Raw genomic sequence first — 64,681 nt, 5'->3', positions numbered from 1 at the left:
CAGCGAGCAGAGAATAGGGGAGTTTGAGATAAGGCAGATAGGTAGAAGAGGGAGGGGCAGCAGATAATGCTGGCCAGGTGGGCCACAGGTGCAATTTGGGATTTTCCTCTGAGTGAGATGAGAAGCCATTAGAGGATTTTCAAAGGGAGCAACATGATCTGATTGAGGCTTGAAACCATCACATGCTGCTGTGTTGAGAATGTAGAGAGTTGAGAATGGAGGCAGTGGGACCAGGTGGAACTTACTAAAATAATCTAAGTGAACGGTGGGGGTGGTAGTAGTAGATATAATAAGTAGTTTGATTGTGGATTTTTTTTATTTTATTATTATTATACTTTAAGTTTTAGGGTACATGTGCACAATGTGCAGGTTTGTTACATATGTATACATGTGCCATGTTGGTGTGCTGCACCCATTAACTCGTCATTTAGCATTAGGTATATCTCCTAATGCTGTCCCTCCCCCCTCCCTCCACCCCACAACAGTCCCCGAAGTGTGATGTTCCTCTTCCTGTGTCCAAGTGTTCTCATTGTTCAATTCCCACCTATGAGTGAGAACATGCGGTGTTTGGTTTTTTGTCCTTGCGATAGTTTGCTGAGAATGATGGTTTCCAGTTTCATCCATGTCCCTGCAAAGGACATGAACTCTTCTTTTTGTGGATATTTTTAAAGAGACACCCAACAGGACTTGCTTATAGATGCCATATAGGGTGTGAGAGGAAGTATTCCAAAACAGACATCAAGATTTTTGACCTTAGCTACCAGAAGTTTGGAATTATTTACTGAGATAGCATATACTGCAGAAGGGGCAAGTTGGGTGGAGAAATGTACTAATATTAAACCAATCTACCTATCTACACACACATATGTATGTGTAGCACTTCACAGTTAACAATCTATTTGTTATTCACACTCAGGGATCTCATTTGCTTTCTTTCACTGCAGGAAGCTGAGAGTGCTGAGGGCACATCTGAAACCACTGGAGGTTGGCGACGTGGAGGTCAGGTAGTAGTGCTCTCCCACCAGGAGTCCCTCTGCACACCTGGAGAGAGCAGTCATTATGCAGGACAACCCATCTGCTCAGAACTTTCAGTGGTGACTTGTGGTGTGACTCTGCTCCCATTCATCTATGTGCTGCTGTAGGCTTAGCTTCCCACAGCCTCCCCAGCTTTGCCATTTGTCATTATCATTCACTCTTAATATTTATTCTATCTATGACCCTGATGCACAGAGTGATAGCTGATAGTCTCTTAAAACAACGTTTACAATTATTTTGACAGTTTACCGTGCTTTGTTCTCTCAACAATACTTAGAATTTGTCTGAGTTATAGTTGCATAGACGGCAATTTTCCTGACCTAGTTTTCTGACTATGATTTATGGGTCATTAAACTCCTTAAATGATGGAATATAACATCTCAGGCCACAGGGAACACTTACTATCACATGCTCACTGTTGCAGGACGGATGCGTGGCCAGCCTCAGGTTGTTAAACGTTAGGGTGATCTGCCTTCCTTCTGGGGCGGTGATTCTCCACTCGTAGATCCGGCCATGAGGATTTAGGTTCGGGTAGCTGGGAGAAGTAGATGTTCCAGCAGAGCCCTGAAGATCCCCACCGCACTCTAATGTGGGGGAAGAAAGCCAAGAAAACTTCCAATCAAATCAAAATGTCTCCTTCCATCAGGAAAGCTCTCAAAATTCAGGTATTTAAAAATTATCCTTCTAGACAAAATTATTCTCCGTATTTATGTGTGTGAGGATTTCAGTGAACATATACATTCATTTCCTATCTCTATTAATATTTAACCCTGGCTTCCATGGATGATAGTCCACAGACAGCAATTTAATTATTATCATGGCCCAAGAAATATGAGAGACCAATGAATATAATGAACTTAAGAATCAGGAAAATCAGGTCGGGTGCGGTGGTTCACGCCTGTAATCCCAGCACTTTGGGAGCCCAAGGCGGGCAGATCACAAGGTCAGGAGTTCAAGACCAGCCTGACCAACATGGTAAAACCCTGACTCTACTAAAAATACAAAAATTAGCTGGGCGTGGTGTTGGGCACCTGTAATACCAGCTACTCAGGAAGCTGAGGCAGGAGAATTGCTTGAACCCAGGAGGCGGAGGTTGCAGTGAGCCAACATCGCTCCATTGCACTCCAGCCTGGGTGACAGAGTGAGATTCCATCTCAAAAAAAAAAAAGAATCAGGGAAATCAGCCAGGAGTGGTGGCTCACGCCTGTAACCCCAACACTTTGGGAGGCCAAGGCAAGACCCCATCTTTACCAAAAAAAATCAGGAAAATCAGAAGGTTAATGTAGGTATCTAGTTTTTCCAAACAAGATCTTTATTTCATCTGAGTTTGTTGGATTTGCAGTAAGGCAAATTCTGAGTAACTACAGGACTTTCTTAAGGCAGGCATTGCAGTATAACTCTCATCCTCTTATTATATCTCTCGTTATACTAGTTATTTTCCCTTACAGCATTGATCACAGCTGTAACTTTTTGTTTATCAGTGTGACTTTTTGATTAAGGTCCAAGAAGATAGGGGTCATGTTTTGTTTTGTTTTTCAAACTATTGTAACACCAGTGCCTAGCATAGTGTCTGTCCAATGTAGGTGATCAATGTTGTTTTGAATGAATCAATGAAATCACCATCTATGCTGGATTCAAATCGCAGTCTGAATCCTGAGGCAGTCAGACAGCCATCTATGACAAACCTGACCATGGCAGTATTGCTAGAAGTGTCTATGCTGTCAGGAATGGTGTTTGCACAGTATCTTCCCAAGATGTTTCCTGTGAGAGACAAATAATTAAATATATATGTCCAGGTGATTGATTTCTTTTAACCTCTATTCAAGGTGTCCTGCGTGTACAAAGAAAATAATAAAAAACAAGACCTTGCCCATGAAGAAATGTTAATCTCTCTCAAGAAAACAGGAAAACATGAATGAAAATTAACATATTCAAATATATGAAGAAGTGAAAAAAATGCAACCAGTTAGGGGAAGGATATCTCAGGATAATGAGGAAGGCCAGTTTTTTGGTTGAAAAAGTGGTCTGAGACAACAGAGTGACAAATATCTGCCTTATGCTACTGCCAGGAGACATGCATGACCCTCTGTCTGCCTCAAGCTATAGAACACCCCTCAAATAACAGCATGTGGCAATGGGATGTCTCAGCAGCAATAGGTTGCCTTCCCACTACCGTTGCTCTCCCCAGGTGGCCTCCAGGGTAGGCTATATGACACCTGGGCTCTGGACATCCATTGTTAATGGTAGAATTGAGGTAGAGAATCGCTGGTACTGCCCAAAGCCCATTAATCTGCACTTCTTTGCAGAGTATAGACATGCTTTGCCTTTCTTGGAAGTGAAGAAACTTCAGAGGCTGAATAAGTACATGCGAAAATAAACACCCCAAAGAGAGCAGATATATTTCACTAACCAGAAGTATGATAGTCCCAGGTCTCCACAAAGTCTTTTTCACAGCCAGAGGAATTCTGAAGGTTAAAATCTTCAAAAGAGATGGTGAGATAGTGTCTGGAGAGCCCCTGGAGATGCCAATCACAGAATAAGTTGTCTCTATATGGAAGCATTAGATGGCCAATGCTTTCAACAACACCACTTTGCCCTGTTACTCTTCCCCCACACTGAGCTGAAAAAAAAAAGAAAGAAAGAAAGAAAGAAAAGAAAGAAAGGATCCTATTACAAATTGTGTTTTTTTCATTTCACCAGCACATGTGAAAACTTTTAGGTGCCAAGTGACTATGAATTGAAGTTTTTAAAATTCTGAAAATGCTTAGTGCTTTCCTCATTATTTGAATTCTAGGGTTGATGTAAACAGAAGTGATACCACAAGTCCAATCCAATAATGGGAAACAAGATGACGACCAAATGGCACATTCTGTAATGTCACATTAATTCTTTTGGGACACTATGTAAGAGCTATCAGTTGCAAGCAAGTTTCATCTCAAGAACAAACTGGTAGACTCATCTGACCTGCCTAGAAGCTTGTGTTGATTCTAAAGACTGAACCCAAGCTCACCTGGAAGGGGGGACACCTGCTATACCTAGTTTTACTATCAACTAAACTTTCACTACTGTAACTGATATCTCAGGGCCTTGAAAATTACTATTCAATTATGTCTTATTAGCTGGATGTGGTAGCTAATTGAATTATATGCAGCTTGACCCAGGATATAACATGATCTATGGTGTAGTTAAATACTGTTACAACTAGCCTTTCTGAACTTTTGCTATATTAAATATTTGTTTGGTTTGTGTCTAGACCTATTAGATACTAAATTGTGTGCTATTGTGACCATACTATAGTGAATCTTCAACAAGCAAAGTTACTGCTCAATTTTTAAGTAAGGAGATCAAAATCCTGAAGAGACGTATTTGCTTTTTATCCAGTGACTGATTTGGCACTAGAGACTCAGAGAAAAAAAAAAAGCTTAATCATTTTATATATGATGAGGAATTCAAAGACATTGTTCTAAATATAGTTATCTGGTTCTTAAATAGTTGTATTACTTAAAGTAATAAACATACTGTAGTTCTTCCTTTTCCTTGGCGGATACATTCCAAGTCCCCCCAGTGAGTGCCTAAAACCTTGGATAGTACCAAACCCTATATAGACATATAGACAATTTTTTCCTACATATATGTACCTATGATAAAGCTTACTTTATCAATTAAACGTAGTAAGAGATTAACAACAATAACTAATAATAAAATAGAACAATCATAACAGTATACTGTAAGAAAAGTTATGTAAATGTGGTCTCTCAAAATATCTTGGTGTACTGTACTCACCTATTTTTTGGGCCTCTGTTTACCAAGGGTGTTGAAACCACGGAACATGAAACCATGGTTAAGACAGAACTACTGAATTTCATAGTAAGCAGAAGAAACAGGAGTTTGATTTAACTACACATATTTCTTCACAAATAAGTTAGAAAAAATATAAAATATTCAAGTTTACTAAGATTACATTTTAAAATAAAAATTAAAAGAGAAATTAAAGTTGATGACTGTGGTTTTAAGCATTTACACCCCTTACTTATTTATAGCATTAAAATATTTTTAAAATTATGCAGATAGAATGACTTCTTTTTAAAAAGTCATGGTTTTAAAAAAAGTTTTAACATATTCATCCTGTAACAACTCTTTTATTTAATATAAAAATGTTTTCCAGGGTTTTTATAGTTTTGTGTTTTACAGTTAAGTCTTCAATCTATCTTGAATTGATTTTTGTATATGGTATAAGGAAGGGGTCCAGTTTCAACCTTCCGCATATTGCTAGCCAGTTCTCCCAGCATCATTTATTGGATAGGGAGTCTTTTCCCCATTGCTTGCTTTTGTCAGCTTTGTTGAAGATCAGATGCCTGTAAGTGTGAGGCCCTATTTCTAAGCTCTCTATTCCATTTTATTGGTCTATGTGTCTATTTTTGTACCAGTACCATGCTGTTTTGGTTACTGTACCCCTGTAGTATAGTTTCAAGTCAGGTATTGTGATGCCTCCAGCTTTGTTCTTTTAGTTTAGGATTGCCATGGTTATTTGGGTTCTTTCTGAGGTCCATATGAGTTTTAAAATAGTTTTTTCTAGTACTGTGAAGAATGTCATGGTAGTTTGATAGGAATAGCATTGAATATGTAAATTTGGGGAAGCAGTATGACCACTTTAATAATACTGATTCTTCCTATCTATGAGCATGGAATTTTTTTTCATTTGATAGGGTGGAGGGTGGGAGAAGGGAGAGGAGCAGAAAAAATAGCTATTAGATACTAGGCTTAGTACCTGGGTGATGAAATAATCTTTATAATGACCCCCAAGGCACGAGTTTACCTATGTAACAAACCTGCACATGTACCCCTGAACCTAAAATAAAAGTAAAAAAATATATATAACCTATAGAATACTTGGCCTTGAATCCCACATGAGTGGGGCTGTTGTCAGAATGAAATCTCAAATAAATAACCTCTCCTGATGACCACTGACTGCTGGGCAAAGATGTCCCACAAAATTTGGAAAGTATTGGTATAGCTGAATCCACTCCATCCCACAACTAGAGGTAGTTAGAAGGACAGCTAAAGTGGAAAAAATTATGTTAAATTTACATGGTCAATTGCCTTGACTTATTTTGATAATGACAACTTCACTTACTTTCTTTGAAGATATTATTAAATCATCATTTCTTAGCATAAAAGACTATGATAGAATCAGTGTAAGCCATGTGTCACATTAAAATGCTGTATGATATTTTTCCTAATAATACATTCTTTCATTAGCAGCTCAGAAAGACAGGTTTTACATGTTCTACATTGAAGAATATTTACTTCTCTTCCATATTCTGTATTGGTTTTACAAATATAAATGTTGTTTTCAAATTAATCCCTATGAATTTCAAAAAAAAACAAGTATTTTGTTCCACACAATGATTTGGTACATTTCACATGATAAAGATAAATTCTCTAACAGCTCTGTAATTGGGACTAACAGAGAGTCCCAACTGGAATTTTCTGTGTCCATAAGAGTAGACAAGCATGTATCTAGCGTTTCTTGAGGAACTTACATCAGCTAATTAATGCTCCATGAGTGGAAGAGTAGTATTAAATCCAGTGTCAGAAATAGCAACAAAAGCTCTTATATCTAAGTTTTGCACCACAGCTGCATTCATGCAAATGTATACACACTTTTGTTAAAGGAAAGAGGAAAATGGTTTTTTACAATCTATATACTTTTACTTTCTCTTCAACATAGTAAGACTTGTTCTCTGTTTTGTAATACTTTCAGAACTCTTATTAAATAAAGACTGAGAAATTATACTGTACGTGCTTTAGTACTGTTCTGACACTAGTGACCCCTGGTGACACACCACACAAATTCCCATTTGTTAAACAGACATTTTATCATTTGTGACACTGAATAAGAGGCTGGGCAAATAAATATTCATCTCTCAGAAACATGACATATTTCCTGTGGGAGGAAGAACGGATAAACATCAATCTCAAGTAGCCACCCTCAGCGTCCCTTGCAGGAAGTGTCTAGGGTCACAAGGGACAGTATCCATGTACATAACCTACTCAGCTGATGGGAGAGTTGCAGGCAGACTGTGTTTTCATGCCTGAGTTATTAAGCATTTCCCTTTTTCCCTAGATTTGCTTGCAGTATGTGCTACTGAAAGAAATGAATTGTTCTGAGACATGACAGTTAAAAAATACTAACTTCAGGTAGGAAAAAAATGAAAATGGAAGTGACATACTTGGGTGTTATTTCAATATCAAATTGATCTTCAAATTGCAGCCGTATGCGTGTTTCCGGTGGAGCCGCTAAGATCCAAATGCAACCGGCGTGCAGGGGATAATTATCAGGGTGGTTGGGGGAGGTCACATACCCAGCAGAATCAGCTTTATGGATGTAGATGTTGCCCCCACAGGCTGTCAGCAAACACAGTTAAATCAATCTACGCTCTGGTGAAGGAGATGCATTCGATGGACAAAAATCATCTTTTAAAGTCAACTTCTCTGTAATTTGTCTCAATTTCCTTTCATCTGTTATGATCCTCATTTTCTTTTCCAGCAAACGAATTCTCAATTTGCTATTGAGGCAGCTACCAGTTGTGACACTTTTTAATTCGCCAGATCATCTATCTATTCTCATTGGAAATTTCATTCTTTCTTAAAGACAACCAAATGATTATGGCACATTGTGCATGGGGCAGAACGTCACAGAAGCATGAATAAATATCCAGCACTTCGATAAGCATGTAAGTATGCTAGCAGTTACCGCTTCCCACTGAGCGTTCAGTACAGCAGAATGATGCAGAGCTATGATCTTGGTATACTTAAAAGACTAAGCAGATATATCTTTGCACAACTCTGGGAGTATTCATTCATCACATTTCTTCAGGATTTAGATGCATTTGAGAAACAAGGTCAATGGCATGAGACAATTTATGAGCCATGTTTTGCTAGATGATAACGGAGCTTTTTAATACTTCTTTTCTAAAAAAAAAAAGTATTATCGAAAAATACTTTTCTATTGTCAATAAATATTCTTTGGCATTTTCAACAAACAAACCAGACAGGAATAAATGTACTTACAATGCCAATGCCAATGAAATTAACCTGTCCAATCACTTAGCCACACAGATACTTGATCTGCTCAATTCTAGCAACATTTATGTCCACTGTCACTCATCCACTTACAGTCACATCCTGAATTCTGTCAATACCTCCAACTCCCCCATCTCTGAAACTGTAAATTGCAAATCCCTTTGATGACATCCAACTCCCTTGCTTCATGTCTTTCCTTCAATGTCGAAAGATGTTCACAAAAGGACCTATGTTAAAGGCCGAGAAATAGGAGTGGCATGGAAGTAGATATGGTGGGAAGATAGCCAGATAGATATGGGAAGTAGAAGCCTGGCTATAGTTATGAAACATGGTTGAGTTGGTAAGTAGCGAGAAATAAGAGTGATGCTATTGTTTCAGGTTGCCAAAAATAGGTTGTGAAATCAAAAGACTTTTGTTTAAGTCTGATGTTAATGGCAGTCATAACAAGCTTCATGAAAGACAGGGAGAAAGCAATGGCCATAGCCATACTTGCATGAACCGTGAGTCCACAAAGAAATAAAAGAGGTGCAGTGTCAAATATACCCTTAGTGTATCTCTTAGTGTATCTGAATTACCATTAAATGTTGACTTTAAAAACTTAAATCAAGACTGAGTCTATTGGCTGGGCACAGTGGCTCACTCCAGTAATCCCAGCACTTTGGGAGGCTAAAGCAGGTGGCTCACCTGAGCTCAGGAGTTCAAAACTAGCCTGGGCAACATGGTGAAGTCCCATCTCTACCAAAAATACAAAAATTAGCTGGGCGTGATGATACACACCTGTAATCCCAGCTTCTAGGGAGGTTGAGTAAGGAGAATCACTTGAACCTGGGAGGTGAAGGTTGCCGTAAGCTGAGATCGCGCCACTGCACTCCAGCCTGGGTGACTGAGCAAGACCCTGTCTCAAGAAAGAAAAAAAGACTGAGTCGATCATAAATAAAAATAGAAAAGTAGGGGAGGAGCCAAGATGGCCGAATATAAACAACTCCGGTCTACAGCTCCCAGCGTGAGCAACGCAGAAGACGGGTGATTTCTGCATTTCCATCTGAGGTACCGGGTTCATCTCACTAGGGAGTGCCAGACAGTGGGCGCAGGCCAGTGGGTGCGCGCACCGTGTGCGAGCCGAAGCAGGGCGAGGCATTGCCTCACCTGGGAAGCGCAAGGGGTCAGGGAGTTCCCTTTCCGAGTCAAAGAAAGGGGTGACGGACGCACCTGGAAAATCGGGTCACTCCCACCCGAATATTGCGCTTTTCAGACCGGCTTAAAAAACGGCGCACCACGAGACTATATCCCACACCTGGCTCGGAGGGTCCTACGCCCACGGAATCTCGCTGATTGCTAGCACAGCAGTCTGAGATCAAACTGCAAGGCGGCAGCGAGGCTGGGGGAGGGGCGCCCGCCATTGCCCAGGCTTGATTAGGTAAACAAAGCAGCCGGGAAGCTCGAGCTGGGTGGAGCCCACCACAGCTCCAGGAGGCCTGCCTGCCACTGTAGGCTCCACCTCTGGGGGCAGGGCACAGACAAACAAAAAGACAGCAGTAACCTCTGCAGACTTAAATGTCCCTGCCTGACAGCTTTGAAGAGAGCAGTGGTTCTCCCAGCACGCAGCTGGAGATCTGAGAACCGGCAGACTGCCTCCTCAAGTGGGTCCCTGACCCCTGACCCCCGAGCAGCCTAACTGGGAGGCAACCCCCAGCAGGGGCACACTGACACCTCACACGGCAGGGTATTCCAACAGACCTGCAGCTGAGGGTCCTGTCTGTTAGAAGGAAAACTAACAAACAGAAAGGACATCCACACCGAAAACCCATCTGTACATCACCATCATCAAAGACCAAAAGTAGATAAAACCACAAAGATGGGGAAAAAACAGAACAGAACAACTGGAAACTCTAAAACGCAGAGCACCTCTCCTCCTCCAAAGGAACGCAGTTCCTCACCAGCAACGGAACAAAGCTGGATGGAGAATGACTTTGACGAGCTGAGAGAAGAAGGCTTCAGACGATCAAATTACTCTGAGCTATGGGAGGACATTCAAACCAAAGGCAAAGGAGTTGAAAACTTTGAAAAAAATTTAGAAGAATGTATAACTAGAATAACCAATACAGAGAAGTGCTTAAAGGAGCTGATGGACCTGAAAACCAAGGCTCGAGAACTACGTGAAGAATGCAGAAGCCTCAGGAGCCGATGTGATCAACTGGAAGAAAGGGTATCAGCAATGGAAGATGAAATGAATGTAATGAAGCGAGACGGGAAGTTTAGAGAAAAAAGAATAAAAAGAAATGAGCAAAGCCTCCAAGAAATACGGGACTATGTGAAAAGATCAAATCTACGTCTGATTGGTGTACCTGAAAGTGACGGGGAGAATGGAACCAAGTTGGAAAACACTCTGCAGGATATTATCCAGGAGAACTTCCCCAATCTAGCAAGGCAGGCCAACGTTCAGATTCAGGAAATACAGAGAACGCCACAAAGATACTCCTCGAGAAGAGCAACTCCAAGACACATAATTGTCAGATTCACCAAAGTTGAAATGAAGGAAAAAATGTTAAGGGCAGCCAGAGAGAAAGGTCGGGTTACCCTCAAAGGGAAGCCCATCAGACTAACAGCGGATCTCTCGGCAGAAACCCTACAAGCCAGAAGAGAGTGGGGGCCAATATTCAACATTCTAAAAGAAAAGAATTTTGAACCCAGAATTTCATATCCAGCCAAACTAAGCTTCATAAGTGAAGGAGGAATAAAATACTTTACAGACAAGCAAATGCTGAGAGATTTTGTCACCACCAGGCCTGCCCTAAAAGAGCTCCTGAAGGAAGCGCTAAACATGGAAAGGAACAACTGGTACCAGCCGCTGCAAAATCATGCCAAAATGTAAAGACCGTCGAGACTAGGAAGAAACTGCATCAACTAACGAGCAAAATCACCAGCTAACATCATAATGACAGGATTAAATTCACACATAACAATATTAACTTTAAATGTAAATGGACTAAATTCTCCAATTAAAAGACACAGACTGGCAAATTGGATAAAGAGTCAAGACCCATCAGTGTGCTGTATTCAGGAAACCCATCTCACGTGCAGAGACACACATAGGCTCAAAATAAAAGGATGGAGGAAGATCTACCAAGCAAATGGAAAACAAAAAAAGGCAGGGGTTGCAATCCTAGTCTCTGATAAAACAGACTTTAAACCAACAAAGATCAAAAGAGACAAAGAAGGCCATTACATAATGGTAAAGGGATCAATTCAACAAGAAGAGCTAACTATCCTAAATATATATGCACCCAATACAGGAGCACCCAGATTCATAAAGCAAGTCCTGAGTGACCTACAAAGAGACTTAGACTCCCACACATTAATAATGGGAGACTTTAACACCCCACTGTCAACATTAGACAGATCAATGAGACAGAAAGTCAACAAGGATACCCAGGAACTGAACTCAGCTCTGCACCAAGCGGACCTAATAGACATCTGCAGAACTCTCCACCCCAAATCAACAGAATATACATTTTTTTCAGCACCACACCACACCTATTCCAAAATTGACCATATAGTTGGAAGTAAAGCACTCCTCAGCAAATGTAAAAGAACAGAAATTATAACAAACTATCTCTCAGAACACAGTGCAATCAAACTAGAACTCAGGATTAAGAATCTCACTCAAAGCCGCTCAACTACATGGAAACTGAACAACCTGCTCCTGAATGACTACTGGGTACATAATGAAATGAAGGCAGAAATAAAGATGTTCTTTGAAACCAACGAGAACAAAGACACAACATACCAGAATCTCTGGGACGCATTCAAAGCAGTGTGTAGAGGGAAATTTATAGCACTAAATGCCCACAAGAGAAAGCAGGAAAGATCCAAAATTGACACCCTAACATCACAATTAGAAGAACTAGAAAAGCAAGAGCAAACACATTCAAAAGCTAGCAGAAGGCAAGAAATAACTAAAACCAGGGCAGAACTGAAGGAAATAGAGACACAAAAAACCCTTCAAAAAATTAATGAATCCAGGAGCTGGTTTTTTGAAAGGATCAACAAAATTGATAGACCGCTAGCAAGACTAATAAAGAAAAAAAGAGAGAAGAATCAAATAGACACAATAAAAAATGATAAAGGGGATATCACCACCAATCCCACAGAAATACAAACTACCATCAGAGAATACTACAAACACCTCTATGCAAATAAACTAGAAAATCTAGAAGAAATGGATAAATTCCTCGACACATACACTCTCCCAAGACTAAACCAGGAAGAAGTTGAATCTCTGAATAGACCAATAACAGGAGCTGAAATTGTGGCAATAATCAATAGTTTACTAACCAAAAAGAGTCCAGGACCAGATGGATTCACAGCCGAATTCTACCAGAGGTACAAGGAGGAACTGGTACCATTCCTTCTGAAACTATTCCAATCAATACAAAAAGAGGGAATCCTCCCTAACTCATTTTATGAGGCCAGCATCATTCTGATACCAAAGCTGGGCAGAGACACAACCAAAAAAGAGAATTTTAGACCAATATCCTTGATGAACATTGATGCAAAAATCCTCAATAAATTACTGGCAAACCGAATCCAGCAGCACATCAAAAAGCTTATCCACCATGATCAAGTGGGTTTCATCCCTGGGATACAAGGTTGGTTCAACATATGCAAATCAATAAATGTAATCCAGCATATAAACAGAGCCAAAGACAAAAACCACATGATTATCTCAATAGATGCAGAAAAAGCCTTTGACAAAATTCAACAACCCTTCATGCTAAAAACTCTCAATAAATTAGGTATTGATGGGATGTATTTCAAAATAATAAGAGCTATCTATGACAAACCCACAGCCAATATCATACTGAATGGGCAAAAACTGGAAGCATTCCCTTTGAAAACTGGCACAAGACAGGGATGCCCTCTCTCACCACTCCTATTCAACATAGTGTTGGAAGTTCTGGCCAGGGCAATTAGGCAGGAGAAGGAAATAAAGGGTATTCAATTAGGAAAAGAGGAAGTCAAATCGTCCCTGTTTGCAGACGACATGATTGTATATCTAGAAAACCCCATTGTTTCAGCCCAAAATCTCCTTAAGCTGATAAGCAACTTCAGCAAAGTCTCAGGATACAAAATCAATGTACAAAAATCACAAGCATTCTTATACACCAACAACAGACAAACAGAGAGCCAAATCATGAGTGAACTCCCATTCACAATTGCTTCAAAGAGAATAAAACACCTAGGAATCCAACTTACAAGGGATGTGAAGGACCTCTTCAAGGAGAACTACAAACCACTGCTCAAGGAAATAAAAGAGGATACAAACAAATGGAAGAACATTCTATGCTCATGGATAGGAAGAATCAATATCGTGAAAATGGCCATACTGCCCAAGGTAACTTACAGATTCAATGCCATCCCCATCAAGCTACCAATGACTTTCTTCACAGAATTGGAGAAAACTACTTTAAAGTTCATATGGAACCAAAAAAGAGCCCGCATCGCCAACTCAATCCTAAGCCAAAAGAACAAAGCTGGAGGCATCACACTACCTGACTTCAAACTATACTACAAGGCTACAGTAACCAAAACAGCATGGTACTGGTACCAAACAGAGATACAGATCAATGGAACAGAACAGAGCCCTCAGAAATAACGCCGCATACCTATAACTATCTGATCTTTGACAAACCTGAGAAAAACAAGCAATGGGGAAAGGATTCCCTATTTAATAAATGGTGCTGGGAAAACTGGCTAGCCATATGTAGAAAGCTGAAACTGGATCCCTTCCTTACACCTTATACAAAAATTAATTCAAGATGGATTAAAGACTTAAATGTTAGACCTAAAACCATAAAAACCCTAGAAGAAAACCTAGGCATTACCATTCAGGACATAGGCATGGGCAAGGACTTCATGTCCAAAACACCAAAAGCAATGGCAACAAAAGACAAAATTGACAAATGGGATCTAATTAAACTCAAGAGCTTCTGCACAGCAAAAGAAACTACCATCAGAGTGAACAGGCAACCTACAAAATGGGAGAAAATTTTCGCAACCTACTCATCTGACAAAGGGCTAATATCCAGAATCTACAATGAACTCAAACAAATTTACAAGAAAAAAACAACCCCATCAAAAAGTGGGTGAAGGAGATGAACAGACACTTCTCAAAAGAAGACATTTATGCAGCCAAAAAACACATGAAAAAATGCTCATCATCACTGGCCATCAGAGAAATGCAAATCAAAACCACTATGAGATATCATCTCACACCAGTTAGAATGGCAATCATTAAAAAGTCAGGAAACAACAGGTTCTGGAGAGGATGTGGAGAAATAGGAACACTTTTACACTGTTGGTGGGACTGTAAACTAGTTCAACCATTGTGGAAGTCAGTGTGGCGATTCCTCAGGGATCTAGAACTAGAAATACCATTTGACCCAGCCATCCCATTACTGGGTATATACCCAAAGGACTATAAATCATGCTGCTATGAAGACACATGCACACGTATGTTTATTGCGGCATTATTCACAATAGCAAAGACTTTGAACCAACCCAAATGTCCAACAATGATAGACTGGATTAAGAAAATGTGGCACATATACACCATGGAATACTATGCAGCCATAAAAAATGATGAGTTCATGTCCTTTGTAGGGACATGGATGAAATTGGAAATCATCATTCTCAGTAAACTATCGCAAGAACAAAAAACCAAACACCGCATATTCTCACTCATAGGTGGGAATTGAACAATGAGATCACATGGACACAGGAAGGGGAATATCACACTCTGGGTTCTGTGGTGGGGTGGGGGGAGGGGGGAGGGATAGCATTGGGAGATATACCTAATGCTAGATGACGAGTTAGTGGGTGCAGCACACCAGCATGGCACATGTATACATATGTAACTAACCTGCACAATGTGCACATGTACCCTAAAACTGAAAGTATAATAAAAAAAAAAAAGAATTAAAAGAAAAAGAAAAGTAGAGTTCTGTCAGGTGGGCTGACGTCTACTCACTAGACTCAAGACACTGCTACTCTCAAAATGCTTTGGTACCAGTTGAAAACCTGCCCATTCCTGACTCAGTTGCAAAGCTCAACATGGAGAGAGGGAGGGATGAGAAGGTCCCAGCCTAGAAAGCCATAGTGCAGGTGCCCACAGAGCTGCATTAAAGCTCCTTCCTTGTGCCAGAGCTCTGTGCACTGGGAAGTGACCAAAGCCCCTTCCCTGGTGTTTTGGACCTTACTCCAGCTTTTTGATTATTTTTGTGTGTCGGTTGGTAAACGCTCTTACTCATTTCTTTTACCAAAATGAAGAAATGATGTTGACTTTAAATCTCATACAATGTGCAATAAAACATATGATTTCATTGATATTTATTTGTATATAAATACATTTAGGAATCTGGGATACAAGTCATAGGATCATTTTGAAATCTATATTATCTAACTTCTGGTGTGACAAAGCAAAAATTTATTATTATATTACTTTCTACTGACATTACTCCGTTTTTTGGAAGTGATGCCTATTTATTTATTTAATTTATTTATTCAATTAAACATTACTAAAAGGTAAATGTCACCAAAATCAAATCATTACAGTAGAATTAAATGCAATTATAATCAAGTGCAATTAAGTACAAGCAATTAAGTAAAGATCTTAGGTAATTTATAATTAAATCAGTAATAATATAATCAAAAGATTATATGTTCTTTTAAAAACAGCATACACATTATTACAAAATAAGGCAAATGTAATTCTTATAATGTTTCTATAGCTAGATTTAACTTACAATTAGACATCTTATAATGGAAAGGTCTAAGGAGTTTCAGGGATCAAGAAGAATAGTGTATCTTATACTCATGGAACATTTCACTTTGGTCACTAATTAGATATGTGGCCTTGGAAAAGTCCAAGCCTCGTTTTACTTATCTTTAAAACCGAAATAATGGTACTTTACTTGAAAAGTAGTCACAATGAGATATTGAATGTATCAAACATAATAAGTACTTGAGAGTAGGCATTCTTATTAATTCTATTACTGTTAGTTCAGAAAAGAAAACTTTATATGTTTTTTTCTCAAATCTACTTAATCAAAGAAGACCAAGCAATTGCAGGAAAAGTAGATATAATTCTCAGTGAAAATACTTACCTTAACTCTTTGCCTCATATTTGATCTTAAATCCTTGCCCTTCATTACTATAATCAGAAATAAACTGAACAAACATTTGATTATCCGAGGTGAACACAGTCGATGAAGCACGACTGCCACAAAAATGACCATTTCCTCCACAGGGTCCGAAGGGTGGAGAGTAGATATCAGGGCCATTTCCTAGCTGGAAAGACAAATTAAAATTGCATCAACTCCTTTACATTGCAAAAGAAGGAGTATGTAATTCTTATCCATTTATGTCCCAGGAAAGAAAAATTATCATTTTGTTTTCTGAATGAAGTCTGTGGAAAACATAATTAGAAAGGGTAGCAAGCAAGACCTACCACCAAGTAATCCCCCTGGTTGCAAGAAGAATCACCATTTGGAATCTGGAAAGGCTGTTCAAAATGGACAGCAATGGTCAGGCCACTTTGGACCAGGACGTGCCAGGAACAGTTGAGGTTGGATGGGTAGATCTCTGGATACCTGGGGAACATGATGATCCCTTGTCTGCATGCAAATATCCACCAGAGCCTTCCCACAAAGAAACAAAGGTAGGTTATTTCAATAGAATTGGCAACTGGATTTTTATGCTTTCTTAGTTTTCTTGGGGGGTTTTCACAGTGTAGGCAATAAAAATGCTTGAAAATAAAGCCAGAGTGTAGGAAATGATTAGCATAACAAGCATGTATTGAGCACATGCTATTGGCTACTCCGTTTGTGGTGGTTGTTGAGATATGGGATATAGAGGTAAGTAATGAAGACAAATTACCTACTTTCATAAAGATTTCTTTATAGATGGGGAAGACATAAAATAAACAAATACATAATATGTGAGATAGTGATAAATTCTATAAAGAAAAATGGATGGGAGGAGGGAGAAGGGTACTTTATTGTCAGAGTTAAGTTGGAAAAGCCACGTCATTGGAGTAACATCTTAGCAGAGACATTCATGAAATAAAGAATCAAGCCAGATGTTTATGTGGGAGAAAACATTCCAGTTCAGAAAACAGTTAATGTAAAGGCTTGATGTGGCAGAGGTACATCATGGAAGTCAGAATGGATGAGGCAGAATGAGAGATTCCAAAGGTAGCAGCATGTCTAGGTCATGCAGGAAACTGAAAAGACTTATTCTGAGTAAGAAGAGGAAGACGAAGGGTTTTGGGCATCAGAATGGCATGATCTCACTTACATTTGAAAATATCACTCTATGTGCAGTCCTTAGACTGTAAGGAGTGGAGGGCAGGGAAGGGCAGGAGCAGAGTGTCCAATAAAAAAGGGACTGCCTGAGGCCAAGGAGAGATGATAGGCGCATGGGCTAGGCTGGTAGCAACAGAAATGGAGAGGCGTGGTTGAAATCTAGATACATTGTGAGGGTAGAGCCAGTGTGATTTGTTGATGGTTAAGTGTGAGACAAACAGAAAAGTCAAAAATAACATCAAGATTTTTGACTTAAATAATGAGAAAAATGTACTTTCCAGTTGCTAACATTGTGAGGAGTGTAGAATTGGGGGCGGTGGTGGCATGGAAAAGGGTGGGAATAAAGTGTTCAGTTTTCAAAGGTTACATTTTTTGTTATCGGTTATCTATCTATCTAATTATGGTACAAGTGGTTTTTGGTTAAATGGATAAATTGCATACTGGTGAAGTCTGAGATTTTAGTGCACTGGTTACCTGGCTAGTATACATTACACCCAATATGTAGTTTTTTATCCCTCATACCCCACCCATCCTCCTTGCTTATGAGTCTCCAAAGTCCATTATATCACAGGTTAAATTTGAAATACATTCTAGACCAGGAGCTGCCAAGTATATATATATATATGCACACACACACATATATACACACACAAACACACTTATAGATACACATATTTATATATATTATATACATATATACGCACACATATATACACACACATATAAATCAATTACAATGGTTCTACCCTCACTATATACATTCATATGTATACATGTATGTATGTATAATGAGCTGCCATACATATTAATGTATACATGACAGTGAGAGGGCAGGAGGTGAAGGAAGAGAATGAAAGGAGCAGGCATTAATTCTCCAGTGGTCAGGGACTAGAAGCTCATCAGCAAGGAAGGGTAGACAGCTCACACAGCTAGTTAAATTGCAGAGGTGAAAATTTATCCCTTGTAAGTTGGATTCCTAGGTATTTTATTCTCTTTGAAGCAATTGTGAATGGGAGTTCACTCATGATTTGGCTCTCTGTCTGTTATTGGTGTATAAGAATACTTGTGATTTTTGCACATTGATTTTGTATCCTGAGACTTTGCTGAAGTTGCTTATCAGGTTAAGGAGATTTTGGGCTGAGATGATGGGGTTTTCTAAATATACAATCATGTCATCCACAAACAGGGACAATTTGATTTCCTCTTTTCCTAATTGAATGCCCTTTATTTCTTTCTCCTGCCTGATTGCCCTGGCCAGAACTTCCAACACTATGTTGAATAGGAGTGGTGAGAGAGGGCATCCCTGTCTTGTGCCAGTTTTCAAAGGGAATGCTTCCAGTTTTTGCCCATTCAGTACGATATTGGCTGTGGGTTTGTCATAAATAGCAAACACCGCATGTCCTCACTCATAGGTGGGAATTGAACAATGAGAACACTTGGACACAGGAAGGGGAACATCACACACCGGGGCCTGTCGTGGGGTGGGGTGCGAGGAGGGAGGATGGATAGCATTAGGAGATATACCTAATGTAAATGATGAGTTAATGGGTGCAGCACACCAACATGGCACATGTATACATGTGTAACAAACCTGCACATTGTGCACATGTACCCTAGAACTTAAAGTATAATTAAAAAAGAAAATTTATCTTAGGTCTAATTCCAAAGCCCATGCTCTTAAGCCACTATGCAGCCTGCCTCTCTTGAGTGTGAGGATCACAATTTATCATCAGTTGCTCCCTACTTTATAAAAGGTATATACAAGCATGGAGGAAATATTAGATTAATTTTTAATGTTAGATTGAGAATCTACTTTAAAATTATGTTTTTCAGTTAAAAACATGGGAGTCTTTCACTCTTCCATGGACTACTTTATTACCTTTCATTTAGTTTGGATTTAAGGCTGTTAATGGACTTCACATGTCAAGTTTGAAAAGTCTCAATCATACTGTGCATGATGGCATCCCATATATGGTGCCTGTTTTTGACTCATCAAGTTCATGTTTCAAGAGCAACAAACTCTTCCTGCCAACCCTCAAATGGATGACTTTAACCAAGTAATTCATAAGGATAAATGATGACGTTTTGCTCCGTCGATGAGTTATGGATATGAGCTGTGCTCTAGTTCCAGCCCTCAGCTAGGCTGAAAAATTGCTTTAAAGCTCTCTCTCATGCATTTCATGGACACACCTCCTCTGGAGTGAAGATGCCCCACCCAGAGGCCTGAAGCAGGACACTTTTGTACGACTTGGCCACAGTGCTTTGGATCAGGAATCAGCATTGACATAAGGGGAGCCAGCCATCCAGAGCCTGGGCAGAGACCCATGTCCTCTGACGTGCCTTGTGTCCTCGTGCCCAGAAAGCTATATTAGGAAGAGAGAAAGAGAGAGGAAAGGAGAGGAGATGGGATAACATGGGATTAAAAAATATTTAAACTCATTACTCTTGTGAAAGGATGCATTGAAGCCTGCCCTGGTTACACTGGAGTCCAAGATGAAGCGGATGGCCATCTCAGTAGACCGGATGGGCCCAGGGATCTCTCTGCCACAGAGAACTGCTAGCTGCTGGGCCAAGTCATTGTCTCCTACATTGAAAGAAAGGAAACAGCATGAAAATACAGTCTTGAGAATCTGCTCTATCATCATTTGCAACTTAGCCGAAGCATCTCATACATTTTTTTCAGAACATCAGGATTCACAGGAGATAACGGGATTCTCAAAAAGAAGGACCCCTCAGGGGTGATATCATTCTGGCTCCAGCTTGCAATGGTGCTGCCTGCCCTTTTCTTTATCACCCTGCCTTTTTTTTTTTTTTTTAATGAGATGGAGTCTCCCTCTGTTACCCAGCTTGCCCAGGCTGGTCTCGAACTCCAGAGCATCCACCTCAGACTCCCAAAGTGCTGGGATTCCAGACATGAGCCACTGTGCCTGCTCTGAGACCTCAGTATTTTTTAAGGAGCACATCTGAGTTCTTCCACACTGGCCACTGACATATTACACACAGTTAAAATCTGGGTTTTAACATTCAATGCATTGAATAGCACTGAATCTGTAAATTTGGGGGAGAAGTATGGCCATTTTAATAATATTGATTCTTCATATCTATGAGCATGGAATGTTCTTTTCATTTGATAGGGTAGAGGGTGGCAGAAGGGAGAGGAGCAGAAATCACTGGCCATTGGGCATGTGTTGCTCCTTTTGGCTTTAGTGAGTGAGCTCCTGAGATTGTCCCATGGGAGGATCTGTTGACTCAGGGACCCAGAACCAGGGCAACCCAAGGCCAGCAGGTGAAGTCAAAGAAGTGTCCGCCTGATGGCATCTTATCTATCCTCAGCTTGTAGACTGTGGCTACCCCCCTGCCCCCATTCTCTTTGTCGTCAGCCCCACCAACCAAAATGTACCTGTTCCAGAATCCTTTTTCTTGAGGTCCTGTTCTGTGCTAAGCGGAAGCTAGCTAACATGCTAATTCCTCCACAGTATATTTTTAAATGGAACCACCCCAATCGTGAGAACTTCAGAACGGTGGCAGGCTGTGGAGAAAATAAGACGGGGGAGTGTAAGTCTGTCACTTTCCAACTCATAGTTAGCCCATGTGCGCGGCTGATCCTGAAAAAGGTTTCTTTCGCTATTGATGATAGAATGTCTATCAAACAGAATTGATGTAATAGCAAAATATTATACATAGATTTTCAGTTGATGCACTCTCTCCTAAATAACTTGGTGTGTGTGTACATGTGAGTGTATGTACAGGATGTTAGAGGAGATACACTAAGAAGTGCGATACTTAGGTGCATACATTCTTCTAGAGCATCTCTTCTCTTTTTTTATGTTTTTATTTTTTAGAGATAGTGTCTTTATCACCCAGGCTGGAGTACAGTGGCATGATCCTAGCCCACTGTAGCCTGAAACTCCTGGGCTCAAACAAGCCTCCCAAATGGATGTACACCACCACGCCTGGCTAATTTGCCCAGGCTGGACTCGATCTCCTCGGCTCAAGAGATCCTCCTTCCTTGGCCTCCCAAAGTACTGGAAGGCCACTGTGAGCCACTGTGCCTGGCCTTCTTAACTTTTCTTAAGTCACTGACTTTTTTAAGTAGTAGAGTGAAAACTACAACCCTGATCCGTAGAGAAGTGCATGTGATGGTTCTAATTTCAGCAGGCCTATGGATCCCATTGTGTTCATCCATGAATTTTTTAGAGGTCCACATAGCTCAGATTTAGAAACTCCAGAGTTGGGTGAAGATAACACTAGTATGTTTGTATGCAGTGTGGACATAGTGATGCTATTTTTTTTCTTTTTGAGATAGGGTCTTACTCTGTCATCCAGGTTGGAAGGCAGTGGCACGATTTCGGCTCACTGCAACCTCCCTCTCCCAGGTTCAAGCGATTCTTCTGCCTCAGCCTCCCTAATAGCTGGGACTACAGGCGTGCATCACCATGCCCAGCTAGTTTTTGTTTTTAGTAGAGATGGCTTTCACCATATTGGCCAGGCTGGTCTTGAACTCCTGGCCTCAAGCTATATATCTGCCTTGGCCTAGTGATGCTATTTCTTAAAGGAGATGCTTCTTGGAAATTTGTATAAAACTTTAGACGATTTTTAATGCATCACAGAACTCACTCTTGATGGCTTCTTAAAAAATGTTGATAAGTGCTACCTTATTTATCTGCTTAAATTTACATTTGGTTAAATAAGAATTTGTAATCCCATAGCTCCCAGGCTTGAATGGAACATGACTGTGGGCACATGCAGATTTTTTTTAATGGAATGCCTTTCCCATTTCCATTTTTCATTTTCTTCGTCAGTCAGCCTCATAGGCCAAAACCACTCAAATACAACTGATAACCAGTTAACAAACTCATTGACCTTGCATTTTGCTGTTTTCAGTCTGAACCCTCTTTTGTCTAATTTTTTGCTATTTCTTTAGCTTTTTTTCCCCTGCCTATATATTCTTTGTTCTAGTTACCTGAATTTTTCTAAAATCTGAAGTTCCTACCCCTCTCTCTGGATTTTGCTTATCCTTCAGAAAGTTGAGATGAATGCTCATCTTTCTCTGTGAAGCCCTCCTTTTCATCCAACTGAACCAGCACTGTGTGGAAAGAAATACAAGGTACCCCACAGCCTGGGGACCATCAAGAACAACACCTATGTAATAACTTCAGCAGGAGATGAAAGTGACAAGAGCAAACTTGTTGAACCCCCACTCTATATCACGTGGAGGAGACAGGTGTAGTTAAGTGACGAGAATGAGGGAACGACAGAGCTTTCTGCACGGCTTCCAAGTGGCTGCTCCACCATGTACACTGCTGTCTCTGCAAGTGATGTGTGTGTGCACTTGAGATGCCCCATCAGGTCAATCTAGGAGCGCCATGGACGAAGTGTTCCTGTGGCTCTGGATCCTTACTCATTCCAATGGAAGAACAGGGACAATTCCTAAAGTTAAAAGCCATAGTTGTGTTAGTTCAAAGGGAAAGATCAAAGCTCCCATGTGGATTTGGTGGATTTTCCTAGCCTTGGGCCTCTTCCTTTCCCTCCCCTTCCTGCCTTCCTCATGCAGTGACCCTAAAGATAAGGTCCAGTAGGAAGAGAAGCAGTCCAGTTTTGGCCTCTTGCTGGATTAATTCCTTTTTTTTTTTTTTGAGACAGGGTCTTACTTTGTTGCCCAGGCTGGAGTGCAGTGGTGCAATCTCGGCTCACTGCAGCCTTAACCTCCAGGTTCAAGTGATCTTTCCACCTTAGGCTCCTGAGTAGCTGGGACTACAGGCATTCACCACCATGCCAGCTAATTTTTTGTAGAGGTAGAGTTTTGCCCTGTCACCCCGGCTGGTCTGAAACTCCTGGGCTCAAGCAACCCACCCACCTCAGCTTCCCAAAGTGCTGGGATTACAAGTGTGAGCCACTGCACCCAGCCTAGATTAATTCTTAATTGTAAAGGAAGACAGAAACTAATGGCAAAACATGCTTTTTATGTGTACGTGTAAGAGAGTGCAAGACAGAATATGACTTGCTTACTGTCTACCTCATAATGTTAATAATCGAGGTTTACATGTAGATATACATTCAAATATATTATACATAATAAAGACATGTACTCATATAAAAGAGCCTAGATCACTCCTTTTATAACACTGAGCTTGTTATTCTCCATCGATGGGTTGAAGTTTTTTTTCATATTCTCCTTCTCTCTCTTCCCAGTGTTTTGGAATTTCCTGGGCATTTTTCCTACCCTTCCTTTTCTTACCCTTCGCTGGATGTCACCTCCTCCCCCGGCCACTGAATGCCATTGAATGCCATTTCCTTTCCTCTCAGCGCTGCTTTTCCCTCCCAGCTCCCCAGTTAAAGCTCTTTATTGATGTACGGCTTTGCTGGAGGGGTAGCGCATCAGAACTGGAGTGCAATTTAGAAGCGGTGTTCCTGTAAGAATTCAGAGTTCATATGCCCTCCTGAAGATGCTTTGGAGGTTAACACAAGATTCAGAAATTAACTAATTTTTATATCCTCAGAGGAGAAGAAATCTATGCTTATCAGTTTTTTAGGAGATTTGTTTGGTTATGCATACACCTTTTTATAGCTCAGGAACATATATTTTTGCATGTTTGGCTTTATACTCTAAAATCTACCTTATTATTTGCTTATACCTTTTTTCCTCTAATTTTCATGCAATTCATTTTCACATTGCTGCTGAAAGAGTAGGACCATTGTGTTGCAGTGAGTTAAACCAGGGACATTTTTGTTTACTAAAATGACTTAGGCTATAGAATCCTGAGGCGGCTCATAATAGGACAGAGTGAGCATGTGCTTTCGGGACACAGGTTCTCAGTAAATACTTGTTGTTTATTAACTGAAAGTAGCATTACCTTTGTTATTTATAAAACTAATAATATTTGGAGAACTTTGTTATTTATAAAGCTAATAATATTTGTTGGCCTTTCTTGGGGTAGATCCTTAGATATTTTGCTATTTTATGTTTACCTTGAGGAACATGTAGAACCTTTTAAATGATAATTTGTTTCACTGTTTCATAAACTTTATGTTTTTAAGTAACCCAGAACTACTGTAATTCACTGCTTTAATACCTGCTTTGGGTGAAATCCCATAAAATCTGTGAAGCCAGTTTTCATTAGTATACTTTTGAACTTCACACTCTTATGGTAATATGTAACAAGTTAATTATCCACCTTGTGTTTTTGGCCAGAAAACCTTTGTTTTCTGGCCAAAACTATAACTACAAATGACCTTTTTTTTTGCATATAAAGTGCTTAGGAGGACTTGAAGGTAATTAATCACTATAACTACAAATGACATTTTTTGCATATAAAGTGCTGAATAGTTTAATTATTCCTATGCGAGACTGAGAAGATTCTTCTTTATGTAAAATCATTAAAATGGCATCGAGAACTATGATTTGCTGAAAGAATTGGCATGTGTATAATTAGTCTAGACACCACCTTTGTGCTGTGAATGGACTGATGTTCTCCAGTTATTACGGCTAGAGATTAAAAAGCCTGTGCTTTCACTTTGACCACGGATGCCCCAAGTCATATTTCATCTCGTTTCTGCTAATTTGGTTTTTTTCTCCCTTGCTTCATTCAGGCCAAAGAGGGGCACTTGTTTTTCAGTATCATATTCATCAAATGCTGGGGCAAGGAAATGTTTACTTTCACCATTTTCTCATAAATGGTCCTTCCCTCTCCCATACCTATAATGAATAATCTCACTCATTTTCATCTATTCTCAGGTTTTTAGTAATTTTTCTAGTAACTTAATTGTAGTAATGTAATATACTAAGTTATCTAAGTGACAAGCTAATTTTAATATCCTCTACCATCCTCTATCCTTCTGTGCTTTATTTTAAAAAGCTGTAGAAATATATGACATTGTAAACATCTGAGCAGTCATTTTCATTTGTTATGGCAACAGACAAAAACCTCCTTTTTTAAAAAATAGCAATATGTCAGGTTTTTAGAAGCAATGCTATTCGGCTTCATTTTGCTGTGACTCATTCCATCTGTTTTCTTTGGGGACTCTTTGGCCTGAGGGTTGGTGGCATTTTTGCATGCTGGAAGCGGGCACAATACAGTAGTGTTACCACCATTGCAGCACAAGGGCGGCATGCCCCTGTGCCACCTGCTGTCCTAGCCCTGGCTGTAAGCAGTTGCCTGCCCTAAGTCCTCCTCTTCATTCCCTTGCTGTAACTCACCATCCATCACTGGAAGCAGAGGTTCAGCCATCAGTTCACTTTTTTCAAAGAGGCTTGGTCCCCTGGCTTTCATGCTCTGGGCCAGCCCTAGCTCAGGAATCACTAGTTCTAAAAACATCCTTTGGTGCTTCTGCAAAAACAGTTGGGTGTAGTGCAGCCCCCAACTGCCCAGAAGTTTGGTGGAGATGGTGGGTGGAGGTCAACTCCATATTTCATGCCCGTGCTGTGGATGGAAAGCGCCATGTGTTCGGAGCAGCTTCTGGCTTCCTGGCAGCCGTAGGTGTGCGTTAGCATGGTGCAGGGTCTAGTGCTGTCCTTCTGGAGCTGAAGAGAACCTGGCTGTCGCTGGTAACCATATGACTCTAAAGACCAAAGTGTGACCCCCTGACCCTCCCGTGGGCTGCACCCAAGCAGAGCACTTGTCCTTATGTTTTCACATTGTGCCTGCTGCTCCCAGAGTCTGTCGCTCCTTACAGCTTTGTTTCTTTGCCTCAAGGGCCACAAGATGCTTTTGCTCAAAAAGCCCCCAAATCAGCTGCACCCAAGCCGGTCTGTCTGTGCCGTCACTACCACCTAGCATCCTGCCGTTAAGGCTCAGTGTTTTGAAGCTGAGCAGTATAGCAGGTGACATCTCTTTGTATGGCCACCCTTGGTCATGATGAATTTGCCACTGAGTGACTTAATTCAGTGTGCTAGGGAATTCAAGGCTTTTCTCCTCTGGAACATTGTCCATCTTAAGCAATACTGATCTCGCCATAAAATCCTGTGTGGGGAAGCAGAAGTTGACTAGAAAGGGTTTGATTGTGGCACCCATGTTGAACGTGTTAGCTATCTAGAGTATCATTTGTTTCACTTTTCATCAATCCCCAGGCTCAATAAGCATCTTCATTTGGATAAGATTGATTATTATTGCATTATTGCATGGGGTAAGGGACATATGTGTTGGATTGATAATCATGATGCTGCCAATGAATTCAAAGTTTTCTAAGCGAAAATATGGTTCCCAGAGCAGCAACATCAGCATCCCCTGAGAAGCTGCTGGAAATTCAGATTCTCAGGCTTTACCCCAAACCTACTAAATCAGAAACTCCAGGATACTCCTCCATCTGTATTTTAGCAAGGCCTCTGGTGATTCTGATGTCTCCGTGGTTTGAGACCCACTGCCATAGAGCAGGGCTCTCTAATAGAACGTTCTGTGGTGATGAAACGGTCAGTATCTCCGCCATGCAGTAGTGGAGCCACTAGACACCACATGTGGCTGTTGAGCTCTTTAAATGTGGCTGCTGTGACCAAACAATAGCATTCATCATTTTATTTTTGATTAATCTAGGTTTAAATTCAAATAGCTGCATGTAGCTAGTGGCTGTGCATCAGATAGCCCAGCCCCAGAACACACCCTGCTAATTATTATTGGTAAACTCCTAAACTGCTTTAAGATGTTGGTTGTGGAATTATTAATTTTAGATCATAGAACAGAATCTTCCTTACTCAATTCAACAGAATTGAAACTGCAATTGTTATAACGGTAGTTGATTTTGATTCTTTGTGTGCAGGGGAGATAGTTTGTGGGCTGCTGGCTGGTTAGGGAAAGCCTATTCTTGAGCTGATTGATTGTTGATTTTGTGAATGTGCATCAACTGTGCAGTGCCGGGTGGCTCATGCCTGTTGCAGATATAACCAATGGCCGTAGATACATGTCCTTTTAGGAGTAAAGCTGTTGCTCAGGAAGGGGCTGTGCCAGTGTTTCGCACAGATGGACTCTGGTTTCTCCAGCCTGTCCAGCAAAGTGGAGGTGCTTCCGGCCAAAGAGAAGTTAATGAGCCCTTCAGGCACTTTGGGCTGCTTGTGGAACCTTCCAGAAACTGTGCTGTGGGAGACGGGGGTGCTGAATTGCCAAGTCTAGGGCTGGCACGTCAGATGGACAAAACTCTTGAATCACATTCAGTTTCTTCAGTTTAGGAGAACTTGAAGGAAAAAAGGTCATGCCAGGTGTGTTAGGTGGAACTGCTACAAAGCCCAGAAGAAACTTTGAGATTTGTCTCTGGGGTGATGTGACCACATCCTTGTCACTTTTCCAAAACACCAGCAGACGCTCTAGGAAGAAAGCATCCCCAGCAGTCCTGTGATCCTGCAGCTAGAGCAAAATGTGACATTGAGGAGCCAGGGAATGTCTGAGTCCTTTGGGACTGTTCCCCCAAACCTAGCAACTGAAGTCTCAAACTTAAAGCAACCGTCTTTGGCTACACAGAAAATGATACTGAATTCTTTGTCAGAAGCAAAGTTCTACATGACTAAGCTTCCTAATTGAGGGCCCCATTTGCTGAATTATTTGAAGCCCTATCATTGATTTTCATAATCCATCTCCTGTTAGAATCCTAGAATGTTAAAACGAGGTGGAAGAGACCTTGGAAACGGTCATAATCCAGCCTTCTTATTTTATAGACACCCAGAGAGGTTATGAGTTGAGTAAGGGCACACACAGCACTGTAGGGTCAAGGACCACATTGCTCTTCAGTTTCTTCGGTGTCATAGGTCAGCTGGGGTCATAGGTCAGAAGCTGGACAGATTGATGAAAAAGGAACATTTCAAAGACATGATAAGAAATATACTGATGCACGCTATTAGGTTTTAAAATGCTTCTTGCTCATGCATCCTATAGATATCTGGAAAATTCCAATAAAATATTTTGAGTGGTAAGATATTGCAGTGGCCTTTTTGAAATAGCTAAAATTGTTCCTGCCACATATGTATATGATTTAGTCGTGACACAATTCATATTGCTAACTGGTTATTTTTTCTGGACAACTAGTTTGGTTGGGAGTAGTTTATTTTCCAAGCACTAGGCCTGTTTCAGTTTATTGACTTTGATACCCTGTCTTTTGTAACTTACTTTCCTTAAATAACATGCCCCTCCTACTTTACCCCCAAAGTATTGAGATGCTATGTGTGAAAAGTATGGCACTGAGCACCTAATCAGCATTCTCTAAGTATTGGTTCAAAGAGTGAATACCATCCCATCCAGACGGGTCTGCATGTTAATTTCTTTAGATTTTCACTATGGCTGGGGGTTAAAAAAAATTCTGTATATTTAGGGAGAATATTAGCTGTGTAATTTTTTTTCTCATCTAGCTTGATTGGAGTCTTAAGCAAAAAATTCACATGCTCACCAAAAGGCTGGGAGAGGTTTTGTAAATTGAATATGAGGCTATTGTTTGAGTCCACAAGACAAGGCCCTAAATCACATTTAGCATAATTTGTGGTTTTAAATTGGACTGATTTAGCAAGGAGAGTGAAATAATCTCTCATCCTGTCAAAAAGGTGATATCTTTAGAGAGCATTTAATTCCATTGGCAGAGTAACTTCAGGAAGATGACAGTAATTCTGCCTGCATTATTCTTGGTTTGTGGCTAAATTGAGATCATAAATTTCTCCTGATTTCACTAACTTTCATTATTGCTCTTCGAACTCATCAGATGAATGTGCTCTTCAAACTAATCAGATGAAGGCTTAGTGGTAGCTGGAGGGTGGACAGGGGAGGGATGAGGTCTGTGGGCAGCTGCACTGTATATACTTTATGATCTGGGGGGAGAAGATGACATCCAGTGACTTAGAAGACATAGCTTGGTGATTTTCTTTTCCTTTGAGATAGAGTTTCACTCTTGTCACCCAGGCTGGAGTGCAACAGCGTGATCTTGGCTCACTGCAACCTCCACCTCCTGGGTTCAAGCAATTTTCCTGCCTCAGCCTCCCGAGTAGCTGGGATTATGGGCACCTGCCACCATGCCCAGCTAATTTTTGTATTTTGAGTAGAGTCAGGGTTTCACCATGTTGGTCAGGCTAGTCTCGAACTCCTGACCTCAGGTAATCCACCTGCCTAGGCCTCCCAAAGTGCTGGGGTTATAGGATTATAGGCATGAGGCACCACTCCTGGCCCCGGTGATTTTCTTGATAATCACTTACACAAGATGAATACCATTCATTTCCATGGAAGTGTTCCATGGACTGTGCACCTAAGAATGTGCATTTGCATCCATATTGTACAGGTAGGATTCCTTTGAATTCCTGCAGGTATCCAAGAGGGAGGGTTCTGGAGGAACTTCCAGCTGTCTAGATTACCCCATGAAAACCTGTTCTTTTATCAACAGCCACTTCAGGAGCTCACCCAGGGGCTGCTCACTAGACCACTGCTCCCTGCCTATGTGCCCTAGTTCAGAGTAATCCATACTACCGGAAGTAGTCCCTTCTTCCAGTGAAAGCGTTTCTTTTACCTTTCACCAAGCATTCACTCTAAAAGAAATCAGGTCAGCGATACTGTAGACATTTCAGAAAGCTGAAAATGATGACTCAAAACTATAATTAGCAATGTTCCTGTCCCTTTAATTTTATTCCCCTGGGAGTTATCAATTGGTGTCCTTGAAATGGCTAGCTGCTTAAATATTTTAGATGTATGTTTGGCGTTTTACACACACCTTTGTACTGGTTCTAATCACAAGTGCTCTTGGGTCTGAGTTTAGGTCTGACTGCAGGCAAGCAGGTTGGTTTTCTGGCCTCCTGGGGCACCCCTGGAGGAAGCAGATGGGATGGGAAGTAAACCTGACTGATATGAGACATCACACTTTTTCAGGCTGGGCTCCAGGCACCTGTTCATGTTTTTAGTTACCTGGATAGTCTTGGTATCAGAGTTTACATGAACCATGGCCAAGCTTATCACCCATACAGATGTTTGTAGAATTATTGAATAGCAAATGGAATAGATGAATTACAGCCTATGGAAAGTCCTTCTGCTGCCAATTTATAGTTTGTCCTTTTGAGATAAAGATGCCTTTGGCTTTTACATTTGTATTTTCAAGTATATATATGTTAGGGAAGGAGGAACCTTTCAGGTCCCCAGTGGTTGATTTTCACCTTTGATCTGCATACTAGTGTTCATAGCATGTTACTGAGTTGACTTTTTTATTTCTATATAATAACAATATATCGATGTGTTGCAAATCTGATGTAACCTTTGTGTGTGTGTGTATGTGTACGTATGGGTGTGTGTCTGTATGTATGTGTGGTATTGATCAAGATACATTACTCCAGAGGCCAAAATCAGAAACTAGGGAGATTGAATATTTCATTATTTAAAATTGAGCTAATATAATGCAATGTTAAGAGGACAGCTGTTCAGATACTGGGTTAAACAGCTTCAATGTACATCACCCAGGAAGGGATTTGGAGGTTGCTGTCTTTCTTCTGGTGGCAATGCAGGAAAACCGAAAGAAAAAAACAATTGCACTTAAAAGATCCTATATGACAGCTATAAGTGTATATGCTTTGTAATATTCACTTTTATAGGCTGCTATGGTACAGAAATTCTCTTTTGTGCATTTTTGCTCTGTTTCCCTCCTCGTTGTCCATCCGAAACAAACTATGCCAAGCACTTAGCTAATGATATACGAAGAAGCATTTCAGCAGCCACTCAGAAGCGAGTGACTGCTTATGAAAAACTTGTGAAAAATAAGTAAGACCGATAGGTGAATTCGATGGTCCTTTTGGAGTTATATGTTTCTTAGCTTTGAATAAAAACAAAATGTGCTGCTGCCATCCCTTGCTAGGAGTTCCATTCCCAGATTCACACTCAGCATTTATGTTTCCATGGCGGTACCACCAAACATAGCAGAACTGAAGAATTTGGAAGTGCTCAACTTTTTAAATAACCAGATCGAGAAGCTGCCAACACAGATCAGCAGGCTTCAAAAACTCAAACACCTGAACCTTGGGTGAGTATCAGTGGAGGTGAAAGGATGGAGAGGAAGAGAGTGGAAGGGGCGTGCTGGGTAGGGCCAGGGGAGGGATTCCATTTATATCATTGCACAGAAGTGGATTTCTAATTTCTTTTTGTGTTTTGTGTTTTAAAAAAAGTTTTATTGTTTTAATATATCCTTTTGGTGGCCTACATTAGTGAATATTTGAGAGCTAATTGAGAAGCTAATAGTTGGCACAATAAGGAAGATAAATTTTTACTGTATTTTGTGTCCAGTAAAATTTTATCTCAGTTCTGTTGACCAAGAAGGGACTTATTTGCATAGCATGAACTGGCAGACAAGTTGTAATATGGTTGACTTTTTTCTCTCTGTGTTAAATAAGAATAGTTTATAAAGGACCTTCGTGCCATGGAAGGAAGAATATATTCCCTAATGCTGCTTCATTCATTTTTGCAATTCTTCTCTGTAGTTGAGAGGTGACAATTCTCTGTCTTGCTTTATGCAAAGGTAAAGATATGAGTTTTGATTCAACTGAGGTTGCAGAACCGGGGAGCAGTAAATAATAATAATGATAACCTGTCTTCACGTATTGCTCTGCAGCACTTGATCCTCTCAACATTTGTGAGGTAGGGAAGGCAGGTTTTAGTGCTTTCATTTTATACAGAGGAAGCCAAGCCTTTTCAAAGGGGCTAAGGGACTGGGTCCTGGTCACCCCTGATGTTAGTGGCCAAGCTGGGAAGAGAACCCCATGGTTCTGGGTCTAAAGGCTCCATCAGACTCCATTGATATGGTCTGGATCTGTGTCCCCACCAAATCTCATGTGGAATTGTAATCCCCATTGTTGGAGGTGGGGCCTGGTGGGAGGTGATTAGATTATGGGGGCAGAGCTCTCATGAATGGTTTAGCACCATCCCCTCTTGGTACTGTCTTTATGATAGTGAGTGAGTTATTGCAAGACCCCTCGTGCTCTCCTTCTCCTGCCATGTAATACACATGCTCCTGCATTGCCTTCCACCATGAGTAAAAGCTCCCTGAGGCTCCCCCACAAGCAGCAGCTGCCATGCTTCTTATACAGCCGGTAGAACCATGAGTCAGTTAAACATCTTTTCTTGTAAGTTAACCAGCCCCAGGCATTCTTTTATAGCAATGGGAGAACAGACAAATACATCCATAGACCCCAAGCGGAACTGCAGCATCAGAATTCCATCTTCATTGGCACAGCTATTAGGTGAAAGTGCCCACCCACTCATGCTTCAGTCTCTGTGCAGTCATATATTCATGAAATTGTAGCCACTAAATACTCTGGTTAAGTTAGTGATTGACGTGGAGTGGCAATGGATGCTGGCCAGATATTTGCCAATTTTTTTTAATTTTTGTTTTTGAGACGGAGTCTTGCTTTGTCACCAGGCTGGAGTGCAGTGATGCGATCTCAGCTCACTGCAACCTCTGCCTCCCAAGTTCCAGCGATTGTCCTGTCTCAGCCTCCCAAGTAGCTGGGACTACAGGTGCACACCACCACGCCCAGCTAATTTTTGTATTTTTAGTATAGACAGGGTTTTACCATGTTGGCCAGGATGGTCTTGATTGATCTCTTGACCTCATGACCCACCCACCTCAGCCTCCCAAAGTGCTGGGATTATAGGTGTGAGCCACCGCGCCCAGCCACGAATGACATATTTAAACACTCACAGCACTGCCTGCCTGGGGCCTGGGAGTTGTCAGTTCTTTGGTACTGTTGAGTATAAAGTGTGAGGCAGGTGGCTGTAAGGTCAGAGGTCAGGCTAGACAGGGAATCCTGGATATCCGCTGTTCAGTGAATGAGGATTTACCAAGTTCCCAATCGTGTACTAGGCACTGTTATAGCTGCTGGCCATCTAGCCCTGATGGAGCTTCCATTACAGTTGAGGAAACCAACTGTAAACAAATAAATGTTTATAATAATGACAGGGAGTCAAAAGTGCTAATGAAAGACCTCTGTGCTAAATAAACAAGCTCCTCCTGGGCGTGGTGGCTCACGCCTGTAGTCTCAGCACTTTGGGAGGCTGAGGCTGGAGGGTCAGCTGAGGCCAGGAGTTCAAGAACAGCCTTGTCAAGATGGCAAAACCTCATCTCTACTAAAAATACAAAAATTAGCTAAGTGTCGTGGCATGCACCTATGATCCCAGCTATTCTGCCCAGGGGGCTGAGGCAGGAGAGACATTTGAACCCAGGAAGCAGAGGTTTCAGTGAGCTGAGATCGTACAACTGCACTCCAGCTATGTGACAGAGTGATACTCCATCTCAAAAATAAATACATACATAAATAAATAAATGAGCTCCAATTTTATCATGCTGACCATCGAGAAATTTGCATAGCCGAGTAGTGGATATGAGATATGAAAGATCAGTGTGGAGAAGAGGGTGGAGGGAGGGAAACTAGAGGTTAAAAGACCAGTAAGAACATAAGCTTCATGTCCCATGTGGACTAGGAGAGTGACAGTGGAGACAGGGAGGGATTTTATATGAAAAATATACAGGTGGTAACGTTGACAGACAGTAACTGATGGGATGGAATGATACCTACATTTCTGTTGGACAGCTGAAAAATAGAACAGATGGAGACAGGTTTGGGAAGAAAATAATAAGCTCAGGTTTTGTTGTTTGGTTTGAGGCACCATAGGACAGAGCCGTAAACTTTTCTTTTCCTTTTTTTTTTTTTTTTTTAGACAGAGTTTTGCTCTTGTTGCCCAGGCTCTAGTGCAATGGCACAATCTCGGCTCACTGCAACCTCCACCTCCCGGGTTCAAGCGATTCTTCTGCCTCAGCCTCCCGAGTAGCTGGGATTACAGGCGCGTGCCACCATACCCAGCTACTTTTGTATTTTTAGTAGAGATGCCATTTTACCATGTTGGTCAGGCTGATCTTGAACTCCTGACCTCAGGTGATCCACCTGCCTCAGCCTCCCAAAGTGCTGGGATTACAGGCGTGAGCCACTGCACCCAGCCCTCAACTTTTCTTTTTCAATGAATGCATCTTAGTTGCCTTCTTGTTCTCTTTGGAGTTGTTTGCATTTTGGGCTGTTGGTGCTTTATTCATTGTGTAAAGCTTTTTGTACTTATTTACACAGCAACATAGATGGAGTTGTCAAAGTTTGAAGAAAACCTCCCAATTCTTTGGGAAAGGAGCTAAGATGGGTTTCACTAAAGGATACCTCTGTCCTCAAATGGTATAAAGAATTATACCACACAGTGAGGCAGGTTATAGGGAGGACTCCTTATTCTAAGGAGCTGGGCTGAAAGCATACACACGGGAGATCACAAAACGGAGCAGGGAAGCCACTTGTATGCATGATCCAAAAGGCACCCTCAATAAGAATTTGCTTTCAAAGTTTTATATAGTACTTGCAGTTTATTCTGTTGATTGTAAGACATGAGAGAATTTTAGGCCACTGGAACAAATTAAAGAAAGTTTAGTTCTGTTCTTAATTCCTTAAATGCAGTTTATTTCATAGAGTTATTTTCCAAAAAATGTGAAGCCACATAGGTTACCATGTTGATGATTATTTCTAGGATAACTTCACTGCAGGACCACTGTGCCCAACTATTCGGGAATAACGTTTGACCTTGTTTCTTGCAAGAGCTTGTCTCATGAACACATAGAAGTTTTTATTAAGTACCATATTGGTTATTTACGGATTTGGATTATTTATTTATTTATTTATTGAGACAGGGTCTCACTCTGTCTCCCAGGCTGGAGTGCAGTGCGGTGGCGCAATATCTGCCCACTGCAACCTATGCCTCCTGGGCTCAAGTGATCCTCCCACCTCAGCCTCCTGAGTAGCTGTAACCACAGGTACGTGCCACCACACCTGGCTAATTTTTGTAGTTTTTTTTTGTAGAGACAGGGTTTTGCCATGTTGCCCAGCCTGGTCTCGGGCTCCTGAGCTCAAGCAATCTGCCTGTGTAGGCCTCCCAAAGTGCTGGGATTACAGACGTGAGCCACCGGGCTCAGCCTGGATTTTTTTTTTAACTTTTATTTTTGATAACTGTGTGAGTAGGTCACTGTGGAGGTGAGAAAAATTAGTGCCTTTAGCCAAGAAGGTTTTATTGAAGCTGGAGGTGCTCAGGACCACCTGCAGAGAAGAAACTGCTCTGAAAAGGGGTCATTAGTACAGACCTTTCTGGGGCTTTAGAAGAAAAGGAAAAAAGATGCTGAATAGACTTAGACCCCCTGGTTTTATAAATTTCTCCATCATATGCAGACATTTGCCCACTTCCAACATGCATTTGAAAAATCTTCCCATGCAAACAAAGAATTGATACCACTTGGCATAGCTGAGACCTGCAAAGCTTTGTTTCAACACCTGAAGTCACCTGAGATTAAGCAAGTGTGGAACAAATAGTAAAACCACAGTTAATAGTTCGGACTATCCAAAGTGGCTTGTCATGAGGTGAGCTTGCTCGTTTAGGGCTGATTCAAAATTTTCTCTCAAACCTTTTGAAAAATAATTCTAGCAACAGCTCTCATTTCCTGAGAAGTCACATCTGAGCCATGGATCAGGTGTTGGGTGCTTCACATATTTTCTCTCTCATCCTCCCAGTGATCCTGCCCTGAAGATGTTGTCAGCCTTATTTTATAGTTGAGGAAATTCAGTCTCAGAGAAGCTGAGTAACTTCGTCAAGGTCACGCAGCTAGCAAGTGTTGGAGCCAGATTGCTCACCTAGCTGTCTCCTACCTTAAAGCTCCATTCTTTTCCTACTCCCACTGTAACCTCTCATGGAAACCTTGATTGCTAGCAGTGTCAGAGTGGGGCCCTGAGCATGGAATTCCCACACGTGGAAATGTGGCTGGATGGAGATGGATGTTAGCACCTGCTGGGGGGAAGGGGGACAGCCAGCATGTTCCAGCCTTCATTCTGCAGAGAGAGATGCCACCAGGTCACCATGCACATGGTCTGGCCTCCGAAGAGGCAGCCAGAAGTCTCTGCAGTTCCTTGCCCCCTTTGTAGCTGGGGCCGTTGCCAGGAGTTCTTCTGAAGTTTCAGCATTTGTTTAAGGGCTTCCTTTCTGCCCCACCATGGTGGTGTGCCTGCTACTGTTACATACTGCTGTCAGCTCCACATGGGACTCTGCTGTGTTCCTTACACGTTGTAGGTATTGGTTTGTCACTCAAAGGAAAAAGGAACCTTCAATTAAGTAGATTCTTGCCACCAAGAGGTGGAGGGGCTCCAGGCTTGCTCTGGGCTGGAGATTGAATGGGAGTTCTCTCTCAGGTGAGATGCCTCTTCCCTCTAAGCCTGTCTAACCGTGGATTTCCTATACCTAATATTGCAAAAGTGCATTTCTTTATTTGCAGAGAAAAATGTTAAGGAATCAGCAGTTTTCAAAAACGGATAACTTAAAGCAGTGTTTAAAGACAGAAGCACCTAGTGTATGCTTCTCTACCTTCTTTTCTGTCTCTGACTTGCAATTCTTCTCAGAATCCTTGCATAGGAGCCCAAGGGTCTGGAACGGCTTTGGCCTCCGTGAGGTACAGGGTGCTTCCAGACACATGTCACCTTCATCAGTCACTTCTGAAGTCTTTTCTCCTTACTCTCTCTTAGGCTGTTTTTTCATCTCAAGATAGCACTAATTACAAGCTCCATCTTGCCTGTGTTATAAGGTAATACAACAAGCCAAGTACTTGCCATAATGTGCTTCACAAATTGTGACTTCATGGAGAATGTTTGTTGTTGCTGTCATGGCAGTAGATAGTCATGGAGGTAGTTTTGCTGGGTGTAGTCTGTCTGGGTCGTTTGCTGCCTGAGAGGGGGAACCCACGTTTCCATTTTGGTTTCTCCCTCTGCTGTCTGCTGTTTCTGGTGAGGCCTGCTTGGTAGGACTGGACCGAGCTGGATCTGTTATGAGAAGCATCGATGACTAGAATGATTTTTATTGTCATACTTCCTTCCACCTTTCAGTATCTGTCAACTTTTATTAAAGTTTTTTTTTAATTGGCTTTTAAGTATGCTCAAAGGGAACTGCATTAAGGAAAATAAGGGGCTTAAAGAAAAGGATAAAAGATAGTGTAGAAAAAAATTCCCTTAACATCACACACTGGGGCCTGTCAGGAGGTGGGGGGCTGGGGGAGGGATAGTATTAGGAGAAATACCTAATGTAAATGACAAGTTGATGGTTGCAGCAAACCAACATGGCACATGTATACCTATGTAACAAACCTGCATGTTGTGCACATGTACCCTAGAACTTAAAGTATAATAAAAAAAAAAGAAAAAAATTCCCTTAGACTTCATCGGAGACACACACACACACACAGACACAAACTCATACTGCGTAAACACACACACCACACCCCCATACACACCCCATACACATACCACACCATACCATATCCATAACCCCACACACACACCACACACATACAACACACACCACCACACCACACACACACCCCATGCCCACCCACACACACCACACACACACCACAACCACTCCACACACCACACACACAGCACACCCCCTACACCACCATACCACACACACACCACACCCCCCATACCACACATAACACCCCGGTACACACGCACATAACACTACACACAACACCACATACCCACACACACCACACCCCCCCGCACACACCCACACACAATTGACCCTTCAGCAACACATGGGTTGAGGGAGCACCACACTGACCCCCCATGCGGTCGAAAATCCACACATAACTTTTGACTCTGAATAAACTTAAGTACTAATAGCCTACAGTTGACCGGAAGCCTTACCAAAACATAAATGTCGATTAACACATATTTTGTGCGTTATATGTATTCTATTCCGCATTCTTACAATAAAGTAAGCTAAGCAATAGAAAATGTTATCAGGAAAGTCATAAGGAAAACAAAGTGCATTTACTGTTCTTCAAGTGGAAGTGGGTCATCTTAAAGGTCTTCATCCTCTTCTTCATGTTGAGTGGGCTGAGGAGGAAGAGGAGGGTTGGTCTTCTTGTCTCAGGGGTAGCAGAGGCAGAAGAAAGATATCCATGTGTCATTGGACCCAGGCAGTTCAAACCCATGTTGCTCAAGAGTCAATTGTACGATTTAAAAAATTTTTAAGTTGCAATAAAATACACATAAAATGTACTGTCTGGCTGGGCACAGTGGCTCACACCTGTAATCCCAGCACTTTGGGAGGCTGAGGCAGGTGGATCACGAGGTCAAGAGATCGAGACCATCCTGGCCAACATGGTGAAACCTTTCTCTACTAAAAATGCAAAAATTAGCCAGGCGTGGTGGCACGTGCCTATAGTCCCAACTACTCAGGAGGCTGAGGCAAGAGAATCTCTTGAACTGGGGAGGTGGAGTTTGCAGCAAGCTGAGCTCTCACCACTGCACTCCAGCCTGGGCAACACAGAGAGACTCCGTCTCAAAAAAAAAAAAATTACTGTCTTTGTAGTATACAGTTCAATGGTGTTAAGCGTATTCATATTGTTGTTTAGCCAATCTGCAGAATTTTCTCATCTTGCAAACCTGAATCCTACACCCATTGAAAAACATCTCTCCATTGCCCCTCCCTCCAGCCCCCGGCCATCACCATTCTAACTGAAGATAACTTTGAATTTTAACAGTTGTAGAAAAAAAAAAAAAAACCATGATTTTCCCTCCTAAAAGGAATAAATGAAATGAAATAAAGCAAAAGTCTGAAAACTACAAAGCTTCATGTGTATAGTTTCAGATATTATCACTACATTCATAAGGAAGTTTTTCTTTACAAGGACAGATATTTTGTGATGGTTTGAATTTTTGTGTAAAACAGTGATTCAATTTCACCATTGGAGAAAAATGACAACTAAGAAATTTCCAAATGTTTCAGGAATATATAAGTTCTCTAAAATTATTAGTTTAAATAAGACAACATGCCACATCATCCCACTTATATGTGGAATGTAAAAAAGTAAACCTCATCGAAACAGGGAATAAAATGGTTACCAGAGGCTGGAGGGAGAGGGGAATTGCCAAAGGACACGAAATTTTAGTTAGACAGGAGAAGTAAGTTCAAGAGATGGATTGTATATCATGGTGACTGCAGTCAATAACAATATGTAGCATATTTGAAAATTGCTAAGAGAGTGAATTTTAAGCATTCTCACCACAAAAGACAAAAAAAGACAAGCATATGATATGAGGCAATGCGTATATTAAACAGTGTGATTTAAGCCATTCCATGATGGATTATACATATATCAGAAGTATCATGTTGTACACCATAGGTATGTACAATCTTCATTTGTCAATATAAATATTAAATAAATGATTTTTATAATTAAAAAAAATACGATGGGTGTGGTGACTCACACCTATGATCCCAGCATTCTGGGAGGCCAAAGTGGGAGGATGGCTCGAGCTCAGGAGTTTGAGACCAGCCTGGGCAACACGGCAAAAACCAATCTCTGCAAAAAATACAAACATTGGTGGGGTGTGATGGTGTGCACCTGTGGTCCCAGCTACTTGGGAGGCTGAAGTGGAAGGATCGCTTGAGCCCATGGAGGTCAAGGCTGCAGTGACCCAAGATCGTGCCACTGCACTCCAGCCTGGGCAACAGAGCAAGGCCCTATCTCAAAAAAAATAATAAAAAAAAAAGTATAAAGTGACTCTAGGATCATGGCACTCTCTTACACTTTCAGCCTGTGAAACTGAGGTGCCCTTGATAGTCTCTATAAATGTGTCTTTGGTGTCCTGATGTAGATTTTTGTCCCCCTGCAACAGCATGAACAAGCTGAACACTTCGCCACAAGGCTTTGGCTCCCTGCCAGCTCTTGAGGTTCTGGACTTGACTTACAACAACTTGAATGAAAATTATCTTCCTGGAAACTTCTACCTGAGTAAGAAACTTTCAGTTCTATGAATCTCCTCAACATTATACTTTGCATTCTAAGAGTGAAATTTATTTGCCAGGACCTAAACTCCAAGAGAAATTATTGGACAGAGATAACTTTTTCTTTAGAGACTCCTTTTGAATATTCCTTCATAGCTCAGCATATGTGCATTTGATATATCGTTATGTGACACCATTGGGCTGAAGTGGACTTAGTAAAGTCATATCAACATTCTGAGAGAGATTATATACCTAAATGAGATCAAACCTCACATTTAGCTAAGAGACTTGACTTTCTTTTTAAATAGCGTGCCAAAAAAAGGTATCCTCCCATGTTGGTATTAATTCTTTGTACGATATTTGTCCGGGATGTCCCAATCAATTATTTATAAAAATATTTATTAATAAACCACTAATGGAATTTTTAAATTTTCCAGCCAGGATTCTTATTTTCAGCCTTTTAAAAAGTACTCTTATTGACCTATTTATCCAGTACACAGTCATTAAGAAATTATTGGCCACAGGTGAACACACCTTATTCTTTTATATGCCAACAAATTTCTTGCTGAAGATGCTTTTGAAAATTAAAAAATGATTTCTTCTGGGAACTCATGCACTATTTCAGACAAGGTTTGTTTCTCTTAAATGAGTGTTCTATTTCCTCAGTTAGTAACTTATATGGCATTCAGAAAATCTGAATTTTCTGAGCTGGTCTCTAAAATTTCACTTTTTGCCTTATGTACGTTCTCTCTCTGTGACTTTCTCAAGCACATGAAACCAACTGTAAAATATTTTCTTGGGTGGTGAAGCACCTGTTTTTATTATGTTATATTAACATACAGTTCTGGAGTCTGAGCTCCAAAGATCACTTGAGGCTAGGAGTTTAAGACCAGCCTGGGCGACATAGAGAGACCCTGTCTCTAGAAACAAAAATTAAAAAACTAACCAGGCATAGTAGCATGTGCCTGTAATCTTAGCTAATTGGGAGGCTGAGGTAGGAAGATTGCTTGAGGCCAGGAATTTGAGGCTGCAGTGACCCACTGCACTCCAGTCTGGGTGACAGAACAAGACTCTGTCTCTAAAAAAGAAATAAATACTGATAAACAAAACATACCTCTAATTATACTCAGCTTTTTTGGTTGAGGATAAACAGATGCTTTAGAATTTTAGCCTTCAATAGTTTGGAATCATATTATCATTGTGTAGTAATTGTGAACAAATTTCTGACTGCTGATATTCTGCTTAATTTCTGACTACTGATATTACTGCTTAAGTTAGGATTTCTGACTGCTGATATTCCGCTGAAGTTAGGATTTACTCTGTTAACATCATGCCATTATTTTAGCCCCTTTGTCTTCATTTACTTTTGGCCTTAAGGCTGTAGAAACAAGTAGTAATAATTAGTCAGATTATGGACTGATGAGCTGTGGTTATAGCCTCCATCACCAGAAAGCCTTTCATTAATTTTTAACACAATGCTATTTACGTAGGAAAAGGTCTATTTTAACATAGTTGTATTCCCTTGAAAGAACCTTTTTGCCCTAGGTATCCACAAAAGTGGCACAGTAGTTTTCTTTGTTTTACTTTGGATGCAAATGGAGAAATAAATGTGAATCAAAAGTAATCTGTGAGAAAAATAGCAATCTTTTTTGAAAATGTGTTGAAACTCTGTGCCCCAAAATGTTAGGGCCTACGTTGTTAATTGTATCAGTCCTCTTGGATATAGATGTTTTCCTGGACACACCAGCTCCACAATAAGCCAGTAAATGTAAGTTTGACCTGCTTGTTATTATTGGGAGCCCTAGGTATGTCAAAGGCTTTTCACCAAGCCAGGATTATTAATCAAAGCTGACTCCCTCGTATTGATCAGACCTCAAATGGTTGGGTTCCATGCCACCCTGTTTATATATTGCTGTTTAATTTGCAGCCACCCTGTGTGCACTCTATCTAAGTGACAACGATTTTGAAATCCTGCCACCAGATATCGGGAAGCTCACAAAGTTGCAGATAGTAAGTAAGTTATCTAAATTCTTAGAGAATCAATTCACCGCTGCAGCCTTGTAGGGGTAGAATCAAGTCAATCTGAGAAGGAGTCAGGTTTGTTTTGCAGGAATAAACCACCACTTCTGATAGTGTTTCTTGATTATCTGCCGGCGCTTGTAAATAAATGGAAAGGACTGAGCTGTGGTAGAAGAGAGGACACGGAGGAGGATGAGAGTTTCTGTGGAGCACCTTTTAATGTGAAAATGTGTTGACAACTCCCTGTTTTCTTCTGTTTAGCTCAGCAATAGGGATAACAACCTGATCTCACTGCCTAAGGAAATCAGGGTGCTTACCCAGCTTAAAGAGCTCCACATTCAGGGGAACCGCCTCACTGTTCTACCCCCAGAATTAGGTAAGTTTGCTGATGAATGAACTTAGTTCTGGGTTTCATGAGTAACGATTATCCTAATGTAGCAATTCTGAACAACCTCTCTCCTCTTCCTGGCAACTGCTCTCCACCTAGACACCCAGTTCTGATCATTTGAGAACCATTTGTCATTGACCAGAGTTCAGCTGCTATAGGTTTGACCTTCCCCGATGTTGTGTTCTGCAGCTGTAGTGTCCCGTGTCTTAGAAACTGCTGATGAAAGATGACTCTGCTCAGCTCCCTGCATGATGTAGTGGAAAAAGCATGGGGTTAGTAGTAAGAGCCTTATGCATGGCTCCTCGTTGACTAGCTGGGTGAGCTTTCTGGGTCTTGGTTGTTATTGATAACTTTATCGAAGTATCACTCTTACTTTTTAACCCCTTACTTTTTTATTGACCTAGAAAAACTTTTAGCAAAGAATTAAAGTAGTTGTTACGGCTACTTGAAGATGTTGATACCTCTCCTGGTCGTGAATTTGCCTCTCTCCTGATCCCATTTCTAGTAGGAATTGTTAAATATGTTCTTGCTGGGAATGGGTCCTACTTCTGGCCACTGAATCCTAATCCTCTAACAAGTCATTCCTATTTCCGGAGTGGGTTTATGTCCCCCGCCGGAAATAACCTCCAAGCCAGTCATTCTGTTACTGCTTCATTCCACTGCAAAAGGTTCACAAGTTCCCTTATCTTTTCCTGTGCAGACCCTCAATAGCCTCTAATTTCTTTAATCCTTTGAACCACATTGTTACCTCAAACTGCGGTTATTTGCTTTTCTGCCCCAAAATACCATCATTTTTAAGAAACACATTAAGGAAGCAGTTCTTTAAACAAGTCTGGCAGTTTGAAGAGGCCATTTGTTAGAAATTAGAATGCAAGCACCAGGAGGGCAGGGGCATTTTCACATTTGTTCCCTGGGGTGCAGTACTTGCTCAGAAAACATTGACTGAATGAATGAAAGAAGCAAGGACCTTGGATGGCAAGAGGTTAGGAAGGTTATGAGCAGGCCGATGGGGCTAATGGTTACGCATAGGAAGACTGAGACACAGAGCACACCCATCAGCACCCAGAGTTCTGCTGGCAGCCTTATTAGCCTAAAGGGAAGGCAGTCACATGATTTCATGGAACAGATGGAAAGTCCCACCTCCTCCCTTCCCATTTCCCTTAACTCTCTTGTTAGTATTAAAAGACCAGAGGTTTATTTAATTATTTTTAAGGGCTGGGGAGCAACTCAACATTTCTCTTTATTGAGTTGCAAGCAGTCAAGTTTTGTTTTGGGAGCAGGGTTACAGAATCGAGAAACACTTTTTGCAAACAATTTCAAGGCAAAAAGCTTCTTGTCAAAGGAGAGATCTTGGGCTGGACACGGTGGCTCACACTTGTAATCTCAGCACTTTGGGAGGCCGAAGCAGGTGGGTTGCTTGAGCCCAGGAGTTTGAGACCAGCCTGGGCAACATGGTGAAACCCCATCTCTACAAAAAGTACAAAAAATTAGCTGGGCATTGTGGTGCATGCCTGTAGGCCCAGCTACTCAGGAGGCTGAGGTGAGAGGATCACCTAAGCCTGGGAGGTCAAAGCTGCAGTGAGCCGTGATTGTGCCACTGCACTCCAGCCTGGGTGACAGAACAAGACCCTGTCGAAAGGGGAAAAAAAAAAAGAGAGATAGAGATCTTGCACAGTGGTTAATAACCACAGGTGTTATCATTAGTAACAGCTGTGGAGCTTCTACAGAACTCAAATACTTGCTTCCTCCCCAGCCTACTAAATCAGGATCTCCATGTGTGAGGTGAATTCTTGTGTAACTTGGTGTAAAGCTCACTAAATGCCTCTGACATGTGTCCTTGGTTAGCATGGTTAGTAGAAACAGAAAAATAAATGTATATTTTGATGTCATTTGATCTTATTTCATTTTTCAAGCAGTGAGGCAATGTAGGATATTAGATTAAACAATTATTTTATCAGACAGTAATTTGCCACAAAAATGTCTAGTTGAACCTACACGTGCCTATGTATATATTTTAAAATGTTACTCATTTTGCTTATCTTATTTAAATACTATATGAGGTCATCTTTGTTCAACATTTCTCTTAAGCTTTCCATTAACAACTCATGTATATTTTTATTCAGGTGTAGAATTGAGGGGGAAGGCTTTAAATGACTTTATTTTTGCCAGCCATATGTAGAAAAGCTTAATCTTAACATTTGCCTGATAGCAGGTTTTCCCCATTATAGGCAAACACTTAGTTGTAAGTAAATGATAAACCTTTAGAAGTCACTGTCACGAGCTAAACTCAAGATGAAGACAAATGTACTATTTATTTTTGAATGGTGATTTTTTTTTAAAGTCAACATTAATATAATACTAATATAGTAACAGCTATTATAACAATAGGTAGTGTGTATTAAGGCTTGGAATTGCAAGGCACTAAGATAAGTGTTTTTCCTGCAATATCGCCTACAATTATCATAAGAATTATAAGCAGACTTTTTAGAGGTGAGGACATTGAGGTGTAGAGAGGGTTGGTTGGTGACATGTCTGTGGGGGACACAGCTAGTGAGTCACAGAGGTGAGATTTGAACCTGGCAGTCGCTCCTCTGGGTCCAGCTTCCTGATCACGGTGTGGTCCTCTTTCCCACCCATATGCTGGTAAAACGATTCCTAGAAATGCAGTTTTCAAGTTTGAACAAAACACAACCCTGGCACACCCCCCCAAAAAAAGCAGGCAGAGAGATGTTGCTGGATGGTGAGTTGGCATGGGCTTTGCTGGTGTGTGAGCAAGGCTAACATAACACTTTGCAAAATGAAGCTGAGATGGCCTCTGGAAGACAAATTGCTGTCCCATTCCAAGTCAGTTGCATTGCCCCATGTCTCTTTCCCCTCAACAAACATGACCCCCGATGGGAACGTCTTTTGTTTCTTTGTGTCCCCAACACCTGAGGTGACCATATGGATGCTGCTCTGGGCTGGCTGATGGGCAGTGCCGGGCACTGATGATGCACACGAAGTTTATGCTGCAGGTTTGCTTCTGGGGGTGTTTTAAAGCATGGATGATGATATCTCCCTGTATATTTTTTACGTATCTGAATATACAAGATAAATGCTTTTGAGATTTCTGTGAAATTTCCTTTCATAATAAATCCAGAGTTTATTAACTTGTAACCTTTTTGGTACTAATATTTCAGCCAAGCAAGAGAATCTAGATGAGTTCTGATTTGTCAGGTCTGAGAACATGCAGAGACACAGCAAAATAAAGTCAGGGGCTTAGCTGGAGTTTTAATATGTGACCGTATTACTTTCCCTTTATTGTATGTCCTTGAATAAGCCACTTAAACCGTTATGTCTGATTTCTAAGTAGTAAAGCACTGCTTTCATATTAGTCTTTATACCTATCAAAAATGAGATGTAAGTTGAGTCTCTCCTGTACCCATTCATTCATTTATTTATTCAGGTTAAGTTCCTACTTTAGGGCAGATCTTTGAGTCCAAGGAAATTGCTTTTCCAGTAAAGTAAGATTCACTTATTCAACAACTGTTTGTTGAGCCCCTGGTATTTGCTAAGGATTATGACAAGAGACAGAACACCCATTGTTGATGATGTTCTAGTGGGAGAGGACAGAAGAAAGAAAGAGAGAATATGAATGACAGACATGTGATATTAAGAGCTCTGGGAAAAAATTGAGCATGGAAGGGAGTGTCCAGCTGGGGAAGGGGTAATCAGAGAAACCCTCACTCATAGGGTGGTTCCCTTTATGCAGAGACTTAAAGGAAGGAGGGAGGTCTCCTGACAGAGAGAACAGTAAGTGCAAATGTCCTGGGTGGGCTTGTGCTGAGGAAGAGCAAGGCCAGTGTACCTGGAACAGAGTGAGTGAAGAGGAAAGAGTTGTAACCAATGAGCTTATACAGGAAGTGGGGTCTGGTTCACATGGGAACTAGTAGGACATTGTCAGAACTTGGGCTTTTACTCTGTGTGAAATGGACACCCCCACAGATGCTCCCATCTTAATCACCAGAATATGAGAATCTGTATTGGTGGAACCCGCCCCCAATATTTCAACATAGGTTCTTTCTATTTTCCATAAGTGTCGGCCGGCTGAGAAATAAAGAGAGACAGTATAAAGAGAGGAATTTTACAGCTGGGCCACCGGGGGTGACATCACATATTGGTAGGACTGTGATGCCCACCTGAGTCTCAGACCAGCAAGTTTTTATTAAGGGTTTCAAAAGGGGAGGTGGTGTAAGAACAGGGAGTAGGTACAAAGATCACACGCTTCAAAGGGCAAAAAGCAGAACTACTAATAGGGTCTAACAAAGATCACATGCTTTTGAGGGAACAGGACAAAAGGCAACAGCAGAACCACTGATAAGGGTCTATGTTCAGTGGCGCATGTATTGTCTTGATAAACATCTTAAACAACAGAAAACAGGATTCAAGAGCAGCGAACCGGTCTGACCTCAAATTTACCAGGGCGGAGATTTTTCCCACCCTAGTAAGCCTGAGGGTACTGCAGGAGACCAGGGCGTATCTCAGTCCTTATCTCAACAGCATAAGACAGACATTCCCAGAGCAGCCATTTATAGACCTCCCCCCAGTAATGCATTCCTTTCCCAGAGTATTAATAATAATATTCCTTGCTAGGAAAAGAATTTAGTGATATCTTCCCTAGTTGCACATCCATTTATAGGCTCTTTGCAAGAAGAAAAATATGGCTCTTTTTGCCCAACCCCGCAGGCAGTCAGACCTTATGGTTGTCTTCCCTTGTTCCCTAAAAATCGCTGTTATTCTGTTCTTTTTCAAGGTGAACTGATTTCATACTCTTCAACCACACTTGTTTTACAATCAATTTGTACAGTTAACACAATTATCACAGTGGTCCTGAGGTGACGTACATCCTCAGCTTACGAAGATAACAGGATTAAGAGATTAAAGACAGGCATAAGAAATTATAAAAGTATTATATGGGAACTGATAAATGTCCATATTAAAATGAAATCTTCACAATTTATGTTCCTCTGCCACAACTCCAGCTGGTCCCTCCGTTCGGGGTCCCTGAGTTCCCACAACAGAAGAGTTTTAGGATGTCTACCATTAACCCTTATAACTAAGTGTTTTTTAGAAAAAAATGAAAGTTTAAGGAACTGTTTAGATTTTTTCAAGAATATTCCATAGACAACGTTATGTTTTTCTACCCAAACATTATTTCTAGTTGTCTTTCTTTTTGTGATATTAGCAGCTGTTTTGAATTATTTTGCCAACTTGGCAGCAACCACTACAGTTTTCTAAAACTAAGAACTCTGTATTCTAGAACTCTCTTCCCTAAATGAATCCTCATAAAATTTGCAAATAGAGAAAATTCACACACAATTCCAAAGACAAAAGTAAAGCCGAAGTCACTGTGAGCAATTTTTGGCAGCCAGGCATGGAGACTTTCAGAGCTTTTAACAAGTTTCTTCTCAGCAATTCTAGCATCCAGATATAGCCCCATCATCGACCTCGCATGAGTGTGTACTTCATAATCCTGGTGAATACAGAAGTTTCCTGGACTCTTCATGAGCTGTTGCTTTCCCTCCTATATCAGTGTTTTCAGCTGATGCCATTTGTGATTGTGTTTCTGACTTTCTGTAGGCAACCTGCCAAACCTTCATTTTTTTTTTTTTTTTTTGCTTAGATGCACAAGAATGTAGGCACTAATTCTCATATTAAACTGTTTATTTCTATAATACTTAATTGGCTGTTTTCCTGGCTGAACCAAACCAAGAGCAGCAGGGATGATAACTTCCAAAATTGATTAAATTAGAGGTCAAGAAATTGAGCCATTTTAATTCTATTATTCTTCTTTCATATATTAAACAGAAAACTTTTGTAGATAGTTTTTCTTCATTATTTCTTTGGTTACCCTGAGGTACTGCTTGTAGAGAAAAGGTAGAATAAATATGGGATTTTTTCCCTTTATTTACCATTTTCTATTTATCAGTTACTTTTTTATTTACCAGTTTTCTAAGTAGTATTCTGCTTTCCTAAAATCCTAGAAAGCACTTGAAGAAATTAAAAATGGGTTGATTTTTTTTTTTTTTTTTGAGAGAGAGAGTCTTACTCTGTCACCCAGGCTGGAGTGCAGTGGCATGATCTCAGCTCACTGCAAGCTCCACCTCCCAGATTCACACCATTATCCTGCCTCAGCCTCCCAAGTAGCTGGGACTACAGGCACCCGCCACCACGCTCAGCTAATTTTTTTGTATTTTTAGTAGAGAGGGGGTTTCATCGTGTTAGGCAGGATGGTCTCGATCTCCTGACCTCATGATCTGCCTGCCTTTGCCTCCCAAAATGCTGGGATTATAGGTGTGAGCCACCGTGCCTGGCCAAAAATGGGTTGATTTTTAAAAAATAAATGTTGGGAATTATTCTCCTGCCTCTTCTCAGTCTAATGAAATTTTTCTGTAAGATATTGTGTTTTTAAGTACTAGAATTTTAATTTTTTTAAGTTTTTATCTCTACTGAGATTTCACATATGTTTACTCAATATTATTATTATTTCAGTCCTTGAGCATATCTATAATATAGTAGTATCCCCTTATTTGTGGCTTTACTTTCCTCACTTTCAGTCACCCACAGTCAAAAAATATTAAATATAAAACTCCAGAAGTAAACAGTTTATAAGTTTTAAGTCATGCACTGTTCTGAGAAATGTGATGCAACCTCCCGCCATTCTGCTGTATCCGGTTCAGGATGCGACATATCCCTTTGCTCGGCAGATCCACACTTCCTGCTTCCTGCTCATTAGACATTTGCAGCCATCTAAGTTATCAGATGGACCTAGCTTAGTATAGCAGTGTTTGTGTTCAAGTAACCCTTATTTTATTTAGTAATGGTCCCAATATGCAAGAGTAGTGATGCTGGCAATTCAGATATGCAAAAGAGAAACCTGAAAATGCTTTCAGTAACTGAAAAGCAGAAAGTTTTCCACTTAATGAGGAAAAAAAATATGCTGAGGTTGCTAACATCTAGGGTAAGAATTAATCTTTTATTTGTAAAATTGTGGAAAAGGAAAAATAAATTCTTACTAGTTTTGCTTTTGTACCTCAAACTGCAAAAGTTACAGCCACAGTGTGTGGTAAGTGCTAAGGTAGGGTTCGGTACTATCCATGGTTTAAGAGATCCACGGAGGTCTTCCAAAGTATGCCCCACAGATAAAGGGGGAGTACTGCAGTCTTTTAATGCTAATTCCAATATCTGGATGATGTATTTATTCTATTGACTGCATGCTTTAATATCATTATAAGCTTGATGATTTAAACATCAGGTGTGCACCTGCTCATTGCAGTCATCATCATCATCATCATCATCATCATCATCATCATTATTTTTGTTTGTTTGGGTTTTTTTGAGATGAATCTTGCTTTACGGCCCAGGCTGGACTGCAGAGGCATGATCAAAGCTCACTGCAGCCTCAGACTCCTGGGCTTAGGTGACCCTGCCACCTCAGCCTCTCAAGTAGCTGGGACTACAGGCACATGCTACCATGCCTGCCTAATTTTTTTGTTTTCTATTTTTGGCAGACAGAGGGTTTTACCATGTTGCCCAGCCTTGTCTTGAACATCTGGGCTAAAGCAATCCATCTGTTTTAGCTTCCCAAAGTGTTGGGCTTACAGGTGTGAACCACCATGCCTGGCTTGTGGTCATCATTATTATTGATGCTTATATTAGTTCATGTTTGGATAGTGGGACCTCCTTCAAGTTGCCTCTCGGATCCTATGGACATGATCCTGGGGGGTATAAAAGTGCCCTTGCTTTCCAGTATGACAAGATGCTCTAGACTGATTTTGTACATTGCCTGCCTGCAGCCAGAAAGCAGCCATTTCTCCAAATAGCTTTGGTTCCTTTTAGTGAGTGATGATATGGAGAATCCAAAGTTATGGCACCAAGGAGCTTTCTGCTTCTGTTTTGTTTAATGCTTCTAGGACTTTTCAGTGGATTAGTCTAAAAGATAAGTGCATTTTTTAATAAAAAATTATAATTTTTAAGTAAACCTTTTTGTTAACAGTCTTGGTTAGAGGATTTTAATTATGCTTAGAGATAATACATCTGTATCTTCTTCTATTTCATTTGAAAAGTACCACTTTTCAATGTCACACCCATAATGAGGCAGAGTCTAGCTCTGTCGCCCAGGCTGGAGTGCAGTGGTGTGATCTCAGCTCACTGCAACCTCCAACTCCCAGGTTCAAACAATTCCCTACCTCAGCTTCCAGAGTAGCTGGGATTACAGGCACATGCCACCACACCTGGCTATTTTTTGTAACTTTAGTAGAGATGGAGTTTCACCATCTTGGCCAGGCTGGTCTTGAACTCCTGACCTTGTGATCCACCTGCCTCGGTCTCCCAAAGTGCTGGGATTATGGGCATGAGCCACTGCGCCCGGCCTTTTTTTTTTTTTTAAGACCCAGTCTCGCTCTGTTGCCCAGGCTGGAGTGCAGTGGCCTGATCTCGGCTCACTGCAACCTCCGCCTCCCAGGTTGAAGCAATTCTCTGCCTCAGCCTCCTTAGTAAATGGAATTACAGGCGCTTACCACCACGCCTGGCTAATTTTTTTTTTTTTTTTTTTTTTTTTTTTTTGAGACTGAATCTCACTCTGTCGCCCAGGCTGGAGGGCAGTCGCGTGATCTCGGCTCACTGCAACCTCCATCTCAAGTGATCCTCCCGCCTCCATCTCCTAAAGTACTGGGATTATAGGCATGAGCCATCACACCCAGTAAATATAACTTTATATTCACAAGGAAACAAAACAATTTGTTTGACTCGCTTTATAGCAATATTTGCTTTATTTTGATGGTCTGGAACCAAATCCACAATATCTTTGAGGTATGGCTGCACTTTCTAAGCATTTCCTGAGTCAGCCTACTTTTTCTCCATTTTATTGCCATTATTCTATCCATTTTTTTGTTTTCTTGTTGTTGTTTGGAAACAGAAAAGTGCTGTGTCGCCCAGGCTGGAGTGCAGTAGTACGATCATAGCTCACTGCAGCCTCGATCTCCTGTGTCCAAACTATCCTCTTGCCTCAGGCTTCTGAGTAGCTGAGGCTGCAGATGCACGCTACCACACCTGGTTTTTGTTTTGTTTTGTTTTGTTTTTGAGACAGAGTCTCGCTCTGTCGCCCAGGCTGGAGTGCAGTGGCGCGATCTCGGCTCACTGCAAGCTCCGCCTCCTGGGTTCACGCCGTTCTCCTGCCTCAGCCTCCCGAGTAGCTGGGACTACAGGCGCCCGCCACCATGCCCGGCTAATTTTTTGTATTTTTAGTAGAGACAGCATTTCACCGTGTTAACCAGGACAGTCTTGAGCTCCTGACCTCGTAATCCGCCCACCTCGGCCTCCCAAAGTGCTGGGATTACAGGCGTGAGCCACCGCTCCCTGCCCGGCTCATTTTTAAAAAGATGTTTGTAGAGGTGGGGTCTCATCATGTTGCCCAAGCTGATCTGGAACTCCTGGCCTCAAACAATCCTCCCGCCTCAGATTCCTGAGTAGCTAGGATCAATCCATTGCTGAAGAGTACATGGATGTTACTTTGCAGACTGTCAACCTGAATTCGTGTTTGCTTGACATTGCCTAATTATTAGTTTCAGTTTCAGCTTACCCACTTTTTGTCAGCAACATGCAGAAGAGACTGTGCCCTTTTTAGTGTATTGTATCAGGAAGCATCTCACATTGGTTTGTGCCGTTACTGGTGCAGTGACTACCAGCCACTTGGTTAAGGTGGAGTTGGCCATATTTCTCCACTGCAAAATTACGCATTTTCCTTTTGTAATTAATAAGTGTGTGTGAGAAAATTCTTTGAGATGAGGTATATATCTCATTCTTTGTCAAACTACAAGGTTTTTTTTTAAGTGAAAGAAAATTTATTAAGAAACTAAAGGAATAAAAGAAAGGCTACTCCATAAGCAGAGCAGCGTCACTTTAAGGTTTTGAGGTTAACTGATTTTTGTCCAAATCAATAATTACTGCGATGATTGAAAAATGATTATTACTAAGTTTATTTTCATTGTCTCAAGTTCTGCCAAACTCTGGATCCAGGCTGTGTCAATAGGGTAGTGTGGTGCCTCCTATACCTGTCTCGGCCTCCTACAGTCCTTTTTATTTATTTTGTTTTTTATAATAGAGACAGGGTCTTACTCTGCTGCCCAGACTGGTTTCAAACTCCTGGGCTCAAGCAATCTTCCTGCCTCAGCCTCCCAAAGTGCTGAGATTACAAGCGTGAGCCACCACACCTGGCCAAGTTCTTTACCATCTTCAGAAGGCTTAACTTGCACTTTCAGCAAAAGGATAGATTCCCAGGAAGACTGTGAGAGAGAGTTGGGGCCTAAGTTGATAATATCAAATACACTGAACTTGACTGTGTTCACCATGTTCTGGCTCTAGAGAAATGAGAGTGCTAGTGAGGTTGGTGCCATTTTGTGTGTTTTCTGTACCTTGAAGTCCCTCAGAAATCTTGCCTCTGGTCTTCTTGTTCTAAGAACACAACAACAGTTTCTCTTTTTCTGTGGAGATGAAATATAGATCTTTGATTTTGGAACCAAATTTGGACTCTTGACTCTGGAGCACCAATTTCTTCAGCAAGTTGTTCTCTGGAATCAATCCCAGGGTATGGGTTTATCATAAATGCCTTGATGAGAGTGTGTAATTGAGAGGCGCTATAGGTGGTATGACACCGTCTGGCTTCTCTACTTTGAAATTCCACACCAGGTTGATCTTGCCCATGGCTGTGGCTTGAATCTAAAGTCAGGTTCTGCTCTTTTCTGGAATCTGTGCCTAGCTCTTCAATTCTGGGTGACAGAGCAAGACTCTGTCTCAAAAAAAAAAAAAAAAAAAAAGGCCAGGCGCAGTGGCTCATGCCTGTAATCCCAGCACTCCAGCACTTTGGGAGATGGAGATGGAGGTGGGTGGATCATGAGGTCAGGAGTTCAAGACCAGCCTGGCCAAGATGGTGAAACTCCATCTCTACTAAAAATACAAAAAAATAGCCAGGTGTGGTGGTGTGTGCCTGTAATCCCAGGTACTCCGGAGGCTGAGGTAGGGAATTGCTTGAACCTGGGAGTTGGAGATTGCAGTGAGCTGAGATCACGCCACTGCACTCCAGCCTGGGCAACAGAGCTAGACTCTGCCTCATTATGGGTGTGACATTGAAAAGTGGTACTTTTCAAATGAAATAGAAGAAGATACAGATGTATTATCTCTAAGCATAATTAAAATCCTCTAATCAAGACTGTTAACAAAAAGGTTTACTTAAAAATTATAAATTTTTATTAAAAATTTAAAAAATACACTTATCATTTAGACTAATCCACTGAAAAGTCCTAGAAGCATTAAACAAGCATTCTGGACTCTTCTGTATTGATTTCTAAAGCAAGTTTTTGTTTCGTAGCATAACCTGGGTAAGATTTTTGATTGAAGGTATTGATGAGGATTTTCAATTGATCTTCTGTGAATTTGGTGTGATTGAACCTATGATTTGCTGCTACCATCTTGTGTGAAGAGGTGTCTTTGGCCATGCTGGAAGAGAGTCCTGGAGGCTGAGCTACTGTCTGGGAGACCACTTACAGCTCATTTTTAAAAAGAAAGGTTGCATATAATACAACATAATTTACAAATTTAAAGCTTATGGTTTTCTGGGCTTTGACAAATGAAAACACCTGTACAACTTCAACCCTTACCAGGATATGCATGAGTTTCTACCCGAAATCACCAGTATTCTAACAAACAGCTTTGCATTTTTTGAATTGTTCAGTGCCTGTGAGGATTCCTTACTGCAAGTTTATGAAAAATATATTCAGAAGGCATAGTCTACAATTACTGTTTGGGTAAGTGTTTTCATCAATTGTCTGAATATTTGCTGTGAATTTAAGTATGCTGATTTTTATGTAGTTATCCTCGGAGAAACATTGTGCCATTTTTCGTGTGGAAACCACTTGTAGAATAAACAGAGATTATGAACGCATGGAGTTGGTTGTGATGGACACGTCTACCTGTGGCTGCCATTTGAGTGGAAGGTGGAATCCGACTCTGGAGCATCGGCAGCCTGAGCCGGTGCTGGGCTCACACTGACCCTGGGAGTGCTCTATGCGTGCTTCACCTTATGAGGGGTGCGGCAGGAACAAAAATAGAAAAGTGTGCTCTACTTTCACATGTTACCAAAGGACAGAGGATACCACCAAGGAATTAGAAAACTGTTAAGTGAGGATGTATTCTTCTTAATAGCCTTTCAAACAAGGAATTTGAAAACAAGATTCTACTCATCCCACACCAAAATGTAAACAGATATATTATTTTTTATATTCCCAGGATAATTTCGGTTTTACTTAAGCATCACTATTGCCCTGAAATGTCAAGTCAAGTGGAAAAATAAATGCGAATAATCCCACCACTAGCCTCCAGACTTGATGTTTATGTTATTTCCTTTTTAAAATGACCTTTAAAAAGTTATAAATTAGAAATGTGGAAAGTAGAATGGTTTCATGCAAGAAATACTGGAATAAGATCCCTGTTCTGGCCCCAAAGTCTTAGACAAGTCATTCAGCCTTTCTAAGCGTCAGTTCTCCCATCTGGAAAATGTGGGCATTCATCTCTATGGGAGCTTCTAGCTCTGTCAGTGAGTTTCTGAAACTTGCCCAGTAAGGAGTAGCCCTAGTCTGAGTGCATGCTGCCCCTGTGCTTGCCTTTTGCCTCCTTCTTATCCTCGAGGTAGCCTGCAGACTCCTCCTCATTCATCTCCTAAGCCAGTGCTATCTGACGGCAGGGAATATGTTTCCAATTCTGGTCACATCTGAAAGAAATTTTTCCTGGAAGATTACATCTATGACCTGCAAAGCTTTATGCTTCTCTCTGTATTCCAGATCTCGTGTTATTTTTTTTATATGGGAAAAGTTACAATTTTTTTTTTTTGAGACAGAGTTTCGCTCTTGTCACCCAGCTGGAGTCCAATGGTGTGATCTCAGCTCACTGCAACCTCTGCCTCCTGGGTTCAAGCAATTCTCCTGCCTCAGCCTCCTGAGTAGCTGGGATTACAGGCACCTGCCACCACGCCCAGCTATTTTTTGTATTTTTAGTAGACACGAGGTTTCATCACTTTGGCCGGGCTGGTCTCAAACTGCTGACCTCAGGTGATCCACCCACCTCAGCCTCCCAAAGTGCTGGGATTACAAGCGTGAGCCACCACACCTGGCACGATTATGTCTTTTTAAATGAGAAAAATTTCTTGAGATCATAAGGGGAAAAAAAAATCCCTAAGCCAAAATAAGTCAACCAAGAAGAAAAAGAAAATGAAAAGTAAAAAAATATGTATTTTAAAGAAAGTAAAGTGGACATAGCAGTCACACTGAAATCTGGGTATAGAACCACTTTCATCTCTAAAGTTTATATTTAGCCAACCACTATTCTAAGCAAGGTTGTGGTAGGAATACCTACCAACTATTGCAGGCCACATGTCACTTAAACAGGCAAAAAGTAAAGCGAAGCCATAATTGTGGTTTGATATTTTGGATATTCAATCTCATTTCAGTATTTGCATGGTCTCACATTTTGGAAACAAAATTGTGGTGATTTCACTTGTCTCTTCATATCATGATTATACTTAAAACTGAGAAACAAATGTAGACTAAAGAAGTAAACACTAAAGGGTGAGATCATGCAAGTTAAACAGATAACGCTTTCTCAGGGGAAGGTCACTTACCCATCATGCGCTGATATATTTTTGTGAGCTTATATGGTTCTAGCGTATTTACAACTTGACTAACTTTACATGATTCACTGTGTACTGTAGAATATAATTAAATTGACATTTCCTGGTACAGAATAAATTTGCATATGAGCGAAACAAATGATGAGAATAAATAAGTCTGAGGCCATATAATTCCACTGGTTACCAATTTGTGTCTTCAGCTTTACACCAAAGCAAATGTTACAACTCTGAACAAGCAAGCAGGCGAAGAATAGATTTGCTGTAACCTCAGATGTCAAAGAATGCATTTATCTCTGAAAACATTTGTATTTTTTTGTCACATTGTACTTTATTTAAAGGTGGCCACAGCATTAAAGTGTCAGTTCATTTTGTACAACCAGAAATGGAAAATGAGTCAGTCAAGCTGAAGCAGAAGTTTCTAACAAAGTCTAAGGCATAGTTCTATATAACTAATAATAAGGATACAATATTTGGCTTACTGAATTCCCAAACTGAGGTCACTAAAATTTAAGAATATCTACCAAAACTTAAGCGAAATCTCAGAGAAACTTTAAAAATAACATTTTATTTTTGATATTTCAAAATGTTTCAATCAATATTCTGAGCCTAAATGTGTAGGTGAGTGCTTTCTCCATCTTTGCACATGTGAAGTGCGCCTGAACCAAAGCCCCATATTTCTCAAACACCATCACACTCATAGAACAGAAAGGAAAGGGCAGTTTCACCAGCTAGCCCCCACAAGCCACTCCCTGGGGTCCTCCCCAGCACCTGCTAAATTTGGGAGGCCTGATTTCAGAGGGCTGGATAATGAACTGGCAAAATAAACCCAAAAGAATCGTAATTACAAAGACCAACTCAGGTTCCAGTTAGACAGCCCATACCAGTGCTTTTGATGTTAGCTGCGGTTAAGGGGGCAGGAAAGGCTCCCACTCTATGGTCCGTGGCGTGGTCAGCTCAGCGCTGCCACCTTGGCGGGCTCCATCTCACCATGACCCTCTCAATCAGGCTGATGGTGTCTCCTTATGCCAAGTGGAAGGAACTTCAATCAAATTCTGACACGACCTGCAAATCCTCTCGGGCCCTGGGCTACTGGTTAGGCCAGTAGGGCTGTGTATCAACCGATTAAACCCATTAATAACTGGCAGCACAGCACGGCCTCCTTCTCAACAAATTACGATGCTGATCCCGGAATCAGTCATCCAGGCCCATGGTCTTTTGTCCTTACGCTTTCAAAACGCCTCCCCTGCTTCATGCTTTCTAGTCTTGAGGACTTGGCTTCAGCGTGCTTCTGAATTGCCGCTCCCTCTGGTTGACAATTCTTTTTTTTTTTCTTTTTTTTTTTAAGACGCGGTCTCACTCTTGTTGCCCCGGCTGGAGTGCGGTGGCGCGATCTCGGCTCACTACAACCTCCGCCTCCCGGATTCAAGCAATTCTGCTGCCTCAGACTCCTGAGTAGCTGGGATTACAGGCGCCCGCCACTACGCCCGGCTAATTTTTGTAGTTTTAGTAGAGACGGGGTTTCACCATGTTTAGGCAGGTTGGTGTCGACCTCCTGACCTCAAGCGATCTGCCCGCCTCAGCCACCCAAAGTGCTGGGATTACAGGCATGAGGTCCCGCGCCCGGACAACAATTCTTTACACTGTTCTCCAGTTGGGGCGGAGCGGGAGACACAATGGAGCCCACCTCTGCAAGAGGCAAGGCTTGGCGGAAGGCAGAGACCCCAACCAGGGGAAGGTGCACTTTGGGCACCGAACTTTAGGGAAAGCGCTCTGGGTCAGGCGTCTCCTCCAGAGTGGTCAGTTTAAAGTTAAAAAGGCCGCCTTCAAAATAGTTTTAAAATCTATACATTTACCCAGACATACACATTTTTCGAGACAGGGTCTTGCTCTGTCTCCCAGGCTGGAGTGCAGTGGTGCGGTCGCAAGCCATCTTCCTGCCTCAGCCTCCCGAGGAGCTGGGACCACAGGCCCGCGCCACCACGCCCGGCTAATTTCATTTTGTTTGTTTTATTTTCGTTTGTTTGTTTTGTAGGGATGGAGTCTGACTGTGTTGCCCAGGCTAGTCTTGAACCTCTGGGCTCAAGGGATCCTCCCTCCTCGGCCTCGCCAGGTGCTGGGGATTCAGGCTTGAGCCTCCACTCCCGGCCCTATTAATTATTCTTAATTAAAACATTTCAAGGACGCAGTGTTTGGGGCCAGCGCGGCGTTTGCAGTGGCTGCTCCAGCCTCGGGGCCGCAGGTCACCGCGCGGGCCCCGTGCCTACTGGCCCGGCAGTCCTGCGGGTCAGCTCAGGGGAGTGCTCTGGAGAGCCCTGAGCCCACCTCCTGCGCCCCGCCCAACCTCGGGTCCCCAGGCCCAGCCTCCGACACGCCGCTCCCAGCGCGGCCACGCCACAGCTCCGGGCTGCGCTCCCCCAGGCAAAGGCGCCGCCGGCGCGTCCAGCGCGGCCTCTTCCTCCAGGCGGCGCTTGTGAGTCAATGGAAAAGACCTTGGCGAGCTGAGCAGCCGCCTAGTATATCGCTGAAGCCTCCTGCGGAGACTTCACGGCTTGTCCCAGGAGCTTCTACAACAGCCTGGCATTGAGAGTAGAGTTGTAATATTTTCCGCCAGTTTTTCCCAGCCCGGCCCCGAAGCGTCTGATCTTAAAGTCCACGTATCAGACTCCGGGGGGCGTCCCTGCAAGAGCGCCAGGTCCCCGACACCCGCCAGGGAATGAATCTGCGCCCAGGTCCCCGACACCCACCAGGGAATGAATCTCCGTCCCAGGAGAAGGGCGTGGCGAGGGGGGAAGCAACAACCACAGGACCCGTGACAGTGGCCAAGCCTTAGAGGCCCCGCATGCCTGCCAGGCGCCCGAGCCCACGCAGTCCAGGTTTCTCCATCCGGGCGGGAACCAGCTGTTTCCCCTGCACGGGCGAGGGCGCTGGGGTCACCTCCGCCGACGCCAGGCGTGAGCTCCAGAACCCGCTCCCAACCGCCCGGTCCCGTGAGCGCGGGGAGCCTGGCTCTCGCCTGACAATAAAGAAATCATCACGGACAGAAGGAAAGAGGAGCGAGGCTGGGAAGGGAGCGGCTTTAATCCAGGGTCCGCCCCCTTCAATTCTCCAGCGCAGCGGCCCCGAAAGTGGGGTGGGGACGGGGATTGAGGCTGAGCTCGCTTCTTCCTTGTTTTCCGGGTCTCGCGCCTCTGAAGCGAACTGGGCCTGGAGGGGTGCTGGCGATCGAGGGAGCGGCGTTGGTGGGTGACCGAAGGAAAGGTGGGGCCAGCCCCTGGGCACCGGTCGGAGGAGGATTACGAGGCGGAGCCGCTGCCTGCCCGCGCCTCACCCGCTTGATCCACCCAACAACTCCGCGGTAGACTCGCGGCTGCAGGAGCGGCGGGCCGGATGGTGATTACAACCCAGGGCGCTATCCCTTTGGAACCTGACCCCCAACTCCGCTCAGTAACCGGATTTCCGGAAGCCGCGACCTCGAAGCCCCCAGCGTTTCTCCACCGACGGCGGGGCCGGGGCTCCTGGAAGCCTTGGAGCCGCAGCTTCAGCCTGCAGCGCAGGCCTCGGCCCCCAGGGAGCAGAGAGGCAGAGTACCCCCCTGCATCCGGAGCATAGCAAGCATGCCCCAGGCTGAGGACCTGCGACTTGGTGGGACTTCGGTGCCCGCCCCTCCGCCCCTACAGGGAACAGAGGCGGCTCTGGAAGTCGGTTTAGTGCGGAGACGCGACCGGAAGGGCGCAGAACGCTCCTCCCAGCGTCCTGGGCTCCGCAGGCACAATTTTAAAACCAGCGGCGAAATCCGAGTCCCGCCGCCCTCCGGGGAGGGAGCGTGGCCGCCTAGCCGAGCCCCGTCTCTGGCTCCGCCCGCTTTTGCGCCGCGAGGCCGCCTGGTGAGTTCCAGGGCCCTGTGGTCCCCCAGCCGCCGGCGCTCTCGGGTGTCTCTTGGCCGCGGCAGGAACGGAGCTGGGCGCTCAGACGGCGCCGGGGTCGTTTCTGTGCCCCCACCCGGTGGCCGGAGCCGCAGCCTTGACCCTTCCCCACTGGGGCAGCGCCTGCCTTTCTAGCGGCCGGACCGCGCCGGAGTCCCAGGCCCCAGGCAGCCCGGGCCGCAGCTGTCATGGAGAAGCCCGGCGTGCACTTGGGGTGCCCGGCAGGAGCCCCGGCCGCCTCGCGCCCTTCTTCTCGCCCACGACTGTGGCCGGCGGCGGCCTCTGCTTCCCGGACAAAGCTGGAGATGCTGCTGCGGAGTCGGCCCTGGGACCTGCTTCTTCTCTTGGCTCCGGGGCCCGCAGCCGTCGGGGCCCGGAACGGCTCCCCGGGGCGTTCCCTCAGGAGCGGTGGCCAGGGCTGATGGGGCGTGTGCGACGCGGGACCCCGAGCCCGGCAGCAGCCAAGTATGGCAAGGACCAGCGCGAGCCTCTCCCCACTGCGGCCGGGGACGGCATGGGGTGGGAGCCGACCCGGGACATCCAGGTGGGATCGGCCACCGCTCAGGCGCTGTCCCAGGCGAACGCCGCCAGGGGCAGGCTCAGCACCGCCCAGGCCGCCGGCTCGGTGAGCGCAGAGAGGGGCCCCCGGTTTATGCCAAACGCGTGTCTTCTCCAACCTCCTCCTTAAGCCCCTGTCTCATAGGCTGGTTCCTGTCTCTCTCCAGTAGTTCCTGGGTGCCTGGGAGCAGAGACGGCCCATTCTCCCCAAGCTCAGCTACAGGCTTCAGTGACCTGGGCAAAGTGCGGTTAACCCTGACCACCTTTTGGGGAGGAAGGCCGGTTGCTCCCCTAGCCTCCACTGTGGCACTAGGAGGCAAGGGTAGCCAAGCTGATCGCTGGTTTCATCTGCACCCACCCCCATCCCCACAGGTGATGAGATGGGCAGTGACAGGTGGGTTGGCAGCCGGACTGGAGTGGCATGGCTAGCTGCCCTGGGCACCATATTCCCTGCCTGTCACCACTCCTGGCTGCCCAAGTAGCAAAGCAAAGTTACAATGACAATATCCAGAGAGGGGAGGCTCCAGCTGGAGATGGCGCTGCTGTCACAGGCCACCTGAGCGACAATGTGCCAGCTTCTCATGGGGGCGGGATCTGTCCCCAGTCCCTACCCTGCCCTGGCTTGATCCTTGTCGGTGTCTATTTCTTTGCCTTGCTCTTATCTCAGCCTGGCTTCCCTTCCAGGATGTCAGCTGTGAGTGTCTCTTGGTCCACGCTTGTCTCCATCTCTCCTTTCTCTTCCCTACTCCCTAAACTCAGGACCCAGTCACTCCTGCTCCTTACACACATACACACCCACACTAACATACATGCACTCTCACACTCACTCTCGTTCCCCCCCACACACACACACACACTCCCACCCTGCCTTACACAGGAAACAAGTTTCCCTCCCAGAACCCTTATTAAGACCTGTGGGGAATGACCGGGATCTGGGCCCCCTGTAGGTCTGTGAGTGAGCCTGTGTGTGTGCAAAGGTGTGAGCCTGTGAGCATCCATGTGGCTGTGGAATTTAGAAATCATGTGTGTACACACGTGAGTGTGACAGTGAAGTGTTGAGAGTTGAAACTGTACATTTGGGGTCCGTGTGGTCTTGGTCATGTGGGCACACAGGTGAGCTCCGGCTAGGGTGGAGGGATGTGAGTGACTCGGAGTGTGGAAGCTGAGCCCAGGGCAGATGGACAAATACATCCTTTGAGCTCCTATGGAGGCTGCCACCCCATACCTTGCTCACCTACTCCCTCTTTGTCATCCTGGGTTCCGTCAAATCAGGATGGGGTGCAGGAAGGGGGAGTGAAGCTGCTGACCTCTGGGAAGGGGTCTGCACGCTCCTGGGGCCTGTCAGCCACTGATCTGTTCCATGTTCCTATAAATACTTAAAAATCCTAGCTGCTGAGGAAGAAGACATCCTCCACCAGCCAGCTGGGGGTCCTGGCCTGGAAGTTGGTGGGGAGGGAGCTAGGGAGCAAGACACATGGGGGAGGGGAGGGGGGATCGCATCAGCGAGGCTGGCATCAGGGACTCCTGAGTTCAGCTCCTAGTTTTGCCAAAGGTTAGCCTGGGTGCCCCAGTATGTCTTCATCAGGAACTGCAGAGCCAGAAATACCATCTATGCCTCTGTCCCAGGAAGCAGCCCTACCTCTGCCTGAAGAGAGAGACTCCCCCGTCAACAGCCAGCTTTCTGCCTTCTAGTCACGTCTCTCAAGTAGGGGTAAAGAGAGGGGTCTTCTTGCTTTTTTTGTAGTGGGGAGCGTCTCACTGTATTGCCCAGACTGTTCTCTAACTCCTAGCCTCAAGTGATCCTCCTGCCTGTAGCTCCCAAAGCACAACAATTACAGGTGTGAGCTGCCACACCCAGCAGCTTCTTACTCTAAGCCAGACAAAATTCTTCTGGAGTTCCTGGAGGGGATTGTCTCTTTGAACTCAAAATCTTTCCCAGGACACCTTTATCAATCCATCAGGCTCTTTCTGGATTGGAGACAGAAGAAACTGCAGTTCAATGACCCCCTTTGCAAGAGCCCCCTCTGCAGCCCTTGAGGGGAGCGAAAGCATTTTCATCTGGCCTCACCCCCATCTGCAGCCAGCTCTTTCACTTCTGGAGCTGGGCTTGTTGTGATAACCTGGAAGAGGGGGAATTAGTTGGGATGACTCACTTGCTGGAGCCCATCAACACTGGCCCAGGCTTGTGGCCAGGTGCCTGGTTAACCAGCCCAGGAGAGCTTCGTTTCCTCAGGAAGAGAATGATTATTGATCCTCTATACCCATTGCCCAGGACAGTGTCAGGCACGCTATAGGCCCTTGGGCATTTGTGTGGCATCATCAGCATTACGCCTGTATCACCAAGTCAAGCTTTCCCAATAGCAGTTGGTGGCAAACTCTAACTCCTAGTGTCAGAAGGCATCACAAAGCCCAGATGTCCTGGGCCTCCCAGCTCAGGCAAGCCTAGCGTGGACACAGAAACCCTTGACACTGAGCCAATATCTCTTCCCCCTGTATGGCTTGAATTTCAGATATATTGATGTTGAGCCCTTCTGGCCAGCAGTGGGACTCCCCTTGGCCTTACATAGGTAATGCCTATATCCTGGCCTAAGCTTTTCCAAGAAGCCAGACTCTGGGAAGGACCTGGAGTGGAGGAAAAAACAGGCAGAGGGAACCCCATGAGGGGTTCTGGCTGTGGAAACTTGCCCCTAATGGGGCATCAAAGCCAGGCACGCAGGGGCTCCTGCTCTGCCAGAGGTTTGAAGTCAGGACTACAGCTTCCCATCTTACTCTTGGGATACAGGTCAGCTGTTTTCAGATGAGAGAGTCTGAGGTTCCAATTTTATAAGATGAGAAGAAGGGCTGAGGTGATGCCCATTGTGCCACTTGGCTGAGTCCAGAGCTGTGATGAAGAGGGAAAAGTCACAGGGCAGGACAAAGAAGGGGACTCAGGGACCCGGGAGTTTTCCTTGGCAGAAGTCAACTTGCCCCAGCCCTGAGAAAACTCTGACCTTCTCAGCTGCCAGGGAGGAAAGCAGGGACTGGGGAGAAGGGGACAGGGAGAGGGAACAGTCTGGTGCTCTGCGCCCTGGGAGAGAAGTCTGATGACAGCAGTGACTCAGGAAGGGTTAAGAATATTCCTAAAATAGCCAAGCCACAGCTTAAGCCAGTCCATGAATGCCTCTTCCAGAGAGCAGACCTGTAGCAGGAAAAGTCAGCCTGATCTTTGCCCCACTGCCTGCTGCCTGGCCCTGGCTGCTAATTAAGCCTCCCACCCTGTCCCCTTCACCAACTCCTGTCCTAATGGCGATGGGGTAGGAGTAGTCAGAGGAGCCAAATCTCCCAGATCAACAGAGAACTCCAGCTGGGACCAGGAGCACTGGGCCCAATGCCTCCCCTCCCCCATCCACACTCCTGAGTCAGGTAGAGGACATAGGGGGACAGACAGGCAAAGTGCAGGCCTTCTGCATGGGATGGAGGCTGCCAGGAGAGAGCAACCAAATTCTCCCACCCACACATATGCATTGCCAGCCATGATCAGGTGGGACCTCCAAGATCATAATCAACTACTACCTTCTCCTAGCTCTTTGTTCCCCTTTACTTAGGGCATCTTGGAGTGAGATGCACAGGGAAGGGTCGAGGGAGCCCCTTCATGAACAAACCATATCTTTGTTTCAGGGGCAGGACTGGGTACATAATTTGCAGGACCCGGTGTGAACTGAAAATGGAGTCATTTGTTCAAAAAATGTTAAGAATTTGAAGGCAGTGACAACATAGCATTAAACCAAGTTCAGGTCCCCTCTGAATGTGGGGCTTTT

General features: G+C 43.0%; 1 long non-coding RNA gene and 1 pseudogene across 2 annotated transcripts in view; one reads left to right on the top strand and one right to left on the bottom strand.

Moving 5' to 3' along the window:
* The window catches only part of LOC129525156 (uncharacterized), a 10,453-nt gene extending 4,556 nt beyond the window's left edge, over positions 1–5,897 (top strand). The window contains exons 2-4 of one of the 2 annotated variants that reach the window (XR_010135225.1): positions 945–1,004; positions 1,460–1,700; positions 3,830–5,897. This is a non-coding gene — a long non-coding RNA (uncharacterized lncRNA). Of the gene's footprint in view, positions 1–944; positions 1,005–1,459; positions 1,701–2,861 lie in introns of both variants that reach the window. The other variant, XR_008669256.1, reaches the window with a different exon arrangement.
* A 47,170-nt stretch (positions 5,898–53,067) lies between these two features.
* On the bottom strand, positions 53,068–54,217 carry LOC109028430 (double homeobox protein A-like; annotated as a pseudogene).
* Positions 54,218–64,681: the final 10,464 nt, after the last annotated feature.

Source organism: Gorilla gorilla, chromosome 8, assembly GCF_029281585.2.
Source record: "Gorilla gorilla gorilla isolate KB3781 chromosome 8, NHGRI_mGorGor1-v2.1_pri, whole genome shotgun sequence".
Classification (NCBI taxonomy): domain Eukaryota; kingdom Metazoa; phylum Chordata; class Mammalia; order Primates; family Hominidae; genus Gorilla; species Gorilla gorilla.
Note: the sequence above shows the minus strand (reverse complement) of the source record. Positions and strands in the feature narration are given on the sequence as shown.